Source organism: Papaver somniferum, chromosome 1 (genome assembly GCF_003573695.1).
Source record: "Papaver somniferum cultivar HN1 chromosome 1, ASM357369v1, whole genome shotgun sequence".
NCBI classification, from domain to species: domain Eukaryota; kingdom Viridiplantae; phylum Streptophyta; class Magnoliopsida; order Ranunculales; family Papaveraceae; genus Papaver; species Papaver somniferum.
Genome location: NC_039358.1, coordinates 128,011,179 through 128,083,267, shown reverse-complemented (window position 1 = coordinate 128,083,267; position 72,089 = coordinate 128,011,179). Strand labels below are relative to the sequence as shown.

Below are 72,089 nucleotides of genomic sequence, written 5' to 3'. Positions count from 1 at the left end.
GCTTGAGTAAATCAAAACAAGAGAGAGATATTAACTCCTTGAGATACTTTTACCTAGATTGAGTCTGACTGTCTAGTTGATTCTCTAGAAAGTGTTTCGGAGTTAGTCCATACAGATTGCTAAGATAAATATTGGGTGGTGTTGTTAGACCCCCGACTATTCAGTTTTGATCACTAACATTGACAAACACGCTTGAGATAGCAACGCATGCGAGTTCGACCGAGCAATGCTCTAACAATCTCCCCTTTGTCAATTTTAGAGGCAAAACTATTAATACATATGGAATACAAAAATAAATAAATTAACTCTTGTAACTCCTATTCCACATGCCTAATCTTCAACATTACTCAAAATCTTCGTCACTTCCAAGTACTCCAATGATCCCAAAGGTTGTAAGTTTAGCATCATCGTTGTTGAGAATCTGTAACTATAACAACAAGAAAACAATAGTTCTCAATCATTGTTATACAGTGGCATAGTATCATTACACAACGTCAAAGTCCAATTGTATCACAACTTCAACAACAATACTATGGTGATATGTATCACTCCCCCTTAGTTAATACTCCATCTCACATGGAAACCACTCCCCCTTACATAATGATCTGAAAACCATATGTATTTGTAGTGTGAATTACATATTAATTCTCCCACTTTTTTTCAATAAAATTGGCGAAGGTACAAGAACGTGATCCAAATGAAATTTCCGAAAGAGACATTTCTTGACCAAAAGAAAGCAAAAATATCAACTTGTTCTTTAGATGCAGTCATAAAGCCGAAGCTAAATGCATTCATCAAGGAGTTTATAAAGATACAAGATAACCCCTATAATATTCCACGGCCGCACTCCCCACAAAGATATGGCAATTAAGCGCAAGTTCAAAAGAACTCTCCCCCATTAAATGTCATTCCCAAAAGAACAACAAGAGCGACCTTAATTTCGAAAGAAAAAATGGATTTATTTGGACATAATAAATCACATACAAGTATGAATTTGAATCCAAAAAGTTCAATTAAATTAACCACAAGAGAACCCATGATTAATTTAATCGACAAATGCTCAAACATAAGTGAACTTATGGAGACTTAAAAAATACAATTAGATTAATCACAAGAGAACCCATAATTAATTTAATTGAAATACACAACCAAAGAAATCACAAAAGTAATCAATTTAATTGGTCATGCTCGACATAACAAAACTTACGGAGCAAAAACTAAATAACCAAACAAGATGATTAACTTAGTTGAAAATGCTCGACACAAAGTACCTCACGGAACAACAACACAGCTAATCAAAAATAATCAACTTGGTTGTTTAATGCTCAACATAAGACACTTTACGGGGCCTCACAATAATACATAAAATATGGATCAGGGAAGATCAGTTACTGCAGAATACTCAAGGATTCATTCTATTTTCCATCACTATTTTCACAATGACATACAATAGACATAATCCTTGCAAACAAAATATTTTAACCTATCTTCCTGTTGATAGTAGATTTTCATTTTAAGGCTTAAATTATGAAAGCCCAAATTACGCGCTAACATCCTGCAAAGGATAAAGCCACTGATAAAATGGTGAATACTTCCTCACTGTACACTTATAGCATTATCAATTAATGCATGACCAGCCTTGTATTTCTTGTACTGCTCCACTCTCATTATTGGTGCGGCATGACGACTGAGTGTTGCTCTCAGCAGAGCAACACGAATCTCCAAGCGTTAATAATGAACCACATACGAAATACCCGTACAGGCTGCAATTCTCGGAGTGTTATACTAACCCGATCGAGCATCTGGACTGTCTACGACAGTCTTGGAAATAATCACGACCACGCAAGTCGGCCACAAAGGTGCAATGTCACGCCTGACAAAATAATCACCAAACGCCAGCCTAGAATGGATATCCAGACTGGTGTGGAGCATCTTGGAAAAGCTTGTGCGTACAAGACCGCCTACGGCAGTCTCAAACTCATCACGACCGTCCAACTTCACCAGCATGGTTGGACGGCGTAGATTATCCCATAACCGGTTAGGCAAAGCTTGTCCTGTACACCGGCGGACCTTCTTCCTACCTGCATGACCGACTCTTCCCTAACCTGACCAGATTGCAATATACGATTGTTCGAAGCTGGGTCAGCGTGGAGAATTCAAGGTCGCAGAAAATTCCACTAAAAACCTAAAATTGATCACGACCATCCAACTTCACCAGCATGGTTGGATGGCTTAGATTAACCCTGAGGTGGTCGGATACATACCAACGCACTCAACACCGGCCTAATTAATGCCCCACACAATCGGCATCTCCATATGAGGTATATAACACGTATTTTCGGTTAGCCAAACTAGCTAACACGCGGCCGGCCAAAAACCCTAATTAGGGTTTGTGTCGCAAATCGATCACGAGCGTCCATTTTCTCCTGCTCGAATGAAGGGCCCAGGAATAGACTAAGCAAGTCCGGTGAGTATCAACACGATCACTGTGGGACCACCTATCTCCACACCCGATGGGCCAAGGAATACCATGACTTGTTTCCTCGATTCGCACGCCCAAACTAGGCGTGGTCACACTTCCCAATTGCAAACCAATCTCGACCACTCAACTTCGCCGGAAAAATTGAGTGGCTTATATCACGTTTCTATGGGACAATAAGGTACAGACGTGTACACCGGCCCGCCATCTGCATGCCTGACTGATCGTCCAAGACCGACCAGGCTTGGTCGTCTCAAAACACGCGCCCGAAGTAGGCATGACGCGCAGCCTTTGCGGCATGAGATTTCCGTCGCAAATCAATCTCAGACATTCCTCTTTGCCTGAAAAATTCAGTGGTCTAGATTGCACCTTCATGAGACAGTGAGGTATAGGCGCCTACGCTTCCATGCGGTCTACACACATGCCCGATCGGCCCTGCCAAATATGTCTCTCACGCTTGGATTCGACCAAGCTAAAGGTTGGTGTTTGAGCACCTCCTAAACCCTAATCCAACGTTCGCAGATGTGGGTCGCAATCCATCTTGTCCGTCCAACTTCACCAGCTTGGACGGACAACCCAAGACAGGAGTTAGGAGACCAGTGAGGCATCACCACAATCACCGTCCACCACTCTTCCACACAAAGTGATCGGCCAAGTCAGGACTTACCTGTACAACCTCCAAACGATCACTCGAAGATGGATAGACATGCATCTATTTTAAGACGCTTAATCGTGACTTACTCCGTTAAGCCTTAAAACAGTGATACTTCACATATGTTGATTACATTCGATGCATTACCTGCATAGAATACACACGATACTTCACAAGTATCGACTTCCTAAATAACTTAGTTATTTAATCTAGCATAACATGCTACTTTTTGTGGGTCCCACGATCCACACATTCGAGACATCAAACATGTCACAAACTGGGGGATACTTACTGGGGTATTGGTATGGCAGTTTACAGCGTGCAGCGCACAACGCGCCATCACAAGAACGTGTCAGGAAGACATGAAAGGTTAGTGATGATGGGAGAAGTGGGCAAGACTGATCGTGTGACTCTAACACACGCAACTCCGCTACTCCATCACTCCACTTTCTCCACTTCCCATGAGAGAAGTGGGTTAGGCTCAATGACTTGTATAAATAGGTTCTCCTCCTTATTTCCAAGACAAAACAAGACAACATAAACCAAGTGTTGATACAACCGCATCCAAACACCAGAACTGATAACTTACATTATGCAAGCCAGTTCATCTTTCTGATACAAGTCATACACAACCAACACCTCCACATTCTCAACACCTTCTTCGCTTCCCTCCCTAAGATCAACCCCATATCCTTCACTTTGTGACTGAAGCAAGTATGGAACGGCCATTTCTTGGTTTAGGCCAGATTTGTACAAATTGATTTCTCGAATCAAAAGAACTCTCGTGCAGTGCATTTGTTTAGGGTTTAGATTTATTTCTCATCCGCACACCCCAAATTACCAAAACCGGCAGAAATAGTTTTCACTCATAAACAATTGGCGACCACAGTGGGAGGTTAATCTCTCGGTTGTAAAGTCAATTCCTTCAAAATATAATTCAGTCTTGTCAATTTCGAAGGGGTAGATCTTAGATTCAATTCAATCATCAATCTGTCTCAAGATGGTAGAACTTAGGTCAGGATCAGCAATCAATTCTGATGGAGCTAGTGCAGATAACACTCTCGGTGTTGACGTACCTGTCAGTGGAGCTACTGTGGTCAATACGTCTCATGGAGTCGTCTCTCCTACCACCAACGCCAGCGGAGCAGGAGATATTCCAGTAAGTGCAACACCTCTTATCACCAGAGCCAGAGCATCCGCGAATCCTGGCATCGCCTCAAGTGTAACGCCTCCGGAGATCACCATAGCAACAACTTCCACTCCTTCATCAAGACGAGGATCCGGAGGAGCAAGAGGAGGACCATATCCTATTACCATCGCAGACTTGATGGAGAGGAAGGAAGCTCTTGCTAAGACTCAAACGGATATGGCTGCAACTCAGAAAGAGGTACTCACTTTTCTTAAAACCTTAACTGAACGATTGTCACAAGACTCACGGCAACCCCTGGAGCCATCAAGGGATGCCTTCAATATATCCAGAGCAGGCGTTTCCGCTCATACCCACATGAATGAAGAAGCTCGTGTTACTCCTGAACACCCAAGGGAGATGGACCGGCCATCCAACTTCATCACGCGTGAAGACCTGGAACGACTTCTCCAAAACCGAGGCAAAGGAAACATGATGGAGGCACACCAACATCAGCCGCCGTACCCTCAAGATGTGAAACAAATTCCTCTTCCAAGAGGATACACCTCTCCTCAGTTCTGACTCTACGATGGTACTAGTAACGCTCATGAACACATCTCTCGATTCTTGGAATCCTTGGGAGAGCATGAATACAATCATGTTCTCCGTCTGAAATAATTCTCGAAATCCTTACGGGGAGGGCGTATACCTGGTACAACAACATCACGCCTAACATCATATCCAATTGGGACGAGATGGTCAGCGCTTTCTATAAAAAATACTTCTTCGTGTCCGAACAAATCACCTTTTCAGATCTGTGGAGAGTCTCTCAGCGGAACAACGAACATCCGAACGACTTCGTCAAGAGGTTCAGAACTCAAGCACTAGATTGTCATGATTCGAACATCACTGAACGTTAGTTGGTAGATTTGTGCATCAACGGGATGATACCCATATACCGCGCATTACTGGAGAATCCGGGCTTCCAGACGTTCTCCGAACTCCATGAAGTTTCCAAGCGTTCAGCCACAACTGCCCCGACATTGCTAGAGAGAACCAGGGTTGTTCGAAACGAAGATCCATGTGAGAGTCTAGGAAGCAGACGTCTCACAAACAAGAATACAACACTGGTCCTTCTGTGAGCATGGTAGGCGAAAGAGGAAAAAGGAAAGCTCCAGCAACAGAACGACAACCCAAGCGTGCGGCTACGGCACACACGACCTCGTCTCAAAAAAGAGCGGGCAAGACTCCTGCACAAGATACTGAAGATGCAGGCTTCCCATTCCCCATGAGTGAAGTAATGGAACTCTTGGAAGCATGGATTCAAGACGATGCCATCAAGCTGCCTCCTATCAGACGCCCACCAACTGAGAAATACATGGTGGACCCCAAGTACTTCTGCTACCATAGGTATGTCCATCATCCGACCAAAGAGTGCAACAGGCTGAAACAAATCTTCAGAGAAAAGATAGAGGCAGGAGAACTCCATCTTAGAAACGAAGGTGTTAATAGAGATCCTCTCCCTATCAGGAACTGCATGATTTCCGGGGATTCTGTTTGCAAGACTGTAAAATGTATGATGGAACATTTGTGCGAGATTTTATATTTCTCTAAGGCGTAGCGCCAGGACATATTTGCAGCCCTCAGCCTCTTTGTATCAGGCAGGCGTTTGTATCCAGAAAAGGAAGCAGTCCCGAAACCTCAATCCTTCCTGGAAGATGCAAGAAGGGGAAACTGAGGACTCTTAATCGTCACTTATTTGAAGGATGTCGAGTTCGATAGCACATTAATTGATACGGCCTCCGAATTCAACATCATCACTCTCAAGACCTTGAAAGCAGCAAGGATTTCAAAGCAGGAAGCTACTCGCATCCCAACTGTGATTAAGACTCCAGAAGGAGAGCTTGGAGATGCATATGGATACATCGATCTTGAAGTTAAATTGGGTGATTCCTCGACACAAGCAAAGTTATACATAGTCAAAGAACATCCCAGTTATGACATGATCCTAGGACGCTCTTGGGTACATGACAACAAGACAACACTAGGAGTTTATCCTCTACCAGCCTCGTTACCCGAAAGGATCTCCAACAAGCCGTCTGGACTTGAAGAATTTCTGTTGCCGCACCATCTGCAGATCGCCAATGTGACACAACTTCCCGGAGAGAGCCTGTCAGCATACATTAAAAGGTTCCAAGCCCAAGTAAGTCTTATCACGCAACCCTTTTTTGCAACCAATCACTCCTCACCCTGACAAGCACTGGGGACTGGTTCCAACTAACAAACCAACCCCGTCTAAGAGATGTGAATGGGAGTCCGGCCCCTTCAAGCGTTTTATCAAAAGTTTAGAGGTTTTCTCGGTCAAAGATGATAAGGCCAAGATCCAGGCATCTGCAAGCCCAAACCCATTTGGAATTGGAGATCTGGTGACGAAGACGTCTACATTCAAGGTTGGGAGCATGACGGTGAGAGTAACCAATCCACCTGACTCACCCACTGAAAGAGAGGATGAACCATACCTGGTAGCATACGTTATCCTAGGATGCTACTGCAAGCTCATCAACGCTGACAAACTGGAAGGCGTAACAATTCACTCGCAATGGCTCAAACCCTACCATACTTAAGACGTTGTGCTACCACTTTCCAGCGTCCTCCACACTTTAAAACGCTGTGCTATTTTCTCCAGCGTGTCTTTTTACAATTACCTTTTCATGTCATATTTGTAATTCCTCCAGAAAATGATTGCAATACTTGCATTCATAATTAGGGTTTCAATTTTCAATTTCAAATTAATTGAAGTATTATTTCCATCCAAGAACTTCTTTACCCCTAAAGGAAGACATAAAGTCCTGAGTCAGCCTAAAACCCATTAGAGCAAGCCAGAGAAGGAAACCCTAAGTAAACATTTCGTAAGAAGTCAAGGAAATAGAATATGTGCGGAAAAGGAAGATGCTTTGAGCCATTCACCCAGCAAGACCAGGGAGATCTCACGTCAGGAGCACATACAGGTCCGTGGTATTCCATTATGACATTATTTCTTTTATCATAAAGAATCACATACATATGAAGGCACACCATTGCGCATGAAAAGGTTCATATGTAGTCTTAACAAAGGATTATACCATAAAAACCTTTATTCAAGCAAGCAAACAAAAGATCCTGGACTCAGCCGCCACTGAGTACAAGGAAGATGTTTATGAATTACAGGAATGTATTTAAAGAGAAAGAGAAGCAAAAATCCTAGCCGTCAACAAGGTCGACCGCGTCATCACCACTACTAGGTCCTGCTTCAACGCCATCACCATCGTGGGCCGTTACTGCTTTTTCCTTCGAATATTCCGCTTCAGATGATTCCGCAGCAACGCTCTCCATCCCAATATCATCGGCAGGAGCAGCTTCCATGTCTTCCTCAAAGGCCACATCAATATCAGAGATTGTGTTGGATGCTTTCAGACGCCCGGGTTCATCTATGTCAGAATCAAGGATTATCACACCGTCGTGGATTGGATAATCACACTTATCTTCACCAGGAGGGCGTCTATGTTCAACCCTCCGCCTCTTTAACCGTGCTGCAAACCTCTCTTCCCTTGCGCTCACTAGTGCACGCAACACTTCATCGCGCCTCCATCCCTTCTCCATGTCAATTGCAGCTGAAAGTGCACAGATGCAGAACAGACACGTCCCCTGCATCTGTAATACGCAACACTTCATCGCGCCTCCATCCCTTCTCCATGTAATACGCAGATGCAGAACAGACACGTCCCCTGGTAATACGCAGATGCAGAACAGACATCCCATGTATAGCACGACCGACTTCGCGAAGTGGGAGATCGATTTTAGCCATTACTTCTTCGTGCGCATTAGCTTCGGTCTTGTCAACTTCGAAACTTTTTTCTGAAGAAGTTACAGAATGATCATCGCTCACCGCTTCCATGACAAGCTACAAAGAAGAAGAAGTTGTGAGCACACACAAAAAAACACGTGTATATCATCATCAAATCAGATAAGTGCGGAGCAGTACCTGGGATATACGTCTACGAGACGAGAGGAACCCTTGAAATTTATATCTCACAAGTCAGCAGAATCCCAGGAGAAAAGGGGTCTTTACTTGCCACCTATAAAGGCTACTGATTTAGGATAGTGATCAACGATGCTTATCGGATATATTTTGGAAAAGCTACCGTGCAACGGAGGGGAGTACACCCAACTCAATAAGCGTGCCAAGATCCGTCAGGACTTCCCAGGGAGCACGATGTCCATCTACGCGGTAAATATGTACTCACTCGGTCATTTCCATATACAAATTTATCACCATCTCATGCCTACTCCACAATAGTGTAACCATTATGTGCTAGGCAGGGGACATAATGTTGATGGTGGATTTTCATTTTAAGGCTAAAACTATGAAAGCCAAAATTATGCTCTAACATCCTGCAAAGGATAAAGCCACTGATAAAATGGTGAATACTTCCTCACTGTAAACTTATAGCATTATCAATTAATGCATGACCAGCCTTGTATTTCCTGTACTGCTCCACTCTCATTATTGGTGCGGCATGACGACTGAGTGTTGCTCTCAGAAGAGAAACACGAATCTCCAAGCGTTAATAATGAAGCACATACAAAATACCCGTACAGGATGCAGTTCTCGGAGTGTTATACTAACCCGATTGAGCATCTGAACTGTCTACGACAGTCTTGGAAATAATCACGACCACGCAAGTCGGCCACAAAGGTGCAAAGTCACGCCTGACAAAATAATCACCAAACGCCAGCCCAGAATGGATATCCAGACTGGTGTGGATCAGCTTGGAAAATCTTGTGCGCACAAGACCGCCTATGGCAGTCTCAAATTCATCACGACCGTCCAACTTCACCAGCATGGTTGGACGGCGTAGATTATCCCATAACAGGTTAGGCAAAGCTTGTCCAGTACACCGGCGGACCTTCTTCCTACCTGCATGACCGACTCTTCCCTAACCCGACCATATTATAATATACGATTGTCCGAAGTTGGGTCAGCGTGGAGAATTGAGGGTCGCAGAAAAGTCCACTAAAAATCTAAAATTGATCACGACCATGCAACTTCACCGGCATGGTTGGATGGCTTAGATTAACCCTGAGATGGTCGGACACATACCACCGCACTCATCACCGGCCTAATAAATGCCCCACACAATCGTCCTCTCCAGATGAGGTATATAACACATATTTTCGGTTAGCCAAACTAGCTAACACGCGGTCGGCCAAAAACCCTAATTAGGGTTTGTGTCGCAAATCAATCACGAGCGTCAATTTTCTCTTGCTCGAATGAAGGGTCCAGGAATAGACTAAGCAGGTCCGGTGAGTATAAACACGATCACTGTGGGCCCACATATCTCCACACCCGATCGGCCAAGGCATACCATGACTGGTTGCCTCGATTCGCACGCCCAAACTAGGCGTGGTCACTCTTCCCAATTGCAAACCAATCTCGACCACTCAACTTCGCCTGACAAATTGAGTGGGTTATATCACGTTTCTATGGGACAATAAGGTACATACACGCCTGACTGATCGACCAAGACCGACCAGGCTTGGTCGTCTCGAAACACGCGCACGAAGTAGGCATGACACGCATCCTTTTCGGCATGAGATTTCTGTCGCAAATCAATCTCAACCATTCCTCTTTGCCTGACAATTTCAGTGGTCTAGATTGCACTTTCATGAGACAGTGAGGTATAGGCGCCTACGCCAGCATGCGGTCTACACACATGCCCGATCGTCCCTGCTAAATATGTTTCTCACGCTTGGATTCGACCAAGCTAAAGGTTGGTGTTTGAGCACCTTCTAAACCCTAATCCAACGGTCGCAGATGTGGGTCGGAATCCATCTTGTCCGTACAACTTCACCAGCTTGGACGGACAACCTAAGACAGGAGTTAGGCGACCAGTGAGGCATCACCACAATCACTGTCCACCACTCTTCTACACAAAGTGATCGCCAAGTCAGGACTTACCTGTACATCCTCCGAACGATCACTCGAAGATGGCTAGACATGCATCTATTTTCAGACGCTTAATCGTGACTTATTCCGTTAATCCTTAAAACAGCGATGCTTCGCACATGCTGATTACATTCGATGCATTACCTGCATAGAATACACACGATACTTTACAAGTATCGGCTTCCTAAATAACTTAGTTATTTATTCTAGCAACACATGCTACTTTTTGTGGGTCCCACGATCCACACATTCGAGACATCAAACATGTCACAAACTGGGGGATACTTACTGGGGTATTGGTCTGGCGGTTTACAGCGTGCAGCGCACAACGCGCCATCACAAGAACGTGTCAGGAAGACACGGACGGTTAGTGATGATGAGAGAAGTGGGCAAGACTGATCGTGTGGCACTAACACACGCAACTCCACCACTCCGTCACTCCACTTTCTCCACTTCCCATGAGAGACGTGGGTTAGGCTCAATGACTTGTATAAATAGGTTCTCCTCCCTTTTTCCAAGACAGAACAAGACAACAAAAACCAAGTGCTGATACAACCGTATCCAAACACCAGAACTGATAGATTACATTATGCAAGCCAGTTCAGCTTTCTGATACAAGTCATACACAGCCAACATCTCCACATTCTCAACACCTTCTTCGCTTCCCTCCCTAAGATCAACCCCATCTCCTTCACTTTGTGACCGAAGCAAGTCTGGAACGACCATTTTTTGGTTTAGGACAGAGTTGTACAGATTGATTTCTCGAACCAAAAGCACTCCCGTGCAGTGCATTTGTTTAGGGTTTAGATTCATTTCTCATCCGCACACCCCAAATTACCAAAACCGGCAGAAATAGTTTTCACCCACAAACACTTCCATCAATGATTGACAATATAGGCTTAACTTTTGTATTTGTCAAAAGTCCATTCATTCTTTTATCAATACATGCATATCGACTTACGAAAGACTTTACTTTTGACAAGGTATGGGACGTTCAAGTTCACGGACGTAAACACACACACCGCATAACAATATTGCAATCTATGAAACCATAAAGATTAATACTGCAAAAATCATCTTCCAACCAAATTTAGAATTTAAACCAATAAATCTAAAAACATGAAGATGAAAACGTTGGACATAGCTATGTGTAATCACAATAATGGGTATTCCAAACTCTAGTTATTCTTCTAATAAAAACAAGAACATAGAATTCTCATCCGAAGACTTACTAGTCATTGTAGATCTTTCTCAGAGCCTCTACTGAGAATTCCTTCTCATTATTGAAAAACCCATTGACTATGGGATCGTTCAATTCCTCCAAATCTTCAGAAATATCAGTCAACTCACTAAGTTCTCTTTTTAGCTCACGCAAGGTGTTCTTGGTTAGAGACAACATTTGTTCATAGTGAGTTATCCCTTCTAAAGATAAAACAATTTGAGATTTTAAATTGTTTCTTTTGTTGATGAAATATTTCACCAAAACCCTGAAGTTATCATCATGATGATAAAAAGACAAAAGGTAGTTAGAGGAAGAACCTTCTCCATAATTTGTAGTCTTCACTTTCTTTACCCTTGAGGAAGAGATTCCTTTACACAGATACACGTTGAATGCTTCGATTGCATCTCTGCTTGTGATGCTTCTAGTTACAGGAGCCATGAAACTGTATCTTTTTAGGAAAAAAGAAAGGAGTCTACAAATGAAATAAATAGACTTATGAACGTATAAACCCTAGAAGAATAAGTCTTCCATTGTTTAAAGATTCAATATCTATATTGTTAGGAGAATATATATTTATTTTTAACAAAAATAAATACAAAACTTGAGCCACAAAGATGCAAAGCCTCATTTTCTCAAGTTAAAAATGAGGATGCGAACGTCTCTGGGACTTGACAGAGATGTTGTGAGATAAACGCTCCCCTTGTTTATCACATAGTGATTTACCAAGGTTTGTTGTATAAACAGGTTTCTTACCTCTTCTGATTATGGAAGCATTGGTTTTATGAGACCTACGTTGATTATCCAGATTCATCTTTTGCAGGCTGGACATTCTTTTGTTGTTCCTTTTGAACCTCCAACATGAGCTTTGAACATGATTCACATTTCCACAAAACGAACAAATCGAGGATCATTTGTCTTGTTGAAGTGCCTTCTGTTTATCACAACTGTCAACCTTTAATTTCCCATGACATTTCGAAACAGGGTTGACAATGATTGCAGTCTTGCTTTTAAATCCTAAACCATTTGTGTTTCCAAAGGATTTCTGACCAAATAACATTACTGAGATTTTGTCAGAACTTCCAAACGATCGTTGTAGATCATCTTTGAGAGTATCAATCTCTTTTTCCTTTAGAACAATGGTTCTGGTGAGTTTATCATTGAGACATTCTATCTCAAGATCTTTTATCTGGATTAATGATTCTAATTTCTTCAATGAATCTTTTCTTGAAGAACCTCTTTATTCAAGAATTCAAAAATCTCCGTGTCAGACTCAATTTCTGAATCAGACTTTGAGTATGTGGATGTTTCTGCTGCGAGAGCCGTGGGTTCATCACGTCCATCGGATGTATTCAAAATGTTGACACTTAAAGATTTTTCTTTCTCAGAATCATTAGCAGCAAAGGCTGACAGAGGATGTTTATCACATCTCATGCTTCTCTTTACAAAATCCTTAATCCTTTCTGTTATCAATGGTTTGTCGAACCAATCACTATTTGAATAGCATTCATCATCCCAAGACAAGTTAGAGGTTTCACTTGCATCAGAAACAACATTGAATGCAAGAGTTTGAACAAAATTTGGATCAAGTATTTTTACCTTTCCAAGAGAGGTATTTTTGGAGAGGGTGTTGAGGTTCTTTCCTCTATCAATGACTGGTGGTACGTATATTGAGATAGCACCTCTGTCCATAGAGTCAGATCGCTACAAACACAGACTTGTGAGGTCTTGAACGTGTTTGCCTGCTCTAATACCAATTGAAAAACTGGGGGTACAACAACCACACCCAACAATTTGATTAGCAATTTGTGTGGACAAACTCCAATATACTTTCTAGAGAATCAACTAGACATTCAGACTCAATCTAGATAAAAGTACATCAAAGAGTTTATATCTCAATCTCTCGATTTGATTTTTACTCAAGCAAATAGAAATCTGCGAGTCTTTATCAAAGAGAGATAACTTGGATAGTACCAAAGACCAATATCCAAGTGCCAATAAATTTAAATCAACAACCAAAAGGTCGGATATTCTAATTGATTGAACAACGCACAACCTGTGATATTTCAATTATATAACAAAATATAATGCGAAAAAGAAATAACACAGACACCAGAATTTTGTTAACGAGGAAACCGCAAATGCAGAAAAACCCCGGGACCTAGTCGAGATTGAACACACACTGTATTAAGCCGCTACAGACACTAGCATACTCCAAATTAACTTCGGTCTGGACTGTAGTTGAACCCCAATCAATCTCACACTGATCCAAGGTACAGTTATGCTCATACGCCTCTGATCCCAGTAGGATGCTACGTACTTGATTCCCTGAACTGATCTCACCCACAATTAAGAGTTGCTACGACCCAAAGTCGAAGATTTTAGTAAACAAATCTATATCACACAGAAAAATCTACGGTAATAGATAAATCCGTCTCCCACGAATATACCTATGAGTTTTGTTCCGTCTTTTGATAAATCAAGGTGAACAAGAACCAATCAATAAACCGGTCTTATATTCCCGAAGAACAACCTAGTATTATTGATCACCTCACAATAATCTTAATCGACGCAGCGAAAAAAGATATTGTGGAATCACAAACGATGAGACGAAGGGTTTGTGATTACTTTTCTATCTTGTTTATCGGAGATATAAAATCTCGAGCCAATTATTACAATCTACTCGTAACGATAGAAGATGCAAGATCAGATCACACAACTACAAGAAAAGTAATATCGGTCTGGCTTCACAATCCTAATGAAGTCTTTAAGTCATTATCCTGGTTTAGAAGAAGAAACCAAAGGTTAAAAGAGAATCGACCCTAGCTATGCAACTAGTATCACACGTAAGGTGTGGGGATTAGGTTTCCCAGTTGCTAGAGTTCTCCCTTATATAGTTTTCAAATCAGGGTTTGCAATCAATATTAGCTTGGTAACAAAGCATTCAATATTCACCGTTAGATGAAAACCTGATTAGATTCAAGCTAATATTTCTCAACCGTTGGATCGAAAACTTAGCTTGTTACACACAAATGAAATGTCCAATTTTGGGTTTACGAACTGTTCCCAAACATTAACATTTGTTGGTTCAACAATAGTTAACCAAATGGTTAGCCATATGATTACTTTCATATCAACCATATTCTTCCTCACCATAACTAGTCAAATGACTCAAATGAACTAGTTAGAGAGTTGTTCAATTTCTTAGATCTTATGTAACTACACAAGACACAATTGAAGCAAAAACGGTTTGATTCACTCGAATCGGTTCATGAAATTTATAGCCAAGGTTTGCAAAAGCATTCCTTAGTTTAAATAAACATGAGTTCAAGAACAACCGGTTTTAGATATAACTTGCTCAAGTTCGCGGACTGGGTTCGCGGACTTAAGCTCATGGTAGGAGTTCACAAACTCCAGCAGAAATTCTCGGGTCGAGAAATTCCGCCAGTTCGCGGACTTGGCTCACGCGACTTCCATTTCTCTTGATCAACAAAGTTCGCAAACTTTGGTTCAAGGAATAAGGACTTATACATATATGTGTTTCCACACCAATGCTTATATCCTACCAATGGTTATGTAATCTAAACTCTCATTTCAATCATTGAAACATTCTCAGAGGACGAATATAGCCGTTATTCACAGACTATTTTTCGTCATAGCAATTTTCAAAGTGATTGAAACATAACATGACTTTCGTCACTAGGTAAAGATGAATTCGGCTAAAGCGAAAGCTTACCAACACATATTTTGAGAAATAGATAGGCGAGATAAACTCGGCTCAAAATAACAAATGTGCATGATGAAAGTCTATATATCAAAACGACTTTTGTCTCAAGAGTAGGAGATAGAATAGATAAACTTTTGAGTGACATATAAGTTCAAGTATCCACATACCTTTTAGTCGATGAATATCCACAATTTCCTTGAGTAGTCCTTCATCTTGTATGATGATTTCCGTGGAGTTCTTGAGCTCAACTACACTTTCTATCCTAGTCCGAGACCTTTAGATATGTAGGCTGGAAATCAAGACTTATAGTTTTGATCACTAACATTGACAAACATGCTTGAGATAACAACGCATGCAAGTTCGATCGAGCAATGCTCTAACAAGAGATATCCTTTTGTGTGGAGAGATTTGAAGTTCTAACAAACTTTTTCTCTTTGTCATAACTTGTATTATCGCATCCTTCATATCCCAACCCATGTGTATCACGATGACCTCTTCGTGTTTCCAACAAAGAGGATAAACTGTTTGTGCTATCATTAAGTTTTTTTAACTTAGAAATTTCTTTTTCTAATGATTTGTTTTTATCAAGAGCTGAGGTGAGATTATCCTCTAAATGCTTTGCATGTGATAGAAAAGTATTTTCTTTCTCCTTGAAGCATTCTTGTTGATAATTGGATCTTGCATTAGTATCAACAAGTTCTTCCTCTAAGAGATAAATCTTTTTGAGACTTTCATCTCGTTCTTTCTCAGCAATTTTTGCTCGATAAAGTTCAGCACTTACTCTTTCTTCGAGACATTGCACTTGTTGTGAGAAATTTTCTGTAAAGCCAACATGGAGGAGTGCAAGAATCTAGTACAAGTTTTCAGCGACTTTAGTAACTACTTAGACCAAATGATTAACTTTTCTAAATCAAATATCTTATTCAGCAAAAATATTGCCTTAAACATTGTTGGAAGCATAAGCAACTCCATGCAAGTTCAGAAGATTGATATTAAGGACAAACACCTAGGCTCACCTCTCTTCATCAAAAAAAGAAAAATTCAAGCCTTGAATCTATCTATCGACAAGCTTAAGTTCAGACATGCTGGTTGAAAAAATAAAACTTTTTCCACAATAGGTAAGCTACAATGATAATTTTTTTTACCTCAACATCCAACGCATATCAGATGAACTTCTTCAAGCTCCCAAAATCCACTTGCAAGGATATGAATAAAATTCAGAGATATTTCTTTTGGAGTGTGGATCCTTAGAAACCTAATTCATTGCTTGGGACTTTGTATGCAAGCCAAAGGAGTCGGGTGGTCTGGGTTTTAGAAATTTGGATTTCTTCAATAATGTTATGATCACTAAAATAGCATGGAGGCTTATCTCTAAACCAAATTCTTTATGGTCTTCCACCATGTAGTCGCTCTCACTTTGAGGGTCAAGAGGTCATCAGAATGAGCACTAAACAAAAATCAACTGATTCATGGATTTGAAAAGTTATTTTGGATGGAGTGGCCAATATCTGAAGATACTGCAGATGAAGGGTGGGAAATGGCACAAAAATTCACATTTGGGAAGATAAATGGATAAACACCTAAGATATCATTCTAGTTAAACCTCATCAATGTCCAAATGATCTCATTACATAGCTTATAAATACCAGAGGTGAACGGGGTACTACCTCTCTTGCCATTTGATTCTCTCCTGAAGATCAAGCAGGTATTCAAGACACTAATTTCAACGTTCAAGATGAAGACACCATTATCTGGGCTTTCATGACAAAGGGGAATTTACAGTGAAATCTCTATATGACAAGCAAATCTATGAAAAGTACGAAGGGGACACTGTTAACAATGCTTGTAATTATATTTGGAAAATGGATACATCACCAGCCATACAACTTTTCATATGAAAATCTGCTCATGGAATCCTTCATACCAATGTCGAGCCTGATAGTATTCTCAGTTACATTGATCCTATATGAAACCTATGCAAAAGTGAAAAGGAGGACCTTTCCATACCCTGATGTCTTGCCCTTTTGATGTTTGGACTCAGCTATTTGGATCCCACCTTTAGGCCACTTCTTTTCTGGATTTCCTTAACAAGTGGTTTGACCCCCTATTACCCTAAGCATCTGGATATCCACTTATGTCACTATTGTTGGTTCATATGGAAATCTAGATGTGACTTCATATTCAAAAAGCTTACCTCAGTGGTTGATTCTATAGCTAACAATGTCAGACAACACCTACGTTCCTCTGACAGAGTTATGCACAATCAGGGCCACATCCTGAACAATCTATGATATCAAAGGGCTACTCAGGATACCGGGGTAAGAACTACTAGACACCGCATATAACATAAACACACCGGATGTTCATTCCATTAGTACTAATAGGAACTACTACTAATATACCAACTTTGCTCTTGTTGTTATGTTTTTCTCAGAGAATTGTGCAGGAGCAAGAAACTCCTAAAACTCTATCCCTGGGGACTGCAATGCAAGGAGAGGATCAGAACTAGCGCTGAGCTGGTGCATGGAGTTGCAAAGGGAAAACATAGACTATCAAGCTCAGGACGATGCAACTTTAGAAGAAATAGAGGAACCTTACAATCGAGAAGTTCAGCGGCAGATTCAACCTAGGATTTCACCAAATACAAGGTGAAAAATTTGAAGCGACTGATTTTGTGCTAGGTAATCTGATCAAGGTGGGACAAGATAAGAACCAAATGACAATCAACTTAGCTAAGTTAGTAGCTAACTTTACAGTTTTACGAAATTTAAATTAGAAATGTCCAAACTTGTTATAGTCACTTCAAACTTTGCACTCGGCAAAAACTATTGGCATTGGAAATATCTTCTATGCTGATGCAGGGATTCTATATGGTGCTAACTTTAGCCTTGCAATGCAAACTTTTGTAATTAAGTAATTATTCCCCTGGAACAGTCTCCTCTGTTTTAATATAAGAAAAAAGAAAGAAAACGTATCAAAGTGGTAGAGATATGTATTTTTTATGGGTGAGTAGTACTTGCTCTTATAAAACCTAAAAAGTTTTGGAATATTAACCCTTGAGTTAATTTTCCAAGTCTGTTTCTCCTCGTATTTGTTCTCGTATAAATATTTTCAAAAAAAAATGTATTAATTTATTTGTTCTCATATAAATATTTTCAAAAAAAAATACGTATCAAAGTGGATAGAGATATGATTTTTTTTATAGGTGAGTAGTACTTGCTCTTATAAAACCTAAAAAGTTGTGCACCGTTAACTCTTAAATTAATTTTTCAGATTGGTGAATTAATTTTTCAGATGGGTTTTTCCTTATATCTCGTATGAACATTTTCAATCTAAATTTGAACTTTGTATCTTTTCAGCAGCCTAAAGCTCCATCCTCTTTAATCCCTGTCTTTTCCTTATGCAACTGTATATCTTCCCTGTACGCTTTATTAAACTATAAGAGAAGAACGTATCAATCGGATTCTCCAAATAGGAGTAATCTGACAGAAAAAAAAGATACTTGAGATTCAACCAAAAAGGTTTTGGAAGACTCCAAACAGTGTGCGGAGGGTCACAGTCAATGCTCAATAGATGGACAACATTTTCGTTTGTGGGTCTTCTTGAAAGACCAGTTTTGAATTTTCTAGTCGGCCATTAATATTTAATGCATATATACTGGACCCAGACAATACTCAACTAACCAGCAAAGGACATTACCTTACTTTATCACTCTCTCTGTGATCATCCATTTCCCCCTGGCTTTGTTCTTTCGTTTTCTTTATCTTTTTCCTGCTGGTAAACCATTTGAACACCTAATTTCGTACCAATCTAAACCCGTCTATGTTCCTTAAGACCCGTTCAATGACCTACCGTACTGTGCATGAGTTCTGTTGCAATTACGTCATTGATACTCATGTATATGATATACAGTTTGCAGATGAGTCAATAAATTAACAAATGTAAAGAAGCCTAACTTGCACAGACGACTTCGTTAAAGTTGACAAGTAATTTGATCGACTTCGACCGTCCACGGCCGTAAATGTTAAAAGGCCAAAATTATACTATTACATACACAGGATCTAGTTGAACAAGCAGTCACTAGAGAATGAACAGGCTCCATATATCAATTTGAACTCTTTATAACATGCTTTTCAGATTGAGTATGAGGCTCGATTTGAGATTGACCCTGCATCCCGGTTCATCACAGATGTCAATAAGTTCACTGTTAAATCGCATCCCGACACCTGATGTGTATGCACTGGCCGGTATGGGATTGGTAATGTTTTTTACCATTATAGATGATGATGTGCACCTGAAGGAAATCAAGAAATTACGGGAAGCACTCACAATCTTACACATCACTTCCTTTGATGGGGTCACTTGATTTCGCTTCATCATAAATAGGATGGAGGGCCGGAGAGGGACTATGGATTAGTAAATGTTTAAAGAAGAATTTTAGAATCTATTTTCAGTGATCATTAACATGTCCCTATTAGAAACCGCCATATGTAAAATATACACAATAGGACCCCCAATGTACAAGAAAAACAATAATGTATATCATCTAGTCATCTTTGTATATATCTGTCCAGTGACCTCATCTACCATTCTTCTATAGTTCTAGACTGTCCTTCTCGATCATCTAAAATTCTATCTCAAATATATTCATCACCTGCTAATTAACTGCTCTATATATCTCATCCATACTTGTATGTCAGGCTCTCTCTCTCTTGGCAAGAACCCTTCTTTTCAACGACGTTAGGGTTTCTCATGTAACTTTGTTGTTCTTGGAGTTGTTGGCTTGTCTCAAGTAGGAGTGCAGCAGTACTTTTCTACCACATATCTTTGCTGCTACTAGTTTTAGTCATCAGAGCAGCAAATTTAAGTTATTATGGGCATCTTCAAAAGACATTTAATTCGAGTACTGATCATATGCTTCTTCACCTCCGTCTTCATCTCGTTTGTTGATTCATGTCATGCTTTAAGAAGTAGTAGTAGTAGTATCTCTCGTCATGCAGTCCTCGAAGTTCCGAACTCTGAAAAGCCAGGCTATTTTTATGGGTTCTTGCCAAAAGCAGTGCCATTCCCATTTTCAGGTCCTTCAAAGCAACACAACGAGATGGGTTTACAAAGCCAGCAGAAATCACCTTGATCTTTGAAGCTATGCTTATTGATCTACCTAGCAAGAAAACATAATCGAACCATCAATCAGTAAACAAGTTTAAAGTGATGATGAAGATGATATACTGGTTTATTTCTTCAACTTTTTTCACTTGTTAACATTATGAAAATTGGTATATGGGTATAAATTTTGATGTACATGGAGTTTCATGAAGTTTGATTCCTTTTTCTTTTCCTTTTCTGATATATGAAGGGGGTCTTCATTTTAAACTAATCCATAGTTAGTTTAAGATGTTGCTCCTATTTAGTATGGAGTGGTTAATCGCAGCTGTCATGGAAGCTGCAAGCAAGCATCGACCAAGATGATCTGCCGCTGATTTAATTAACTGCCAACGACGAGTACACAGAAAAAACATAAGTCTGATGGTGCCTTCGATGTATACCTTTTTTAGATGAATCTCAGCCTAGATTGTTCGAACTGGAGGAAATGGAACGGAGAATTAATATTACCTTTTTGAAGGTCAAGAAATAGGTTGACAAAAAGAACGTTCTAAGCATTTGGTTTAGGGCTGAATTAAGTATAGTTTTGTTGGATTAACTTCAACATAGAAGTCACTAACAAGCTGGTTAGGACAAGATTAGGAAATTGATGTAATCCTAAGGGAATTAGAAGTCATCTAGTTCTAAGAAAAGGAAAGACATGTAATAAGGTAATAGGACTAGGAAAAGGAATTCATAGTTGTATATATATATGCTCACCAAAGTTGTGGTTGATCATATGAGCAAGATTAGAGCTTGTGTTTAGTTTTGAGAGATTTTCTAAACATCAATAAAGAGAGTTGTCTTTATATAAGCTAAGTTTCATCTTGCAGTTGCCATTAATTGGTATCAGAGCTTGTTTCTGAGCCATGGAAAACGAAACCACCATTGTGGGTGCAAAACAGTTCACGCCACCATCAATACAAGTTCTGATCCTCAACGCCATAAACTACACAGTATGGGCCATGAGAATGAAGGTACCGATGAAAATCTACAAAGTTTGAGAAACAATTGATCCTGGTACATTGGACCCAGACAAAAACAATGTTGCCATTGGATTACTCTTTCAAGCAATACCAGAATGTCTTGTTCTACAAGTTGGTGAACATGAAACTTCAAAGAAAATTTGGGATGCAATAAAGGCACGTAATCTCGGAGCTGATCGAGTTAAATAAGCCCGTCTGCAAACCTTAATGGCTGAATTTGAAAGAGTGAAGATGAAAGACACTGATACTATTGATAGCTTAGCAGGAAAGCTATCAGAGATAGCCTCAAAAGCTGCGTCACTTGGACAATACATTGATGAAGATAAACTGGTAAAGAAGTTTCTCAATAGTTTACCAAGATCCAAGTATATTCATATCATAGCTTCTCTCGAACAAGTCTTAGATTTAAAGAAGACTAGCTATGAAGATGTAATTGGAAGATTGAAAGCATATGAAGAAAGAATCCTTGATGAAGAAAACAATGGAGAAACTCAAGGAAAACTCTTGTACACAAACTCTTACCAACAAAATTCTGCGACAAGAGGAAGAGGTCGTGGAAGATGTGGTACAAGAAACAGAGGCCGAGGAAGGGGAGGAAGGTTTAACTCACAAGATAGAACAACAAGTCAGAATGATCAAAACCAAGGGAAAGAAAAGAAGGATAAATCAAACATTATTTGTTACAGATGTGATAAAACAGGACACTTCTCCTATGTATGCCCTGAAAGAATACAAAAGATGGAAGAAACAAACAAGAATGAAACAAGGAAGCAGATACAACTCTTTTCATGCACGAAGTTGTATTCTTAAACAAAGGGAAACTAATACCAAAGAAGTACGAATCAAAGGATGGAGAAGAAGGAATCTGGTATTTAGATAATGGAGCCAGCAATCACATGACTGGTAAGAGACACTACTTTTCTGAACTCAATGAGAAAATCAAAGGACAAGTGAAGTTTGGGGATGGATCTTCTGTAGAAATTGAAGGGAAAGGATCAATTCTATTTCAGAGCAAGATCGGTGAACAGAAGCTTGTCACAAACATCTACTTCATCCCAAACTTACAAAGCAACATTCTAAGTTTAGGACAAGCTACAGAAGTTGGATGTGATGTTAGAATGCGACAAGATTATCTAACAGTTCATGACCCAAGTGGAAGACTTTTAGTTAGAGTCTCACGCTCACAGAATAGACTCTAAAAGATAAGTCTCATGATTGGAAGGCCATTGTGTCTGAATATGAGACTGGAAGATCAGACATGGAAGTGGCACGCAAGGTTAGGACACATAAGTTTCAGAACCTTAAAAACTATGTCTCATAACAAGATGGTTCGAGGGCTACCACAACAAAACGGAGTGGTGGAGAGGAGAAACAGGACTCTAATGGATATGACAAGAAGTTCTTTAAAGGCTATGCAGGTACCTAATTATCTATGGGGAGAAGATGTACGACACTCCACATACCTGATAAACAGGATACCTACGAAAGCTCTGAAAGACATGACTCCATATGAAAGTTTGCGAAAGAGAAAACCAAACATAGATCATTTAAGAGTGTTTGGTTGCAAAGCATACGCAAAAGTTGATTCTGCAACTCTTAAAAAACTGGATGATCGATCTCAGACTCTTGTGCATCTAGGAATTGAGCCTGGATCCAAAGCTTACAGATTATTCAATCCAACAACGAAAAGAGTAATAGTGAGTCGAGATGTGGTATTCGATGAAAAAGCAAACTAGAACTGGAAAGAAACTAATGATGGACCAAGTAGGGATCCAGGAATGTTTCACATGAGATGGGGTCAAGTAATTGATGAAGGCGAAGGACCCATAATCATCAATACCGATGGAAACAATGATGTTAATCAAGAAGAAGAAGAGAATAATGAAACCACTGAGAATAACGAAGAAGAAGAAGAAGAAGAAGAAGAGATCGATGAAATAACTCAACCCATTCCACTGCGAAAATCAACAAGACAGATACAAAAGCCACAGTATCTGGAGGATTATGTTCTTCAAGCTGCAGAAGAATGTGAGATTATGCTACTTTCTGTTAATGATGAACCAAGAAATTTTCAGGAAGCAAAGGTCTCGACTAAATGGACACAAGCATGTAGAGAATAAATTATTTCAATCAACAGAAACAAGACTTGGTTTCTAGTTGATAAGCCAAGTGGGGTAAAAGTGATTGGTCTTAAGTGGATCTTCAAAATAAAACGGAATGCTGATGGTACTGTCAAAAAATATAAGGCAAGACTTGTAGCTAAGGGATACGTTCAAGAATCAGGCATAGACTTTGATGAAGTTTTCGCACCAGTTGCTAGACTAGAGACAATTCGTCTCTTAATAACAGAAGCAGCATCAAACTCATGGGAAATTCACCACTTAGACGTTAAGACAACATTCTTACATGGTGAATTGCGAGAAGATGTGTATGTTGAACAACCAGAAGGTTTTGAAGTAAAAGGACAAGAGCATAAGGTTTATAAGTTATCAAAAGCTCTATATGGTCTAAGACAAGCTCCTCGAGCCTGGAATACAAAGTTAGATCAAATCTTAAGAGAAATCAGATTTGTTAAGTGCTCTAAAGAAACATCAGTATACAGAAGAGAAGAAAAGGGAACGCTTCTTGTGATTGCAGTCTATGTAGATGATCTATTTTTGACTGGAAACTCCCTTAAGGTGATCAATGAGTTCAAGAGAGAAATGTCATCAAAGTTTGAGATGTCAGACCTCGGAAAACTCACTTATCACCTTGGCATAGAAGTCCATCAAGGAGTAGATGGGATTCAGATTAAACAAGAAGCTTATGCAAGGAGAATTTTGAAAGAAGCAGGACTTGAAACTTGTAATCCAACTAAGATACCAATGGAGTTTGGACTTAAAGTTTCAAAGGCACAAGAAGAAGCAGATATTGATCCAACGAGTTATAGAAGAAATGTTGGATGCCTTAGATACTTGTTACACACAAGACCAGACTTGGATTTCCCTGTGGGAGTAGCAATTTATATGCAGAGTCCACGCAAGTCTCATGGTGATGTAATAAAGAAGATATTGAGATATCTAAGAGGAACAATCAGCTGTGGATTGAAGTATGTTCGAGGAGGATCAAAAGGAATTGTTGGGTATAGTGACAGCAGTCATAATATTGACCAAGATGATGGAAAAAGTACAACGGGTCATATATTTTATCTAGGTGAAGCACCTATTACATGGTGCTCACAGAAGCAAGACACAGTAGCTCTGTCATCATGCGAAGCTGAGTTTATGGCCGCAACAGAAGCAGCTAAACAATCAATATGGCTTCAAGAACTGTTGGGTGAAATCAAAGGAAGAGAACCTGAAAAAGTTCTCATCAAGATTGATAATAAGTCTGCAATTGCACTCACTAAAAATCCAATGTTTCATGGGAAGACGAAACACATTCACAAAAGGTATGATTTCATACGAGAATGTATCGAGAAGGAGATCATCAACGTTGAACACATACCAGGAACTGAGCAGAAAGCAGATATATTGACAAAGGCATTAGCTCGGATCAAGTTTGAAGAAATGAGACAATTGATTGGAGTACAAGATATGTCACGGGTAAGGTTGAAGCTTAACGGGGAGAATGTTGGATTAACTTCAACATAGAAGTCACTAACAAGCTGGTTAGGACAAGATTAGGAAATTGATGTAATCCTAAGGGAATTAGAAGTCATCTAGTTCTAAGAAAAGGAAAGACATGTAATAAGGTAATAGGATTAGGAAAAGGAATTCATAGTTCTATATATATATGCTCACCAAAGTTGTGGTTGATCATATGAGCAAGATTAGTGCTTGTGTTTATTTTTAAGAGATTTTCTAAACATCAATAAAGAGAGTTGTCTTTATATAAACTAAGTTTCATCTTGCAGTTGCCATCAAATTTGATTAAGTTTCTTTTCCTTATTGTATCAAGAAATGAAAATGCATAAAAATATTCTACTAATTGTTTTATACAAATATAGTATCTCTTTGTTTTTGTCATCTTCTCATTTCTTGTTATTCAGATTCAACTAATTATCAGTATCATTTAGCCTAATCAGGTTAGTTGGTTCTATAATTAAAGTTGATAAAACCATCAACCATTTTTACAATTAAAGGTAAAAAGTTAAATTTAGTGTTAATCTCTTTATTTTTGAATGATTAGAAGTCTTTTCTTTTGGAATATATGATATTCATTATATTTGATGAGGCCCTTTTGTTGGTAAGTCGATAATGGTATTGTGAGCAACTCAATTTCTTCTCACATGGATTTCTAGCTACTTTTTTGTGCCTAATTTTGTGAACATCAGTTGTAGTGTTGTACCCTCAGATTAGGATTGAAAAGTTTAAGAGATGAGAAGAAATATGATCACAGAACTGATCCTTTTGCTGTTCTCATACACTTTAATGATGACGATGGGTCCAAGTCCAGGAATTAAACTTCTTCCTGTGCACAAGTTTGGGCCATAAAAATAATTTGCAGCATTTTTTTTAAAGAAGCATACCATATTTTTTTATATTTTAAAAATGTAATACACATGAACCAGGTTTGAAAAATGATCCTTTTTTCCAAGAAAACGATCTATGTAGCATGTCCGCGAGGGTCACTATATAACACTGAATACAAAATAATAGTGTTATTTAGACCCATTATATCTGTTTTCACATATTTTATAACCGTTTTTCTAAATTTGAATTCTACATTTTTATTTTCTAAATAACATTTTAACGTAAATTTTAGCCGTTTTTCTCATTTTCACGCCCGTTATAACCGTTTTTAGAAAAAAAATATAAAAAATTTAACCATTAAAACGGTAATACATAAGAGAAATACGTTTTTCTTTATAACGTGTTTTTGCCAGAACGTGTTCACATCCGTCAAAACGTACTATGACAATCACGGCAACTGGCCATGACGTGGGCTTGGACCATTTTTTTTTTTTTTTGAACCCTGCACTTGAGTAGATAACATAGTAAAATATACTACTTGGTTAAAAAAAAAGTGGTCATATATCTTCCAGAGTTGTCATATATCTTGAGAATAGAGACTATATATTCTCAAACTGTTGTTTGAAAAGATCCAAGTTGACTTCTGAAAAGGTAGGGCACGAGAACCTACAAGACTCTTTTGGTTTAACTTACATCATACACTCATTTGACTGATCCTATGGACAAAGAAAAGTCCCCATATATAATAGACAAGGAGGATTAACACATTCTTGCTTGTATATTTTAATTATAAATCTTTAAACTTATATTACGGAAAGAAAAGTAAAGTAAAGATACATGAGGTTTTGTTAACGACAAAACTATAAATTTGTAGAAAACTCCCAAGATTTAGTCCGCATACTAAACGAATTAAACCGCTACACTCTTGCTTATTATCAGATTTCCGGTCTAGTGTAGTTGAAATGGACCAACCAATTAGTTAACATGTTTCAGCAATATTTTTATGCCTGCGAATCTTCTGGCAGTACGCTTGTTCTCTGTAGAAGATGCTCTTATAAATCTCCTAGCATAAATTTTTTTTCTCGTTAGGAGGTACTCCTTGATCCATCAAGAAGATTATCGTTATTGTACCTTAATATAACGATAAAGATTCCCTTTTAAATCGATACAATCCAAAGGATAACTTGTATGATCGTTGAAACTCAGTGTGGATCACAACAAAAGAGAGACTTTTAAGATAACGTTATTTTGTTAACCTTATAAATCCCCTTACTACAAGCACATGCAACGAACCAACCAAATGTCTTGTAGTAACTCAACAATGGTTTCACATATCGAAATTTGCTAATACGACAACGTGATTCTATCCTCATATTCTAACGACTGTTTACAAAATCTGATAACTAATGGCCAGTTTTTGAGTGGCCTTATATCAGAAGAGAAGAACCTCATAATAAACAAGAACTAGACGTCAAGAAGGTTACAAAACTATTACAAAGTAAAAGAAACTAAAAACGATGAATCTAGTTTCTCATTTACCGAGTAAGAGATACTTACAGGCTTCTTGACCACAAAAAATACTTTAAACTAACATCCTGACCCGAAGGTTCGAAGGGTAATTGTTAAAGCACTGTTCGGTCGAACTCGCAAGCGTTGCTATCTCAATATTGTTTGTCAAGTTTAGTTGATCAAAACTATATACTTGATTTCTAGTCTACTTATAGATATGTCTCGGATTAGGATAGAAGTATGTAGTTGAGCATTAGAGTCACGGCGTTCACCAATTGAAGAAGAAGATCTACTGAAGAGCTTGGAGGAACTTCATCAACAAAAGGTATGTGGAGACAAAAACTTATCTATCACTCAGAAGTCTATTATGTTCTATCTTCTAATGAGACTAAGTCGTATAGCTATATATACTTTGCATTATACACATTTGAAATTTCGAGCCGAGTTTATCTCGTTTATATATTTCTCGAAATACGTGATGAAAGCTTTTAAGCTTTAACTAAACTTAATTATCTACTTGACGAGTTTTGTTGAGACAATTTATTTGTTGGAAACTAAATATTAAGTCAAGATGATCATGTGAAAATTACCTTGAACATCTTACATGATTTGTGTGAGACAATAATTTGATGTTAACTTGGAAAGTTTCGTATTGATCAATTAATCACTTAAAAATTACTTGAAGCTAGTGGTATGTGTAAGATTACCATTGTTGTCTTCTAATGATGTTTCAATAAATTGAATGAGAGTTTTTAGAACTAATACCAATGTCTAGATATAACACAGTATGCGTACCCTGTATGCGAACTGTGAGGTACTAGTTCAGGTCTGGAACTCTTGTTTGCGAACTGTGTATGCGAACGGGTTTACCTGTGATAAGTCCGGAACTGTGGTTTGCGAACTGTGTTTGCGAACTGTGTTTGCGAACAACAAGACTAGGCTAGGCCCGGAACTGTGGTTCACGTACTCAGTTTGCGAACATAGTGGTTAGGTTCTAAAATCGGTAAGTATGACAATTCATACTCATGAACTCAGGTTCACTTGCGAACTCGGTTTGCGAACTAAAGTCCCTGGAACTTTAATGAAATAAGGTATGCGAACTTTTTTTGCAAACTGTGGCATTATGTTCATGAATTGGTTCTTATATAAATACTTTGTACAACTACAAACCAAACCGAATATGTTTCAAATTGTTCATGGATATTTCTATGAGATAGTGAACATTTGAACAACTCTCTTAAAACACATTTAGATTCATTTAATTATCTATCATGATTGATCGATCATCATATTTGGTCTACAAGTGTTAAATGAATATGGATAAACTAAAAGTGTTCATATGGATAACTTCGGTTAACTGTTATTGAGCCAACTGGTTATACCCGTTTAGGTACGGTTCATCCATATCTAAATATAGTCATATTTTATTTGTGTGTATCAAGCTAATACCATCTAACGGTGAATATTGATTGCTTATTTTCTAAGTAGACTTAGCTTGAATCTTAAATCAGGAGTTCATCTAACGGTGAATATCAATTGCTTTGTTACTAAGCTATCTTAGATTTGATTATAAGTAACCCTGATTTGAAAGATTATATAAGGGAAAACTCTAGCATCTGGGAAAACTAATCCCAACACTCTCGTGTGTCCTAGTTGCAAACTAGAGTCGATTATCCATTAACCCGGGTTTACAGTTCTTCTGAAAACCATTATTGGGGTTAGAAACTTAAAGACTTCATTTGGGATTCGTGAAGCCATATCTAACTATTTTCTCTGTAGTTACGTATTCTGATCTTACTTTTTCTATCATATTGAGTTTAATCTTCTCTAAGATTTTCTCGAGATTTATCTCCGATAGGTAAGATATAAAAAGTAATCACAACAGTTCTTCGCCTCAGACTCTTGTGATTCCCAATAACTTATTTTGTTAATCAGTTAGGTTATTGTGAGGTGACCAATATTTCTAGGCTGCTCTTCGGGAGTATAAGACCGGATTATTAGTTGAGTTTCCTGTACACCTTGATCTTTATCTTAAGACGGGAACAATAACCAGAATAGACTTATATGTGGGAGACAGATTTGTTTATAAGTCTTTGACTTTGGGTCGTAGAAACTCTTAGTTGTGGGTGAGATAAGCTAAGGGAATCAAGTGTGCATAGTCCTGTTGGGATGCAAGAGGCGTAAGGAACGCGACTGTACCTTACTTGGTTAGGGCTCAAGTACATTGCAGTCTGAAGTTAACTTGTAGTAGGATATAGCATGTAACGGCTTAATACAATGTGGTGTTCAAGTATGGACTAGGTCCCGAGGTTTTTCTGCATTTGTGGTTTCCTCGTTAACAAAATTTTTGGTGTGTGTGTTATTTATTTTCCGCATTGTATTTTGTTTACATAATTGAAACATCACAGGTTGTGAGTAGTTCAATCATAGTTGATAAATCCGACCTTGTTGTTGGATATGACTTGATTGACACTCGAACATTAGCCTTTGGTACCGTCCGAGTTATTCTCATAACGATCAGGTTCACGGATTTCTATCTGTTTTATTTACTGATTGTGCTGAGAAAGAGATAAAGTTCTTTAATATATATATCCTAATTGAGACTCAGTAACTTGGTGCTCTTAGAATTATATTGGAGTTTAGTCCATACAGAGTGCCCAACGAATTAGTTGGGTGTGGTTGTTATGCCCCCGCGTTTCAATTGGTATCAGAGCAGGCAAACACGCTAAGATCTCATAAGTCTGTGTTTGTAGCAATCTGACTTTACGGACAAAATTGCTATCTTTATAAACGTACCGCTAGTCTTCGATGGCTCAAATTACTTATGGTGGAAAATTTCTATGCATGTCTTTCTACAAGCGCGTGATTTTCAATCATGGGTTCGTATTGTAAATGGCTATGGTCTTCCAACAATTACAATAGACGGTGTAACTGTTGCAAAGGATATTGGTAGATATAATGAAGTCGAGATTAATGTTGGGATGCAAAATTCTGACGGATTAAATGCTATCATTCACGGCGCCATTACCCCAGATCTTCAGCACCATGTAACTACGTGCACTAAGTCTAAAAATGCTTGAGATATCTTAGCAACCGAATTTAAAGGGAATACCTTTGAAAAAGAAGCTAGGCTTCAAAACCTAAATTCTGGTTGGGAAAACCTTTGTATGATTGATGAAGATTCATTTGATGAGTTTAATCACAAAGCGTCTGAAATTGTCAATGAATCATTTTCATTGGGTAAGACTGAAAAAGTGGGGGTACAACAACCACACCCAGTATTTCGCTTAGCAATCTGTATGGACAAACTCCAATATACTTTCTAGAGAATCAACTAGACAGTCAGACTCAATCTAGATGAAAATTATATCAAAGAGTTTATATCTCAATCTCTCGATTTGATATATACTCAAGCAAATAGAAATCTGCGAGTCTTTATCAAATACTAGAGAGATAACTTGGATGGTACCAAAGACCAATATCCAAGTGTCAATCAATTTAAATCAACAACCAAAAGGTCGGATATTCTAATTGATTGAACAACGCACAACCTGTGATATTTCAATTATATAACAAAATATAATGCGGAAAAGAAATAACACAGACACCAGAATTTTGTTAACGAGGAAACCGCAAATGCAGAAAAACCCCGGGGCCTAGTCCAGATTGAACACACACTGTATTAAGCCGCTACAGACACTAGCCTACTCCAAACTAACTTCGGTCTGGACTGTAGTTGAATCCCAATCAATCTCATACTGATCCAAGGTACTGTTATGCTCCTACGTCTCTGATCCCAGCAGGATGCTACGTACTTGATTCCCTTAGCTGATCTCACCCACAACTAAGAGTTGCTACGACCCAAAGTCAAAGACTTTAATAAACAAATCTGTATCACACAGAAAAGTCTATGGTAATAGATAAATCCGTCTCCCACGAATATACCTACGAGTTTTGTTCCGTCTTTTGATAAATCAAGGTGAACAAGAACCAATTGATAAACCAGACTTATATTCCCGAAGAACATCCTAGTATTATCAATCACCTCACAATAATCCTAATCGACGCAGCGAAAAAAGATATTGTGGAATCACAAACGATGAGACGAAGTGTGTGTGATTACTTTTCTATCTTGCCTATCGGAGATATAAATCTCGAGCCAATTATTACAATTGTACTCGTAACGATAGAAGAAGCAAGATCATATCAAACAACTACAAGAAAATTAGTATCGGTCTAGCTTCACAATCCCAATGAAGTCTTTAAGTCGTTAAACTGGTTTTAGAAGAAGAAACCAAAGGTTAAAGGAGAATCGACTCTAGCTATGCAACTAGTATCACACGTAAGGTGTGGGGATTAGGTTTCCCAGTTGCTAGAGTTCTCCTTTATATAATCTTTCAAATCAGGGTTTGCAATCAATGTTAGCTTGGTAGCAAAGCACTCAATATTCACCGTTAGATGAAAACCTGATTACATTCAAGCTAATATTCACTACACCATTTTTCAGGATTAGCAACGGCTGCTTGCTGTAGCAAAAGGGACTTGCAAAAGTAGCCAACCGTTGCGAAACCTGGCGTTGCATTTGTTTGCAACAGCCCCGGAGCCGTTGCGATATTTTTCCGCAACGGTTTCCTGTTCAGCCAACTGTTTTATCTTTGACTTTGCAACGGTTGCGGCCGTTGCGAACAGGTGTAGCAACAGCTGGGTGTTGTTGCTATATTCTTGTCGCAACAGCTTGCGAAATGGAAGATTCGCAACTGCTCTGTAGTAGTTACAAAATTTAGAACCAAAAACACTTAGAACGGCTAATCTTAGCCGGACCCGGTTTTAGTATTCTGGTTCTAAATTTAGCAACAGTTTTAGGCCGTTGCTAAATTTTTGCAACTAAAAGAAAAGTCAAGTCAATCATCAGATGACCTAGTCAAAAGTTCCCTGGAAAATTTTCAGGCCAAAAATTCAGGCCAAGAATTCACTGAAAGAGACATCAATTAAGCATTGAACAAAGAAAGAGACATTAAGTGTGCATTGAACAAAGATGTTCTCCATTACTAATAATGTCATCCTGAGTTCAGTTTCTACCTATAAACATTTCTGTATAATCAAAGCAATGCAACCGCTTCTCTTACAGATCTCCAATGTCCATTGGAGCTGGAGGAGGCACTTCTACTTCTTCTTGTACGGACGCCTCTTCCCTTATCTCTAACAACTCGATAAACTCTTGCATAGTTTTCTGATCCAAAATGTGGAAATCCTCTTCAAGACTAACAACATCAACAGTGCAGATTGAGCTTGTTAGCTTCTCTCCTTGTAAAGTTTCCTTGATTGCAAAGAGTGCATATTTGATCAGATCATCACGGGTAGAGTTGGCGAAGGACTCAAATTCGCGTTCCAAACAAGTTTTAGCAGATTGTGAACGAGCCCCAATAGCAAAGGCCTGGTATTCGAAGTAGTTCCCATTTGGGAAATTGTAGTAGAGGTGTGCTCCTGATTCATCCAACCCTGCAACAAGCATACCAACACCATATGGACGTTTCCATGACCTCTGGGTGCAAACCTGCAACAAAAAGAATTAATAATACTCAGTTCATTGTCCATAGAGAACCCTGTTATGCAAGACTTTACAAGCATAGTTTGTACTCAGTTCATTGTCCATTGTGTAGTTTATCAAAACTAAGAGGAATCAAGCTAATCATATATAACGATCAGACTAATATGACTACTATTTCCATATGACAACACAAAGATTAAAGAAAATGCAGCTCAACAAAGAAATCTAAAGGTACGAAATAATAGCTGGTCATAAGATGGAGGTTCACTAACCTGCCAAGGGAATGAGGGAAGTATGTCATATTAGCAAACAAACATGTTCAAGTACCCATATTCAAGTACCCTTAGCAAGGTTAGAATTAAAATTTCACATCTGGAAAGGAAGATTAAGCATTTAAAAGGCAACATCACTGATACCGATTCCATGAGAAAGGTTTAATGAGCAACAGTACAACTCTCGCGATGTAACAAAGCTAATTAAGTAATTATTCATAAGAGTAATTGGTTATTCCTTACAACAAAAACTTCGTGATATCAATATCTGTGAATGTAATATGTATTCCTTCAGGCCATGTGAGTTTACTACTAACTGTAATCTTTGGGTATGTACGCGACATTAATAGATGCTGAGATGTACTGCTTTATAAGGTCACTAAACTTAATGTTCATCAGCAAGATTATAAAATGAGAAAAATTATTAGACCTAAGCTAGCATATAAAAAATTTCTAAAGAATGATAACCAAATGAAACAAATTTCAGTGAACACGCAAAAGAAAGTGTGTTTCATCTATGCAAGGAATACGTGTATTTATATGTATGAGTTCCTAATCAGTTTTTCATACTTCTCTACGATTGGAACGTATACTACATGAGGGACATAGCAGTAAGCATATCATGTACACGTACCGAATGTAGTTGTATCTTCCTAGTCAGTTGAGTCTCTCATGCACTGTTTTCTTTAAGAGGGTAGTGAGGTCTCCATGAAGAGGAAGGAACTATTCTGCAAATTCTATATGGCTCTGCTTTTGAACGTATGTTGTCTATATATTTAAATGTATCGTTAAACTCCTGCAAATAGAGTTTTAAATGATCAGAAACCCAAGCTTGTACAACATAGCATTCTCCGATGACATGAAACAGTAAATAAAGAAAAAATAATGGATATAATTTCTGTAAAATGGATAGAAAACAGGTGCATCCTCAAGGAAATACCTTTGTGCATCTTCTGGACGCCACTTTGATGTGACCTGTTTAAAGACACCATTAACATCATAATTTAACAGCATAAACCTCTCATCATAATTAAGACATAAATGAGCAAAGGAAAGAATGACTCAAACACCATCACTTAACCTTTTCGCAATTAGTACACTTAAAACACCCACAAAGAACACCTCTAGGAAGGCACGGCCTCGGAGGAAGATGTTGACAATAAATAACAAAAATATTCAGACCACAAATATGTGATTATAGTGAATTTCATAATGTGAAGTCCAGTTAGATTTTTCGAACTTTCAGTACAAGGATGAACCTGATGAGGTTGTCGATCTGTAGATTCCTCATCCGAGCTATCACCTAATTTACTGTAGTGTACCCATGGTATGTACCTAAGAGATCTCTTAAGCCTCAGACACTCATTTGCACCCGCAGAGACCATATTACCATCAAAACTTCACCTTTATCCATCTTCTTTAGAGTGACATATATAAGTAAGACAAAACCTGGTAGAGACGACAGATCAACTTTCTCTTCTTTGATAGAAACTCATTTTCATTCAACCCCCATCGATGCTGCACATTACAAGAATGGTAAAATGTAAACTCTATATGTACATTGAGACCACAGAAGCAAAATGTATACTGGCAAACCAAACTACAAACACTCACTATAGGGTAATGCAAAAATAACGAGTATGTGAATGCATCCATCAAACTTCGTTGTATCATAGATCTTGTCACAGTTTCTCTGGATAAGAAACAAAAGCACTGAGGTTTAAAAAGATTTTCCCTGCATATCTTGCTGCTGAGCTGCAAATTTGAAGCCAACGTGTATGTATCGAAAGAAGTCAATACCAATTTTTCAGGTCATTCATTAACTAACAAATTAGTGTTTTCTCAGTTTTTAAAATGTTATGAGCTTAAAGTAAATGATTAATCTAACTTCTTGTTATAAAGTTCCCTCTCAAACCTCAACACTTCTACATAAAACTTCTCTTTCTTTATACCATGTTCTATAATCCCCTTCCTACATGTAATCAGTTCTTGCGCATTAGACTTCTCTTTCTTTCTACCATGTTCTATAATCCCCTTCCTACATGTAATCAGTTCTTGCGCATTAGATAATGGCTGGTGATTTTCCGCTGTTGAGGTTAGAAATGATCACATGGCAAACCATGCAACACTATATCATTGAGTCTAGATATTTCAGTACACTTTGAACAATTCCAAAACAATGAACGAGCATAACAACTACATATACAAATCAAAGTAAAGCAAAACTAACTAGCTGCATAACACAAGAATAACTAGTTCTAGTCCACCTTCATATAACACTAGCTAATCTTTAATCAACCAGAAACTGAAATTTCAATCTACAAATATTTGATTCATTCTCATAAATAGACTTAAAGGGTCATAAGCAGACATTCTCATAAATAGACTTAAAGGGTCATAAGCAGATAAATATTCAAATCTGAATACGAAACTAGCTGCATAACGTGAACCCAAGATCTGAATCTATAACAAGGATCATAAGCAGATGAGCTAAGTTAAAAAATCTAAACTTTCCTCTAAGAACCCACAAACCCTAGAAACCAGTGAAACAAAAGATTAAAAAAATCTATCAAAATCCCTAGCTCCGTAGTCATAAATAAATTTAAAATCGTGAATCAAATTAAACAACCTCATTCGATCTATAATCGTGAATCAAATCAAACAACTTCATTCGATCTATGCAAAAACAAGTTTTACCAGTTTATAATTATTGACCATCAATCACGAAAACAAAAAAAAAATCAGATAAATCTGACGAAAAAAAATCAGAGAAATCAAATGAAAAAAATCAAAGTTACCTTTGTTGGAAGATGTAGAACTAGAGAAAGGAGGAATTCAAGTCGATCGACTGACCAGCGATGATGATAAAGAAAGTATAAAATCACAAGAGTATGAACAGGGGAGGAGGAGAAGAAGGAGCCGTTTCTGGAATAGGAAAAGAAAGAGAAAGAGAATGGGATAGAAGGATAGAAACTAGGGTAATAACGCGTTACCTTGCACACGGTTGGTTCGCACGCCTGCAATTCAGGTGTTACCTTGCACACGGTTGTTTCGCACGCCTGTTTTCGTCAGCCGTTGCGAATTGCAACTGAGCCAAAACTTTCGCAACGGCTTTCTGCGGTTACAAATTTCGCAACTGTTATAAACAGTTGCGAATTTTGGAGCAGTTGCAAAATCAGTTGCGAATTCGCAACTGCGCAAGAGCTGTTGCAAATTTTAGTTGCTTTTCTGGAAAAATGGTGTAGTGATTTCTCAACCGTTGGATCGAAAACTTATCTTGTTACACACAAATGAAATGTCCAATTTTGGGTTTATGTAGCCGTTCCCAAACATTAACATTTGTTGGTTCAACAATAGTTAACCAAATGGTTAGCCATATGATTACTTTCATATCCACCATATTCTTCTTCACCATAACTAATTCAAATGACTCAAATGAACTAGTTAGAGAGTTGTTCAATTGCTTAGATCTTATGTAACTACACAAGACACAAGCGAAGCAAAAACGGTTTGATTCACTCGAATCGGTTCATGAACTTTATAGCCACGGTTTGCAAAAGCATTCCTTAGTTTATATAAACATGAGTTCAAGAACAACCGATTTTAGATATAACCTGCTCAAGTTCGCGGACTGGGTTCGCGAACTTAAGCTCACGGAAGGAGTTCACAAACTCCAGCAGAAATTCTCGGGTCGAGAACTTCCGCCAGTTCGCGGACTGAGTTTGCGGACTTGGCTCACGTCACATTCCATTTCTCTTGATCAACAAAGTTCGCAAACTTTGGTTCAAGGAATAAGGACTTATACATATATGTGTTTACACAACAATGCTTATATCCTACCAATGGTTATGTAATCTAAACTCTCATTTCAATCATTGAAAAATTCTCAGTGGACGTTATATAGCCGTTATTCACATACCATTTTTCGTCAGAGCAATTTCCAAAGTGATTGAAACATAACATGACATTCGTCACTAGGTAAAGATGAATTTGGCTAAAGCGACAGCTTGCCAACACATATTTCGAGAAATAAATAGGCGAGTTACACTCGGCTCGAAATAGTAAATGTGTATAATGAAAGTCTATATATCAAAACAACTTTTGTCTCAAGAATAAGAGATAGAGTAGATAGACTTTTGAGTGACAGATAAGTTCAAGTCTCCACATACCTTTTAGTCGATGAAGATCCACCAGTTCCTTGAGTATTCCTTCGTCTTATATGATGATTGCCATGGATTCTTGAGCTCAACTACACTTTCTATCTTAGTCCGAGACCTTTAGCTATATAGGCTAGAAATCAAGACTTATAGTTTTGATCACTAACATTGACAAACATGCTTGAGATAGCAACGCATGCGAGTTCGACCGAGCAATGCTCTAACAATCTCCCCCTTTGTCAATTTTAGTGACAAAACTATTAATACATATGGAATACAATAAATAAATGAATTAACTTTTGTAGCTCCTATTCCATATGCCTAATCTTCAACATTACTCGAAATCTTCATCACTTCCAAGTACTCCAATGATCCCAAAGGTTGTAAGTTTAGTATCATCGTTGTTGAAAATAGGTAGCTTTAACAACAAGAAAACAATAGTTCTCAATCATTGTTATATAGTGTCATAGTATCATTACACAACGTCAAAGTCAAATTGTATCACAACTTCAACAACAATACTATGGTGATATGTATCACTCCCCCTTAGTCAATACTCCATCTCACATGGAAACCACTCCCCCTTAGATAATGATCCGAAAACCATATGTGTTTGTAGTGTGAACTACATATTAACTCTCCCCGTTTCTGTCAATAAAATTGGCAAAGGTTCAAGAACGGGATCCTAATGAAATTTCTGAAAGAGACATTTCTTGACCAAAAGAAAGCAAAAGTATATCATCTTATTTAGATGCAATCATAAAGCCGAAGCTAAATGCATTCATCAAGGAGTTTGTAAAGATACAAGATAACCCCTATAATATTCCACAACCGCACTCCCCACAAATATTTGGCAATTAAGCACAAGTTCAAAAGAACTCTCCCCCATAAAATGTCATTCCCGAGAGAACAACAAGAGCGACCTTAATTTCGAAGGAAAAAAGGATTTGTTTGGACATAACGAATCACATACAAGTATGAATTTGAATCCAAAATATTCAATTAAACTAACCACAAGAGAACCCATGATTAAGTTAATCGACAAATGCTCAACATAAGTAAACTTATGGAGACTCAAAAATATACAATTAGATTAATCACAAGAGAACCCATAATTAATCTAATCGAAATACACAATCAAAATAATCACAAAAGTAATCAATTTAATTGGTCGTGCTCGACATAAGAAAACTTACGGAGCAACAACTAAATAACCAAACAAGATGATTAATTTAGTTGAATATGCTCGACATAAAGTACCTTACGGAACAAAAACATAGCTAATCATGAAAATAATCAACTTGGTCGTTCAATTCTCAACATAAGACACTTTACGGAGCCTCACAGTAATACATAAAATATGGATCAGGGAAGATCAATTACTTCGGAATATACACGGATTCATTCTATTTTCCATCACTATTCACATAATCCTTGCAAACAAAAGATTTTAACCTATCTTCCATCAATAATTGACATAATAGGCTTAAATTTTGTATTTGTCAAAAGTTTATTCATTCTTTTATCAATACATGTATATCGACATATGAAAGACTTTACTTTTGACAAGGTACGGGATAGTCATAGTTCACGGACGCAAACACGCATATCCCATAACAATATTGCAATATATAAAACCATAATGATTAATACTGCAAAAATCATCTTCCAAACCAATTTAGAATTTAAACCAATAAATATAAAAACATGAAGATGAAAACGTTGGACATAGCTATGTGTAATCACAATAATGGCTATTCCAAACTCTAGTTATTATTCTAATAAAAACAAGAAAATAGAAGATTTACTAGGCAATAAGACCTTTGAAGAATTCTTTATCATCCCCGAACTCCTTGTCGTCAACATACATTGGGATATAAGGTTCATTAAGGTAGGAGTTTATATCAATAAACCTTCTCGGCTGATGTTGTCGAACCAAGACCTTCTGAATCTCATGGTCTTAAACACAAAATCCTTTATTTGTTGAATCTCCTTTCGCATCTCCTTCAACTCTTCAATAACACCAGAAAACTTCTGAGAGTTTGAAGGAACGACTCTTGGCTTCCTCACATTCCTTCTTTTTCTTTTCAAGGTAGGAGATAACGGAGATTTTTCTTTTTCATTCATGATTGATGGCTTAACAATCATATTAACATCTTTTCCATCGGAAGACATCATGCTTGGAGTATCCATAACATATGGGTTTGTGAGAGGAAATCACAAATTGAACTCAACAAGTAGTCTTTAGATAAAAAGAGGTTTTGAGGAAGGAAAAAGGAATGTAGGGTTTCGAAACCTTTAAACAGGTTCGCACGTGTCCAACTCACAACCCTATAAATAGTGGAATTGTCGATAATAACCCTCCTTTGTTGATAGACAGGAAGAAAAAAAACTAAGAAAAGAAGAAAGAAAACTTTTCCTATATCTTGAGAGGTACAAAATCATTGTCTCTTTTGATCAGGCACATGAGACAAGATTTCTAAATCAACACAATAAAGTTGCGTTGTGGTGAATAACAATTTGTCCACCATTTTCCTCTTGAGAGGAATCCACAGACCTCTGTCTATCAAAACGATTCGACCATACTCTCTTCTCTAATGGTCTTGGTTTATCCTTGGAAACTAACTTCTTAGACGAAGATAACATCCTACATACCTCAGCGGTCTTCTGAGAAAGTTTAAGCTTCCTTGCTAATGATTTTCTCTTTGTTTAAGTTTGTTGACGTGCTTAAATTGGTGTTTGTACTTGTAACACCTTGAAAGTTCATGACCCTTCAGAGAACAATACGAGCACGTCAAACTAGGATAAAAGTAAGGCTTCTGAGATGTGCACGCAGCTAGACACATGGTGGAACCTGAAACATTACAAACAGAGTTTCCAAGAAATGGGTCAATTTTTTCTTCCAGATTAGTTGGATTATCTTCTGAAAGAATATTGAGATTGATGTATATATTGCTACAATTATCAAAATCAATATTTTCACCAATAAGTGCAACAATTGATTTCTCGTCTTCATTTGAATCATAGTTGTCAGACATTTCATCAAGAGTTGTAGCAAGACCTTTTTTCTCGGTGTATTTTCTACGATTTGGGCACTCGTTTGCAAAATGACCAAATCCCTTACACTTAAAGCACTGAGGCATATCCTCATCATCAGTTTCATCTGTTTCCCTGTTTTTAGTAGGGATACGATTATGAGGTTTAACTGATGCTTTTTGCTTATCTCTGGAGAACCGTTTACTTATATTCAACAGAAGATCCCTAAACTGTCTTGTGATCATCGAGACTGACTTGTCAAGATCTCCATCTGATGAATCTGTCTCGGATTGATCATCTTCAGGGATACACACTTTTTTACTCTTATCAAGTAATTTAGTGTCCTTGTGTGCTTTGAACGAAACATCCTTAGTTTTGGATGAATGTTCGTGATCAAAGATCTTAAGCTTCCCAACCAGCGTATTTCTGGAGAGATTATCAAGGTTATTTCCCTCAAAGATGACATGCTTCTTAGAATCGTATCTGGATGGCAGCGATCTGAGAATTTTCATCACAATGTCCTTTTCAGGAATAGTCTTACCCAATGCAAAGGATGCGTTAACAATTTCAGACACTTTGTGATTAAACTCATCAAATGTTTCTTCATCTGCCATACGAAGTTTTTCCCAATCGAAATTAAGGTTTTTAAGCCTAGCTTCCTTTTCACTGGCATTACCTTCAAAAACGGTTTCTAAGATATCCCAAGATTCTTGTGACTTAGTGCAGTTTGACACATGGTGTTGAAGATTTGGAGTAATGGCATGTATAATGGCATGTATAATGGCATTCAAACCGTCGGAATTTTGCTTTGCAGCATTTATCTCGGCAGGGGTGTATTCACCAATAGGCTTGGGAACGTTTACATCTCCAACTGCCACGACAGGAGCATTATAGCCATTAACACCATATACCCATGATTGAAAATCACGTACTTGAAGAAAAGCTCGCATAGCAATTTTCGACCATAAGTAATTAGAGTCATCGAAGACTGGTGGTACGTTAATTGAGATAACACCTCTGTCCATAGAGTCAGATCGCTACAAACACATACTTATAAGGTCTTAAACGTGTTTGCCTGCTCTGGTACCAATTGAAAAAATGGGGGTACAACAACCATACCCAATATTTCGCTTAACAATATGTATGAAAAAACTCCAATATACTTTCTAGAGAATCAACTAGACAGTCAGATTCAATCTATATGAAAGGTATATCAAAGAGTTTATATCTCAATCTCTCGATTTGATATATATTCAAGCAAATAGAAATCTGCTAGTCTTTATCAAATACTAGAGAGATAACTTGGATGGTACCAAAGACCAATATCCAAGTGTCAATCAATTTAAATCAACAACCAAAAGGTCGGATATTCTAATTGATTGAACAACTCACAACCTGTGATATTTCAATTATATAACAAAATATAATGCGGAAAAGAAATAACACAGACACCAGAATTTTGTTAACGAGAAAACCGCAAATGCAGAAAAACCCCGGGACCTAGTCCAGATTGAACACACACTGTATTAAGCCGCTACAGACACTAGCCTACTCCAAACTAAATTCGGTCTGGACTGTAGTTGAACCCCAATCAATCTCATACTGATCCAAGGTACAGTTATGCTCCTACGTCTCTGATCCCAGCAGGATGCTACGTACTTGATTCCCTTAGCTGATCTCACCCACACCTAAGAGTTGCTACGACCCAAAGTCGAAGAATTTAATAAACAAATCTGTATCACACAGAAAAGCCTATGGTAATAGATAAATCCGTCTCCCACGAATATACCTACGAGTTTTGTTCTGTCTTTTGATAAATCAAGGTGAACAGGAACCAATTGATAAACCAGACTTATATTCCCGAAGAACAACCTAGTATTATCAATCACCTCACAATAATCCTAATCGACGCAGCGAAAAAAGATATTGTGGAATCACAAACGATGAGACAAAGTGTTTGTGATTACTTTTCAATCTTGCCTATCGGAGATATAAATATCGAGCCAATTATTAAAATTTTACTCGTAGCGATATAAGATGCAAGATCAGATCACCCGGCTACAAGACAAGTAGTATCGGTTTGGCTTCACAATCCCAATGAAGTCTTTAAGTCGTTAACCTGGTTTTAGAAGAAGAAACCAAAGGTTAAAGGAGAATCGACTCTATCTATGCAACTAGTATCACACGTAGGGTGTGGGGATTAGGTTTCCCAGTTGCTAGAGTTCTCCTTTATATAGTCTTTCAAATCAGGGTTTGCAATCAATGTTAGCTTGGTAACTAAGCATTCAATATTCACCGTTAGATGAAAACCTGATTAGATTCAAGCTAATATTTCTCAACCGTTGGATCGAAAACTTAGCTTGTTACATACAAATGAAATGTCCAATTTCGGGTTTATGTAGATGTTCCCAAACATTAACATTTGTTGGTTCAACAATAGTTAACCAAATGGTTAGCCATATGATTACTTTCATATCAACCATATTCTTCTTCACCATAACTTGTTCAAGTGACTCAAATGAACTAGTTAGAGAGTTGTTCAATTGCTTAGATCTTAAGTAACTACACAAGACACAATCGGAAAAAAAAACGGTTTGATTCACTCGAACCGGTTTATGAACTTTATAGCCACGGTTTGCAAAAGCATTCCTTAGTTTATATAAACATGAGTTCAAGAACAACCAATTTTAGATATAACCTTCTCAAGTTCGCGGACTGGGTTCGCGGACTTTATCTCATGGAAGGAGTTCACAAACTCCAGCAGAAATTCTTGGGTCGAGAACTTCCGCCAGTTCGCGGACTGAGTTCGCGGACTTGGCTCACGCCACATTCCGTTTCTCTTGATCAACAAAGTTCGCAAACTTAGGTTCAAGGAATAAGGACTTATACATATATGTGTTTCTACAACAAAGCTTATATCTTACCAATGGTTACGTAATCTAAAATCTCATTTAAATCAATGAAACATCTCAGAGGACGTTATATAGCCGTTATTCACAGACCATTTTTCGTCAGAGCAATTTCCAAAGTGACTGAAACATAACATGACATTCGTCACTAGTGTATATGGTGTATTTTCGACAAGGGCTAAAATCGTAAACTCATAATTACACGAAACTCTGATCCAGCCATCAGACGTGAGTATTGAGACACGGGTCTCTCATCGAATTCTCAACGGAGAGTACTTTCTCTCAGAGTACATGTAGATATGTAGTCTCACGAATGGACAACGACATATCTCATGAATACTGAATACTTTCAGTGATTATTTCTATATAACATCACGAGATGGACGGCTCCTAGACAGCTTGCTCTGCTAGTATAGAGCGACAACATCTTCAGGAACAAACAACAAGTTTACCCTGACTATATAAAGGATATGACTTACCGGCAAGCTCGTATCAGGATAATTAATGTTCATAGACAGCTTGCTCTGCTAGTATAGAGCCACAAAGTTAATTATTCCTAATCACAATCGCTCCTATTCCATGGACGAATCAACGACTGGTCCCATGGAATGACAATAACAATTGTTCTGATTCTATGATCGAATCCAAAGCTTGATCTCATAGAATAACAATAACTATATTATCTCATTACTTCGATTTCATGATCGAATCCAGAACTGGTCTCATAAATGGTAATAGATAAACCTTAATTACTCTGATTCTATGGTCGAATATACGATCCCATGGAACGGTAATGCTCACTTTATTATTCTGAATTCGTAGTCGAATCCTCAGCTGATCCTATGAATTAATAATAAACATCTTATTACTCAGTTTTGTGAATTATTCTCCACTGAATTCCACAATTAGTAATAAATAATAAACAACCGGGCGTCTGAGCTACCTCTAAGTAAGCCCCGATTCAAATGGTGAAGGTGTATTCAACGATGATACACTAACAGTCACCGCACGAACGAGTATTTCAAAAATACAACGAAACGATGAACCTATGCAAAATAGAGAAGAAAATAATAAATAATTAAAAATATTGACCAGGGTGCTGGGATCACGGACACACGACCGACCGACCGTGTCGTGGTCAATCCCACGCCAGTTTTATATTTTTAATGCATTTTATTATTTTCCATGATTTGATGAAAATTCTCTCATTTTATCAAATCTCCTTCGTCTTGAGGAAACTCCTCGGTTTCATGGTACTTCCATAAATCCATAAAAATAATATAAAATTAAGGAAAGGAGTGTGGGGCGTGACCATTGGCCAACCGGCCATGCCTTGGTCCCAACCGGCCCCACACGCACGGTTCCTTATTATTTTATTATTATTATTATTTCTCTAATTTCATGAAAAACTCCTTGATTTCATGGTATTTTTGCACAAATCATCAAATAATAATAAAATAAATTATGAAAACTTGTGGGACCGGGCCTTGGCCGGCAGGCCATTCCTTAGCCGGTCCCACACGCCCCTCTTTTTTATTATTTTATTATTAGTTTTCCTTGAATTCATCAAATTCCTTGATTTCATGGTATTTCTCTCAAATTAGGAAAAATTCCCTCAAATCATCAAAATACCTAAAAAATATTAAAAAATTAGGAAAACTCGTGGGACCGGGCCCTAGCCGGCCGACCATGCCTTCCACGATCCCACACGCCCTTGTTTTTTATTATTTTAATATTTTTTGCTTCCTTGAACTCATGAAAAGTCCTTCAATTCATGAAAACTCCCTAAATTCATCAAATTTCTCAAAATTCATGAATTTTTCATAAAATTATTATAAAATTAGGGAAACTCGTGGGACCGGGCCCTAGCCGGCCGTCCATGCCTTCCACGGTCCCACACGCCCTTGTTTTATTATTTTAATATCTTTTGCTTCTTTGAACTCATGAAAACTCCTTCAATTCATGGAAACTCTCAAAATTCATCAAATTTCTCAAAATTCATGAATTTTTCATAAGATCATCAAAATATTATAAAATTAAGGAAAAGGCACCACGGACCGTGGTCACGACCGGCCGACCATGCCTTGACCACGGCGGTCCCATGCCTTCTCATTCCTTATTTTATAATTATTTTTCATTATCTCATGGTGTTTTCCTCAGTTTCGTCGAAACCTTAATTTTGGCATATTTTCTCGAATGGATGCTCAATTGCACGCCAGAAAATATCAAAATTCTCAGCACTGAGACGCGGACACCTTGGGGTCAGGAGCACGCTATCTTGACCGACCAAGATTGACTATTTGGCTCACGGAAGCCGGTCCCATCAATTTTCACAGTTTTGACCTAATTTGCACAATTGCTCGTATTAGGTCCAAAACTCTCCCAAACACTTAGGATTTTCATGAAGTGATCGTCAGGAGGTCACGGGACAATGCAGGGCCGGTTTCATGACTCCATGGTCGGTCCCTCGCCTAGTCATAATTAATTAGGTTTTCTCACCTAAGGCTCAGACGAGCATTTTCGAATAAATGATTAAACCAGCATTTAATCATTCTTTCACCAAAAAATCGTCAACTATTCAGGAGTTCTTCGTATTTGCTCACGTGAGCATATGGAAACTACATGGTTGATCCACGGTCCCATGTAATCGCTCCCTCCTTCGTCCCATGGTTGAAATTCTGACGAACCATGAATTGATCATCAATTGATCAAATTATGGTTTCTGAATCCAAGGATCATCATTCCAGATTCTAACCTTAATAATTTTATGACGACCTCGCGGTCATTAATTTTATTAATTATGCTCGGTTCAACAACCAGTATTCTAATTAATATTTTTGGTATGCTGCCAATAATCCATCAGACAAGCAATACATGCTCAGACGATCAAATATTCAACAATTCATCACATGAGAAACACTTGCTCAGATGATAAATATTTGTTCAAACCAAGGAGTATTGGTTCAACAATCAATATTCAACGATCCACCGAATAAGCAATACTTGCTCTCTTCATCGTAAGAACTATACCTATGTCTCATGACATGTTCAATTCACGAGTTTCAGAACATCATGTTCAACTCAACGACTACATGGACTCATCGTCCCATCAAACCACGAAGTCATCAATTGACTAACAAACCACGAGACGTCAATCGTGTCACTTGGGGGGATATCACTTAGGATTTTGGTCTGGCAGTCTACGACACGTGTGTTCAAACATACGATGGAATGTGAGCAAGTCGTGCAATCAGTTGAAGGAATGCACGAGGTAGTGGGTGGAAAATCGACCAAGTCTCCACACGTTGAGCAACTGGTTTCAAACACGATCTCCACTTCCCCACTCCTTGATTCTATCAACTGTCACACTTCATGGAATCATGGTGTCTACAATTCCAGCAATATAAATAAGTCTCTGAATCATGATTGAATCAGCATCAACAGTATCATCAATCTCACGTCTCATCGACAACACGAGATCATCAACTCATCAATTGAGCAACTACTCTCAATTGAGCAATTTCAATCATTCAGAGCTTATCATATTCATAATTCACACACCCACAATCTTTGATTACCATTGATTCCACACATTTCCCAGCTTCCCTCCTACAGATCAACCCATCCTCTCTTTGACCGAATTTACTCTGGAACGGTCATTGCTTGATTTAGGCCGGAGTACTACAGATTGATCTCTCGAATCTAAAGCACCCCCTTTGCAGCGGTGCATCTGTGTGAGGTTTAAATTTCGCTCGGTTCGAGGAGTCTCCTTCGTACGGTCGTCTCCTCAATTCCTTAAAAACCAGCAAATCGTTTTTCCCCATCTACAGATTGGCGACCACAGTGGGAGATCATTCTCTCGGTTGCAATCTCAATTCTCACAAGGATGGACGGTCTTAGGTCTGCCAATCCGGGTTTAAAACCCGATCCTAATATCGCAAGCTCTAGTGGTACCGCTAACACCACTTCTCCGACGCAACCTGCTACTACTACTCCTCCGAGCACTGGTGCTCCAGTGATCACCCTGCAAGCGACGACACTGGCGCCATCAACAATCTACTCTTCGGTTGATCTCCTGAAGAAACCAGAGAAAATCAGCCTACCATTGTTGATCTCATGAAGGTTCAGACTGACGTGGCTGCAGCACAGAAAGAGTTGTGTACGTATCTCAAAACTCTCACAGACAAGCTTGCGTCTGAACGAACTCAGCCTCAGCGCGAGAAAGGAAAAGTTAAAGAAACATCTTCAACTGCTGATCCTGAAATCTCTCCCATCCATGTTGTACATGATGAAGAATTCTGCAACGCTGCAAATGACTCTCCAGCAATGGAACCTGCAAGTTTCATCACTCGTGAAGACCTGGAGCACTCTTTTGAGGATCGAGGAAAAGACAAGACATCATCTGTCCATCTTCGCCAACCTCCATATCCTGCTGCCAATACTCAAAAACATATTTCTCGATTTCTGGAATTATTGGCGAACACGAGCACAACCATGTCGTCCGTCTGAAGGAATTTTCAAAGTCTCTGACAGACAGAGCATACACCTGGTACAACAACATCGCACCAGGAAGTATCACCGATTTAGGAGAGATGATTAATGGTTTCTACAGAAAATACTTCTTCGTGTCAGAGCAAGTCACTCTCTCTGATCTAGGAAGGATGTTTCAGAGGAGCAACGAACATCTTGATGATTATGTGAAAAGGTTCAGAGTTCAAGCCTTGGACTGCCACGACCCAACGTCACATCGCAGCAACTAGTAGACTTGTGCATCAACAGAATGATCCCGGTCTACAGAGCCTTACTGGAAAACCTCTGGTTCCATGCTTTCTCAGAGTTTTATGAAGCAGCCAAACGATCCGCGACTACTGCACCTGCTTTCCTGAAAAGCAAAGTCTGCAAGATCGAAGAACCTCGAATCAGCCGACGCCTAGTCAGCAATCAGTGCAATCTCCAGCCTTCGACAAACATTGTTGCTGAAAGAAGTGAAAGGAAATCCTAGACACGGCATCAGATCGCTTCTCCAACATCCCAGACTCCTCTAAAGGCGCAAAAGATAACCAACCTTGAAATGCACAAACCTCGACCCGACATCAAAGAACGGGGAAATGATCGGGGACTCAAACTGCCATCTTCCAACTGAAGAAGTGATCGAGTTACTGGAATTCTGGGTTTAAGATGATGCAATCTACTGTTCATCATAGAGGGCCAACTGAAGGAAAAATGGAGAATCCCAGGTACGCCGTCTTCATAGACTCATCAATCATCCAACAAGTAACTGCAACATATAAGGTGGATCCACCATGGCTTCAACTGGGGACTGAAGGAGTACACAAGAATCCTCTCTCAATCGGAACCTTTACACTCTCCGAACAACCAGTCGAGAAGAAGTTCAATCGTTGATCGAGCATATCTGTGAATTGCTCTATTCATCAAAGGACAAAGAAAGACATGTTCACAACACCGAATCATATTGTGTCAGACGTTTCCATCCTGGAAAACTCCTTGAAACCTTCATCCACAGACAAGGAGATGCACGACCGGGGACTGCTTACCACAGTCAATCTCAGAAGAAACGAATTTGCAAGAACGTTGATCGATGCTGGCACCGCCATCAACAACATTCCACTGAAAACCATCAGATCCGCAGGCATCACTCGACAAGAAGCCGCTCATGCTCCCGTCTCAGAGACCTTGAAGGAGCGCTCGGAAATACTTCTGGCTACATCACTCTCAAAATGAACATAAATCCAAACTGGGCAGAAACCATGTTTCACATAACCAGGAAATCCAGGACATGACATGTCCTTCAGAAGAACGTGGATCCACGCTGAAAAGATGGGTACCTACAAAGCGCCTCTGGTTACACATCTCTCCAACGAAGAAATTTCTGATCCAGAAGATTTTACGGACATACCATCATCAGAGCACTTGGAGGAATTTCGAACTTTGACGAGATTGAAGCAAGAACCTGCAAAAGATGCATAGACATTCATCAAGAGGTTCCACACTCAGGCAAGTCTCATTCCTCCCGTGTCTACGTCATTTATTTCTTCACATGCTATCCTAGCATGGGGACTCAATTCTGCTAGAAACTCTGCAAGACGTTGTGAATGGTAGCCTCTCCAAATCGAGCACCGAACATTCATTACCGAGATGATGTCCAAGCATGGCAAAAATACTTTGGGCGTTTCTCCATAGCTTTGCAGGAGCGTCCATGTGTGCCACAAAATCAGAAAACTCTGATGGCTGCACAAGTGTTGAATCTTACTACCGCAACGAGAAGAATGCTGCATCAACAGAAGATACTCAGGGCCAGATGATCAAAGCTACGACATTTGATGCTTAAGGGATATGATGCTTCAACAATCAAGCATCTAAGAAGCCTTCAAATTGTACTCCCAATCAAAGAGTACACCTTCGATAATGGCGCCTCTGGCTTCAACACAAATATCTCTACACTGATTCAACACCAGCACGATCAAAGTATTACTAAACTACAATCGATAAGTCTTCATTATCCCATGATAATACTTCTGAAGAGATGCAACATCATTCATACATGGATGGCATTAACTCCTTCAACATACACTGGACAACCTGAGGTGATTCCGTGAAACTTCATCAACGGGGACTTCTCTACATCACAAACCTGCATGACTGAGGAACTTCTTCCCTCACCGATCCAGAATGGAGATTTATGCTGCTATCTTCCACAACAATGTGGATTCACTTACAAAGCCGCTTCACGATACAGTCATGCTTTCAAGAGCACTCAGGTTGAACTCCCAGTATACCGGATTCTCAACTCACTAACTAGTTCGTCAATAAAATGCTCACTGAATGGAGGAGCAACGAATAATCATGGTTCCAGCCTTTTTCGATCTCTGGAGCAGCTCTAACCATAGCATCGACATCAGCAAGGATATCTGGTGGAAATCCTTCCATGGTCTCAGCATCAATAAGAATATATGGAGAAAACTCAATCGTGATCTCAGCATCAACAACGGGAGAAACATCCTCATGACATGGCTTCATCAACTAACCGTTCTCTGAAGTGTTACACATGAAGCGGGCTTCTCCAAGCACTAATGATTCATATCAAGGTATCTAGACGTGAAAACACGTTAGCATGAGCATCTTCCGAAAGCTTGCATGGTGGACGGTCACAAGCCAAAGTCTTCTACAAGATGTTCTACAGATAAAGTACAACATACTTCAGCCCATGGGTTTACAAAAACGTACCAATGAGTGAGGAATAGGACAATACTTCCTCAACAAAAGATGTTCGTCTATGTCTCTTCTACAACATACCAAAAGGCGCATCAATCGGACATACGAGCTAAAAGATATGGCCTTTACTGTCAGGTCTACGAGATCTGAAAAATCTGTACGGGATTACAAATTACAAATGTGCACGCCTCGTTGGCTGACTTCTACAACTCCAAATTGAGTGATTCTTTTCTCATGTGATAACTCAATCTCTTATCTTCAAAAGTTGGGGTCAAGCATCGAATTCCGACGTCGTATGAGGTTTCTACAGCTTCCAGAGCATACAACGCGCAACCAGAGATTCGTGGACGGGATTCATAACTTCCACAGTCGATCGATGTCCACCAGGTCTTTTCGCTAAGTCCTTCATCAAGGTACCTCCAACTTCCACCACCTAGGTCTTTACATCGATTTTTCTACCCGGGTCCTCTATCTAGGTCTTGACAGAAGAAGGGAAAATGAAAGAGGGAGATTCAACAATATACTGGGGACTGTCGGTCCACCGATCATGACGATCAATTTCACATCCCAACACTCGTGGTGCCGGGCTCTCCAGTGCTAATCATTCATCATAAAAGGAATGCTACCACGGGACATGAAACCATGGTCATTGCATCATCCCCTCTTGAGAGCAACCTCAGTTATGGTCCCATGATCAGGGTTTCAGAAGTAATGTTTCTACGACTGACAGAAACAAGGTGGTAATCAAGCACCATGCTCATATGCCAATCAAGGAGTCCTGATATCAATTGAATCAATGGCATAAACCCTTCACCAATTTTTCAAGACACAAGCGAATGGTCTAAAGACGCAACATGAGTGTTTTACAACAAGCCCGTCTGAAATAATTTTATGCTTTCCTGTACAAACCGACGAGCTGGGAGCAATTGGTGAAGAATATAGGTATGGTTAATATACCATTTTCTTTGTATGTATGTCCTATACAACATATCAAAAATTCACAATAATTGGAGAAACGAGCGAAGAGTTGTGGCCAAAACATTGGACCCCATGCCAGCTGTAAATTTTCTGAAGGTTTCCTGGAAGTTTACTGTTTCGTCGATTTCGGATCCTAAACAATCTCTAAACTCAAATATCTTCTTTGTTAAATCTTGTAAATTTCCTGGGCTTGAGGATACATATGCAGATGTCGAAAATACGACCCCAAACGAAGATTATACAGCGCTTTTACTAAATGCTGAAGTCTGAAATTTCCTGGTGACGTATTTCGGCAAAATTACTCGTGTATTCACATGGGTTTTCATTCATTCACTCACAAATCAGCAATTTCATACTTCTATGAAGAGGTCACATGAGATATACTTACTAGGGGAGTATCTAAACCATTTGAGGGTTCGGCAATGTTGGAATCTCCGTTGGCAACTCCATTATCTTCATTCGGTTCGGGATTTTGGGAACTCTCCATATTCTCATATCTCAAAGAAGAGCACGCTTCATAAACATAATGCTTATATACCATGATTTCTTCCTGGGTTCGTCAACAACAATTATTATTATGTCATTCAAGGAGATTCCACGATCACGTGCACAAAAAAGGGTACTTACATCGACTTCTTCATTAGTGCTGGATTCATGAATTTTTTACCCGGGAACAAGTTGAAGACCGTCAATCGATGGAGCAAAAGTCTGAAAATAAGTAACAAGCCTTGATATCATGATCCTAATTACACGGGTAAAGTCATGACACAAGGAGCGGCTGGGGACTGCCCGTCATTTGCTAACACCCTATAGTCCTTACTTCTGGGCTCTCCGCTCCCGTAGATTTTCCTCCATTTCCATGGAGTCTACATTGATCCAGGATCTGACTACACGAACATCCTATGGTAAAGCTAACGGAATAACCAGGAATACAACTCAGTATGAAGGATCTCTCACCACTCAGAGCACATCGTTCATACAAAGCGCAGGATTCGACAGAACAATGAATCATGGATTAAAGGTGCTCACAACAACGTCTACAAAAATGGTAATCCTCCACTCTTACCTATTTATGTTTCACAAACTTAGTGATAATAACGTAAAACCTTCGAAAAACTTGCTCGCCTCTTCAAACTTTCCAAGATGAGCAAAATTCAGTAGTTAAAACCAGCACCTGACTTTTCATGAAACTATGAATAATTCACATAACCTTTCATATGAACTTTCGCTGGTTTTCTACATGTGTGCATACACTATAATATCGCCAAACTCATACATACATTATTTCATCATGTATACAATTGCTTGCTTCCAGCAATTTCTCAAAAATCATAAATTGATTTTCATGAAACCGTGGACAACCCACGTAAAGTTTTTACTGAGTGAACATCCACTGGTTTTTCGAAAATTGGACAGACGTCCATTCTACAGTTGTGAAAACTCACAGACATTATTTCACCATGTATAATTGTCTACTTTCAACAGTTGTTCAAAATCAAAACATGATTTTACAAAATATGTAAATATTTAACGTGAAACCCATGTAAATTTGAAAAATATATCTACATACATTTTCTCCTTCGCGCGAGCATCTGTCTTTGAAGCGAGAGTATATTTTCAAAAATTTGTGAACGCTCACATATCGAAAATAAAATTTTTCATGAAAGCTCATAGACAAAAATTTTATTAAAAACGCACGTCTTTTCAAAAAAAAAAGTTTTCTCTCGTGCGAGCATTCACCTTTGGAAAGAGAGTTTATTCCATTTTGTGAAATCTCACAAAGATAAAATTTTGGTTTTCGTGAAAGCTCATAAACAAAACTTTATATCATTAGACTCAAGTCTATTTTGTTTGTTCTTTAAACTAATGAACAAACGAGCGTCTATTCCTAAAATAAGGATTTCCTTATTGGGCCCGGCTCGCGAATCCTAACCAACCACGGACTCGTCGTCCAAACCAGTGGTTCAACACCAATTTATGCTCATCAAACGATGCTCCAATCATGACATTGAAGCCTTCATCAAGTCGTGGTTTTCTCATGCTCTCTAAATCCGGTAACGTCTCAACTTACGACTAAGTTCAATTACTGGTATTATTATTTATGGCCGGAAAATCACCATTTAATGCTGACTGAGGAACACAACTTTCCTTAGTAAGCAGGGGACTTAATATATATGGTGGATTTTCGACAAGGGCTAAAATTGTAAACTCATAATTACACGAAGCTCTGATCCAGCAATCAGACGTGAGTATTGAGACATGGGTCTCTCATCGAATTCTCAACGGAGAGTACTTTCTCTCAGAGTACATGTAGATATGTAGTCTCACGACTGGACAACGACATATCTCATGAATACTTTCAGTGATTATTTATATATAGCATCACGAGATGGACGGCTCCTAGACAGCTTGTGCTGCTAGTATAGAGCGATAACGTCTTCAGGAACAAACAACAAGTTTACCCTGACTATATAAAGGATATGACTTACCGGCAAGCTCGTATCAGGATAATTAATGCTCCTAGACAGCTTTCTCTGCTAGTATAGAACCACAAAGTTAATTATTCTTAATTACAATTGCTCCTATTCCATGGTCGAATCCACGACTTGTCCCATGGAATGACAATAACAATTGTTCTGATTCTATGATCGAATCCACAGCTTGATCTCATAGAATAACAATAACTATATTATCTCATTACTTTGATTTCATGATCGAATCCACAACTGGTCTCATAAATGGTAATAGATAAACCTTAATTACTCCGATTCTATGGTCGAATCTACGATCCCATGGAATGGTAATGCTCACTTTATTATTATGAATTCGTAGTCGAATCCTCAGTTGATCCTATGAATTAATAATAAACATCTTATTACTCAGTTTGGTGAATTATTCTCCACTGAATTCCACAATTAGTAATAAATAATCAACAACCGGGCGTCTGAGCTACCTCTAAGTAAGCCCCGATTCAAATGGTGAAGGTGTATTCAACGATGATACACTAACAGTCACCGCACGAACGAGTATTTCAAAAATACAACGAAACGATGAACCTATGCAAAATAGAGAAGAAAATAATAAATAATTAAAAATATTAACCAGGGTGCTGGGAGCACGGGCACACGTCCGACCGACTGTGTCATGGTCAATCCCACGCCAGTTTTATATTTTTAATGCATTTTATTATTTTCCATGATTTGATGAAAATTCTCTCATTTTATCAAATTTCCTTCGTCTTGAGGAAACTCCTCGGTTTTATGGTACTTCCATAAATCCATAAAAATGATATAAAATTAAGGAAAGGAGTGTGGGGTGTGACCATTGGCCAACCGGCCATGCCTTGGTCCCAACCGGCCCCACACCCACGGTTCTTTATTATTTTATTATTATTATTATTATTATTTCTCTAATTTCATGAAAAACTCCTTGATTTCATGGTATTTTTGCACAAATCATCAAATAATAATAAAATAAAATAAATTATGAAAACTTGTGGGACCGGGCCTTGGCCGGCAGGCCATGCCTTAGACGGTCCCACACGCCCCTCTGTTTTATTATTTTATTATTAGTTTTCCTTGAATTCATCAAATTCCTTGATTTCATGGTATTTCTCTCAAATTTGGAAAAATTCCCTCAAATCATCAAAATACCTAAAAATATTAAAAAATTAGGAAAACTCGTGGGACCGGGCCCTAGCCGGCCGACCATGCCTTCCACGGTCCCACACGACCTTGTTTTTTATTATTTTAATATTTTTTGCTTCCTTGAACCCATGAAAACTCCTTCAATTCATGAAAACTCCCTAAATTCATCAAATTTCTCAAAATTCATGAATTTTTCATAAAATTATTATAAAATTAGGGAAACTCGTGGGACCGGGCCCTAGCCGGCCGGCCATGCCTTCCACGGTCCCACACACCCTTGTTTTATTATTTTAATATCTTTTTCTTCTTTGAACTCATGAAAACTCCTTCAATTCATGGAAACTCTTAAAATTCATCAAATTTCTCAAAATTCATGAATTTTTCATAAAATCATCAAAATATTATAAAATTAAGGAAACGGAACCACGGACCGTGGTCACGACCGGCCGACCATGCCTTGACCACGGCGGTCCCATGACTTCTCATTCCTTATTTTATAATTATTTTTCATCATCTCATGGTGTTTTCCTCAGTTTCGTCGAAACCCTAATTTTGGCATAATTTCTCGAATGGATGCTCAATTGCACGCCAGAAAATATCAAAATTCTCAGGACTGAGAGGCGGACACCTTGGGGTCACGAGCACGCTATCTTGACCGACCAAGATTGACTATTTGGCTCACGGAAGCCGGTCCCATCAATTTTCACAGTTTTGACCTAATTTGCACAATTGCTCGTATTAGGTCCAAAACTCTCCCAAACACTTTGGATTTTCATGAAGTGATCGTCAGGAGGTCACGGGACAATCCAGGGACGGTTTCATGACTCCATGGTCGGTCCCTCGCCTCGCCTCGTCATAATTAATTAGGTTTTCTCACCTAAGGCTCAGACGAGCATTTTCGAATAAATGATTAAACCAGCATTTAATCATTCTTTCACCAACAAATCGTCAACTATTCAGGAGTTCTTCGTATTTGCTCACGTGAGCATATGGACACTACATGGTTGATCCACGGTCCCATGTAATCGCTCCCTCCTTCGTCCCATGGTTGAAATTCTGACGAACCATGAATTGATCATCAATTGATCAAATTAGGATTTCTGAATCCAAGGATCACCATTCCAGATTCTAACCTTAATAATTTTATGACGACCTCATGGTCATTAATTTGATTAATTATGCTCGGTTCAACAACCAGTATTCTAATTAATATTTTTGGTACGCTTCCAATAATCCATCAGACGAGCAACACATGCTCAGACGATCAAATATTCAAAAATTCATCACATGAGCAACACTTGCTCAGATGATAAATATTTTTTCAAACCAAGGAGTATTGGTTCAACAATCAATATTCAACGATCTACCGAATAAGCAATACTTGCTCACTTCATCGTAAGAACTATACCTCTGTCTCATGACATGTTCAATTCACGAGTTTCAGAACATCATGTTCAACTTAACGTCTACATGGACTCATCATCCCATCAAACCACGAAGTCATCAATTGACTAAAAAACCACGATACGTCAATCGTGTCACTTGGGGGGATATCACTTAGGGTTTTGGTCTGGCGGTCTACGGCACGTGTGTTCAAACACACGATGGAATGTGAGCAAGTCGTGCAATCAGTTGAAGGAATTCACGAGGTAGTGGGTGGAAAATCGACCAAGTCTCCACACGTTGAGCAACTAGTTTCAAACACGATCCCCACTTCCCCACTCCTTGATTCCATCAACTGTCACACTTCATGGAATCATGGTGTCTACAATTCCAACAATATATATAAGTCTCTGAATCATGATTGAATCAGCATGAACAATATCATCAATATCACGTCTCATCGACAACACGAGATCATCAACTCATCAATTTAGCAACTACTCTCAATTGAGAAATTTCAATCATTCTGAGCTTATCATATTCAGAATTCACACACCCACAATCTTTGATTACCATTGATTCCACACATTTCCCAGCTTCCCTCCTACAGATCAACCCATCCTCTCTTGCGACCGAATTTACTCTGGAACAGTCATTTTCTTGATTTAGGCCGGAGTACTACAGATTGATCTCTCGAATCTAAAGCACCCCCTTCGCAGCGGTGCATCTGTGTGAGGTTTAACATTTCACTCGGTTCGAGGAGTCTCCTTCGTACGGTAGTCTCCTCAATTCCTTAAAAACCAGCAAATCGTTTTTCCCCATCTACAACTAGGTAAAGATGAATTTGGCTAAAGCAAAAGCTTACCAACACATATTTCGAGAAATAGATAGGCGAGTTACACTCGGCTCGAAATAGCAAATGTGTATAATGAAAGTCTATATATCAAAACGACTTTTGTCTCAAGAATAGGAGATAGAGTAGATAGACTTTTGAGTGACAGATAAGTTCAAGTCTCCACATACCTTTTAGTCGATGAAGATCCACCAGTTCCTTGAGTAGTCCTTCGTCTTGTATGATGATTGCAATGGAGTCTTGAGCTCAACTACACTTTCTATCCTAGTCCGTGACCTTTAGCTATATAGGCTAGAAATCAAGACTTATAGTTTTGATCACTAACATTGACAAACATGCTTGAGATAGCAACGCATGCGAGTTCGACCGAGCAATGCTCTATCAAAGACTATTCCTGAAAAGGACATTGTGATGAAAATAATCATATCTCTATCATCCAGATACGATTCTAAGAAACATGCCATCGTTGAGGTAAATAACCTTGAAACACTTTCCATGAATACTCTTGTTGGAAATTTAAAGATCTTTGATCACGAACGTCTATCTAAAGTTGGAAAGCATATTGCATTCAAAGCACAAAAGAACATTAATCTACTTGTGTTGATGGTGGTTTTTAGTTTAGGGATAAAATCGTAAAAGTTTGTCTACCTGACCCGGCATCAGAAGTAGTAGACCTTGATATGCTTGTATTCTACAAGGAATTTGAAGAATATATCAAAATCTGATTAATGCCTATGCCTCTCTTCATATTACTTGTTCGCTAATATGAAGCCTAATAAGTATTTAAGCTCCTAGCTGCATTATTCACTAATGCCGGAGCCTGCTGAGTATCTATTTGTTGATGGTAGTTTTTAGTTCAGGGATAAAACCGTAAAACCCTAAATTTATGTACTCTTGTTCTGCAAAGAAGTAAGCGATATTCAAAGTTGACGAGCGCTTACGCCACTCTGCTTACAATATGTATCGAGCAATTCGATATATTTATATACAAAATTTATCTAGAATAATGTCGATTTCAGAATCACAAATATTCTGTAAATTTTGTCGAGCTCCTGTTTGCATTATTCATTGATGCAGGGTTTGCTGAGCGTTTATCTTATGTTTTGTTCCCGACTGAACTCTTAAATAACTGACATTAAACTTGTGTTCGTTCTTAGCTGAACGCATGGGTCTTCTTAATGTTCATATTAAGATATGCATAAGAGGCACTGCAACTCGTGCCACCGAGAAACGTGCTACTTGCAAAAGTAGCCAAAAATTAACAATTTTGTGCCAACGCGCAAAATTCACTAAAATTGATTAATTTTGTGGCAGCTCGCAAAAAAATCAATTTTGACATAATTTTACGTCAGCTTACAAAATTAGGTTTCCGCCCTAAAACGGAGCCTACACAAATTCTCTATCCCTATTGGTCGAGATCAAACCTTGGCAAACTAGGAAATTAAGCTATCATAGCTAGTAGGAGTCGAATTCTACCCAAAAACGGAAACAAAGAAGAAAAAGGAAAACTGTAGCAAAGGACACATGACCGTGCAACTTGGTTTTGATGTCATTCCCGAAAGAACAACAAGAGTGACCTTAATTTCGAAAGAAAAGAAGGATTTTATTGGACACCAAAACCATAAGAATGATTTTTATATCCAAAACTCAATCAAATTAATCATAAGTAAACCCATGATTAATTTAATCGGAATACGCAATCAAATTAAACACAAAAGTGGTCAACTTAATTAATTGTGCTCAACATAAGTAAACTTACGGAGACACAAAAATACTCAACTAGATTAATTACAAGAGAACCCATAATTAATCTAATTGGAATACACAACCAAACTAATTACGAAAGTAATCAATTTAATTTTCAATTTTTTTGCTCGACATAAGAAAACTTACGGAGAAATAACTAAATAACCAAACAAGATGATTAATTTAGTTCAAAATGCTCAACATAAAGTACCTTACGGAACAACCAACAAAGCTAATAAAAAATAATCAACTTGGTTGTATCGTGCTCAACATAAGACACATTACAGAGCCTCACAGTAATACATACGAATATGGATCAGAGATGACCAATACTGCAAGATACATAAGGATTCATTATATCTTCAATCATTATATGCATAACAACAATAATAGACATAATCCTTGAAAACAAAAGATTTTAACCTATCTTCCATCAACATAATTGACAATATAGGCTTACTTTTGTATTTGTCAAAAGTCCATTCATCATTTTACCAGTACGTGAATACCAAACAAAAACGACTTTACTTTTGACAAAGTATGGGACCTTCAAGTTCACGGACACAAACATACATATCCCATAACAAGTTGCAATATAACAAATCATAAAGATTAATACTGCAAAAACATCATCCTCCAAATATTTTTAGAACTTAAAACTAATAAACCTAAAAAATAATACAAGAAGATGAAAAATAATAGCTATGTGTAGTCACAATCATTGCTATTCAAAGCACTAGTTATTCTTCCAACTAAACCAAAAAGAAGACATACTAGGCAACAAATAAAACTCAGTTTTCCTTGATGATTTCATACCTCTGGAATGGTCCATCAAAATAGGAGTCACTGATTTCCTTGATTTTGTTACTGTAGAGACACCATGTTCATGAGTTAGAACGTTAGTTTTTCGATCAAAAATACGAACGAAGTTTCGAGCCTTAGCGCAGTCAAGAATAACTTTCTTCTGATTCCTGATCAAGATATTCTGAGTACCAAGGATTTTTTCCTGTCCATCAAAAAGCTGGTTTATCTGCAGTTGAAGATTAGCAAGTTTGTTCTTTACTTCATTCTGAACGAGAATTAAATCCTTGATCGATTCTCCAATCCAAGAGTTATACTCTTTTCTTTCATGCATCTTCTTCAAAATAAACTCTTGTGCAGGATCACTTCCTTTGAGATCATCCTCTACAGTAGGGTTAACTTCTTCGTTCGGAATAGTTTCCATCGAGTTCCTTTCTGAAGATTAATGAACACATATATGAGATATATATATGTTCAAAAGTACATCCTGGATAGAAACCCTAGAGTTCCTTGAGGAGATAAGGATGTTCGTGGACTAATCCATAAAACAAGATGGACCCAACCGGGAAAACTGCATACTGTGTCGCTTTCAAAATTTCTCCAGCCCTAAAAATAAGGTCACAGTGATGAAAGAAAGAAATACTAAAAACTCACATCAAGAGACATCAAACATACATACTAATGAAAATCAGCCGATTACTTGAGCATCTCTCAAACATCATCCTTGTATCTCTCAAGCTGGATACAAGAACGAAACTTTATGCTACTAGGTAGCAAAGGGAGACATAGTCTCACCATAGGTTTTGAGAGAGCAGTTGTGATTTCCACCAGGATATCTAATCTTAGCATTTCTTGTCTTCCCATGGTAGTTTCCATTTTTAGGGAAATTTCTCACACCTCTTACTGAAAGCTCAAGAGAAGGAGCTTTCTGATTATTGAGTCTAGGACCTCTAGAGATCGGTTCAAGAGGATTTTCCGAGATGGGTTTCCAAACTCTAGACTTAGATTTACCAGAGTTGTTCTTATAAGCACAGGTCATGCTTTCTTCAGCAGCATAAGAATTTAAACCACTAGAATGCACAGAAGTCCTGTAATGATTCCTGGGGAAGAGATCAATTTTATAAGATGTCTGGTTTCTTGTGAGCATGAGGTTCACTGCAGTAGTCGACTGAATATTTACTCCATTGACTATGGAAAGAAGCAAATTACGAAGTTTGGAAATTTGTTTCTTCCTGGCAAAGCAACGGATAGCATAGTGATTCCCTTTTCCACAGAAGGTACAGTTTCGCGCAACAGACGACATCTGTTTTAACTTTACAGCCCTGTGAGAAGATTATAAGTTATATAAACTTTTCTCGACACAATCATTTTTTGGAGGATATTTCTTCATGTACTTTATGTCAAGAGGAATAGTTGGAACAGAAGAACTTTTCCTTAAAACAGAGTTTTCCTTTTCCAGGGTCATACACTGTTCATGGGCTAGTGAAAGTGATGCTTCTAGCTTCTCTTTTTCAACACGAAGTCTGTCAAGATCGGATGAATGCGTCTTGATCAACCGTTTTTCTTTAATTGAGCCTTCTTTGATAATCCTTTCAAGATCACAAATCTTTTCACACTGTAGATTATTCTCTTGAAGAAGTTTCTCAATATCCTTAAAGAATGACTCAATAATGTTGTAGAGTACACGTTCTCGATCAATAGATTTTCCAAATTCATCGATGAGTTGATCATGATTCTGAAGATCAACAAACTCAGTAGAATTTTTTGCGATTCTGGTGAGCTCCATTTCTGCTTTTGCCATTGTGTCCAATGTCTCATTGGAGGAAGAGTGATCAACACAGGATGAGTCAATCTTCTTACCTCGGGATTCAGAAGAATCAACAAAGGATCAATCCTTTGAGGTATTCCCGAGACATCTGACATAGTTGACAGCTTTGGGAGGCATCTTGGTATGCGTAAGAGATTCTGTCCTCGGACTCAGATTGCTACAAACACAGACTTGTAAGGTCTTGAACGTGTTTGCCTGCTCTGATACCAATTGAAAAAGCGGGGGTCTAACAACACCACCCAATATTTCGCTTAGAAATATGTATAGACTAACTCCGAAATACTTTCTAGAGAATCAACTAGACAGTCAGACTCAATCTAGGTAAAAGTATCTCAAGGAGTTAATATCTCTCTCTTGTTTTGATTTACTCAAGCTAATAAAAATCAGCGAGTCTTTAATCAAACACAATGAATAACTTAGACGGTACCAAAGACCAATGTCCAAGGATTAGTCAATGTTAATCAACAACCAAAGGTTGGATTATACTAATTGATGATCTAACGCACAACCTGTATTATTTCAATTATAAAGATAAAACAATATAATGCGAAAATTAAAATAACACAAACACCAGAAATTTTGTTAATGAGGAAACCGCAAATGCAGAAAAACCCCGGGACCTAGTCCAGATTGAACACACACTGTATTAAGCCGCTAAAGACACTAGCCTACTCCAAGCTAACTTCGGACTGGACTGTAGTTGAACCCCAATCAGTCTCCCGCTTATCCAAGGTACAGTTGTACTCCCTACGCCTCTGATTCCAGCGGGATACTGCGCACTTGATTCCCTTAGCTGATCTCACCCACAACTAAGAGTTGCTACGACCCAAAATCGCAGGCTTTGACAATAAATAAATCTGCCTCACACAGAAAAGTCTATCAAAGGATCAATCTGTCTCCCACAGAAAAACCCTAAAGTTTTTGTTCAGTCTTTTGATAATAATCAAGGTGAACATGAACCAATTGATAATCCGGTCTTATATTCCCGAAGAACAACCTAGATTAATCAATCACCTCACAACAATCTTAATCGTATGGTAGCGAAACAAGATGTTGTTGAAAAAGCGGGGGTCTAACAACACCACCCAATATTTCGCTTAGCAATCTGTATAGACTAACTCCGAAATACTTTGCTAGAGAATGAACTAGACAGTCATATTCAATCTAGATAAAAGTATCTCAAGGAGTTAATATCTCTGTCTTGATTTGATTTTTACTCAAGCTCAAAACAATAACGAGTCTTTATCAAATACAAAGAATAACTTGGATGGTACCAAAGACTAATGTCCAAGTGTTAATCAATGAAATCAACAACCACAAGGTCGAATCTCTAATCAATTAAACTTTAACGCACAACATGTATTATTTCAATTATAAAGATAAACAATATAATGCGGAAAATTAAATAACACAAACACCAGAAATTTTGTTAACGAGTAAACCGCAAATGCAGAAAACCCCCGGGACCTAGTCCAGATTGAATACACACTGTATTAAGACGCTACAGACACTAGCCTACTCCAACCTAACTTCGGACTGGACTATTGTTGAACCCCAATCAGTCTCCCACTAATTCAAGTTACAGTTGTACTCCTACGCCTCTCATCCCAACATGATACTGCGCACTAAATTCCCTTAGCTGATCTCACCCACAACTAAGAGTTGCTGCAACCCAAAATCGCAGACTTGATAATAAACAAATCTGTCTCTCACAGAAAAGTCTATCAAAGGATAAATCTGTCTCCCACAGAAAAATCCTAGGTTTTGTTCCGTCTTAAGATATAAAATCAAGGTGAACATGAACCAATTGATAATCCGGTCTTATATTCCCAAAGAACAGCCTAGATTAATCAATCACCTCTCAATAATTCTTCTTGACTACACAAGCGGTTTGTCGAGGAATAACAAACAGTGAGACGAAGATGTTTGTGACTTCTTTATCTTGCCTATCGGAGAACTCTCACGATATCAAGCCAATCAAAGATTGTACTCGTACGATATAAGATGCAAGATCAGATCACACAACTACGATAAAAGAAGTATCGGTCTGGCTTCACAATCCCAATGAAGTCTTTAAGTCGTTAACCTGGTTTTAGAGAAGAAAACCAAAGGTTAAAGGAGAATCGACTCTAGCGAGCGCACTAGTATCACACAGACGTGTGGGGATTAGTTTTGCACAATGCTAGATGTCTCCTATATATAGTCTTCAAATCAGGTTTTTTCCTTAGTTACAAAGCAATCCATATTCACCGTTAGATGAATACCTGATTTAGATTCAAGCTAATATTTCTCAACCGTTATATCGAAAACTTAGCTTGTCACACACACTTGGGTAGAAGTTTACTGGGTTTGTGAAAAACCATGCCCAAACATGTACGTGTATGTTGGTTCAACATAGTAACCCAAAAGGTTAACCATATGAGCATTTCATATTAACCTAGTTCTTCTTCACCGTAACTAGTTCAGTTGACTCAAATGAACTAGTTAGAGAGTTTTTCAATTGCTATGAGATCTTATGTAACTACACAAGACACAATTGAAACAAAGATGATTCAATTCGATGAATCGGCTCATGAAATTTATAGCCACGGTTTGCATAAAGCATTCCTTAGTAATTTATGTTTCATGTTCAGAGCACATCTTTTGATCATAACTACTTAAGCTCACAAACAAGTTCGCGGACTTAAAGAAACTGGCAGAGTTTTCCATACTCAGCAGAAAATATCGGCAAAAAGACTTCCGCTAGTTCGCGGACTAGGTTCGCGGACTAAACACGCAAACGAGTTTTTGGAAAATCCCAGCAGAAATTCTCGGTAAGAGAACTTCCGTCAGTTCACGGACTGGTTCGCGGACTTGGCAAATCCAATTCCTCCGGTTTCTCTCAATCAACAAAGTTCGAAAACTTCGGATTAAGGAATACATGGTTATGTAATCTAAACTCTCATTCCAATCATTGAGACATTCTCAGAGGACGTTATATAGCCGTTATTCACATACCATTTCATGTCAGAGCAATTCTCAAAGTAATTGAAACTTTTCATGACTTTCGTCACTAGGTGAAGATAAACTTGATCAAAGCGAAACGCTTTACCAACACACGATTTCAAGAAAAAGATAAGTAATGAATACTCAGCTCGAAATATCAAATGTGTATGATCCAGTCTATATAGCATACGATATTTTGTCTCATAAGAAGTAGGAGATAGAATAGATAGACTTTTGAGTGATAGATAAGTTCAAGTCTCCACATATATTTTTGTTGATGAAGTTCCACGGTTCCTTGAGTAGATCTTCTTCGTTGTATGATGAATCGCCATGAAGTCCTTGAGCTCAACTACACTTTTCTATCCTAGTCCGAGACTTAGCTATGTAGACTAGAAATCAAGACTCATTGTTTTGATCACTAACATTGACAAACATGCTTGATATAACAATGCATGCGAGGTCGACCGAGCTATGCTCTAACAATCTCCCCCTTTGTCAATTTTAGTGACAAAACTATTAATACATATGGAATACAAAAAAGATAAACTTTAGTGGCTCTTATTCCATAGTCTAATCTTCAACGTTCCTTTAAATCTTTGTCCTTACAAGTACTCAAATGATCCCTAAGGTTTTAAGTTTAGCACCACCGTTGTTGAAGATCCGTAGCTATAACAATGAGAGAAATCGAGATTCTTGATCATTATTATACATTGTCATAGTATCATTATGTAACATCAGAGTCCAATTGCATCACGACTTTAACAACAATACTATGGTGATATGTATCACTCCCCCTTAGTCAATACTCCATCTCGATCATGGAAACCACTCTCCCTTACAAAATGATCCAAAAACCATATGTATTTGTAGTGTGAACTACATTATTTCTCCCCCTTTTTGTCAATAAAATTGGCAAAGGTAAAAGAACGGGATCATAACGAAATTTCCACAAGAGACATTTCATAGACTAAAAGAAAAATACATACCAACTTAATTTAGATGCAATCATAAAGCCGAAGTTAAATGCATTCATCAAGGAGTTTTAAGATACAAGATAACCCCTATAAAATTCCACATCCGCACACCCCGCAAGATATTACCATTAAGCACAAGTTCAAAAGAACTCTCCCCCATTTGATGTCATTCCCGAAAGAACAACAAGAGCGACCTTAATTTCGAAAGAAAAGAAGGATTTTTTATTGGACACAAGTAAACCCATGGAAATGATTTTCTATATCCAAAACTCAACCAAATTAATCACAAGTAAACCCATGATTAATTTAATCGGAATACACAACTAAATCAAACCACAAAAGTGATCAATTTAATTGATTGTTCTCAACATAAGAAAACTCACGGATCTACGACTAAGATAACCACACGGATATGACTACCTTAATCGTTCAAATACTCAACATAAGGAAAACCTTACGGAATATACGACTACATCAACCAATAGAACATGATTAGTATAGTCGTTCATATATTCAACATAAGAACTTGTGGAATATATGAAAAACTCAACTAGATTAATTACAAGAGAACCTATAATTAATCTAATTGTAATACACAACCAAACTAATCACCGAAGCAATCAATTTAATTGTCAAAAGATTTTACTCGACAAAAGAAGACTTTCGGAGCAAATAACTAAAAAACCAATCAAGATGATTAATTTAGTTCAAGAATGCTCAACATATAGCATCTCATGGAACAACCAACAAGGCCAATATTAATCGACATAGTTGTAAGGTGCTCAACATAAGATACACAATGGAGCCTTCACGGTAAAACATAACAAAATAGATCAATGAAGATCAATACCGTGGATAACATACAAGGATCTATTCTATTTTCCATCACTATTTGCATAACAACATAATAGACTTTATTCTTGTCAAACAAAAGATTTCATCCTATTTTCCATCAAATAAATGACTGCATAGGCATAAATTTTGTAATCGTCAAAAGTCCATTCGTCCTTTCATCAATACGAATATCAATTTATGAACGAATTTACTTTTGACACAATATGGGACCTTCAAGTTCACGGACGCAAAAAATACATATCCCATAAAAATATTGCAATACTTCAAAACAGATTAATACTGCAATAATATCATCCTCCAAATATTTTTAGAATTTAAAAACCAATAAATCTAAAAACATGAAAATGAAAACGTTGGACATAGCTATGTGTAATCACAATAATGGTTATTCCAAACTCTAGTAATCCTTCTCAAAAATAAGAATAAATTCTCATAATAAGTTTCCTAGGCAACAAGACAAACTCGTAATGCACATACAAGATGATTTGTCCTTATAGGGTAGAATCAATATTTTTCGCATGGATTAACACCAATAATAGCTACCAAAAGCGTCTAAAGATATTTTCTTAACAAAGAAGAACATACAAAGTCAATAACGACTATGCACCATAGTTCACAAAGGATGATTGTGAACATTCAAGAATTCCATAGCACTGCGTACTACTTTCCATTCTTGAACTTCCTTCTTTGTGATTCACCAACAAAATTATTTTAAAAGCTACAAATTAGCTTATAAGAGTAGTACTCCAAGAATCTAAGTTCCCAAGTTCAAGAGAAGTGGAACAAGTTGAACGAAACGGAGCAAAATACTCAAAAACAAGAGACAGGACAAATGCCAATCTTAACACATCCAAATTCAAGGTTCCTCATCTCCATTTTGAAGAGAATTCAAATAGGAAGAGAGTGCAAAAATAATGAGTTCAATCCGAGTTCGGACGAAGAAGTTATGGCCAAAACAAGTTTACCGAATATCGACGTCAAGTATGCATACGGGTTTGCAAACGAATTTTCGTATCCTGGAGCAGTATGTAGACGGGGTTTGCGAACTTAAACCCCTGTATTTTGGTTTTAAATGATGTTATGCATACTTGGTAAGTGTACCATGAAGTCCAAACATCCCGAACTAATGTTTTCAAACCTAAACATTTAAGAACCTTAAACACAGATCAAGTTAGGTAGAAATGAACGATAACCAAGGTACATGGATCATTATAAGTACTCAAACAAGTAATAAAAAAATAAAACTTGCTCAATTTTATGACATACCTTTTTAGGAAGGTCCAATTGAATTCTACAGCCTTACCGAATATAATCTGTGTGCCCCAGTTGTTGTGCTTCCCTCACCGTATACATAGCAGGGCATTTATTGGTGAGGATGCACTTTCAACAGAAACAAGTTGTGTTGAGGTGAAAAATGTCTTTCTCACCATGACACCAAGAAAGAGTTTCTTTCCAACAACTCTTAAATCTTGCAGTGTTGAGAAACACCCAAGGAACTGTTTTTATAAGTCTATCAAAGAACTTCAAGAGAACCCAAAAACATTTGTGTTTCTGATTTCTTGTTTTCCAACTTATAAAAAACAGTTTCTGAAGATAGTTTTTAGTACTGCGAAGGGAAACTCTTTTGATAAAAAGAGACGTCCTAGATTCTTCATCAAAGAAGACAATATTACTATCTTGATATGAAGTATCAGGAATTGAGTAACGAATCAATTCATGCTTTGAGGTGTTACACTCAGATAACTGAGATTTAAACTCCCCTTGTAATTCGTTTAGTTTATCACAACCAATTGGATTACGCATAGGAGGAGCATTGCTCTCACTGATTAGTAAATCAATATCAACCTCAACATGACTATTATTCATCATAACTTGATTTAGCCTGTCAAGAGATTCTTGCTCTTTCTGGAGGTATAACTCAACATCAAGAGATAAGCTCTCAAGCTTCTTTTCAAGCCCTGAAAACACTTCAAGGGTTTTTAAACCTGGTGGAGGTTTAGATATGATTTCTTCTACAGATTTTATTAAATCAGTCATGGAAGAGAATTCTGAAATCCCTGGATCTGGTGGTGCATTTATTGAGATAGCACTACTGTCCATAGAATCAGATCGCTACAAACACAGACTTGTAAGGTCTTGAACGTGTTTGCCTTCTCTGATACCAATTGAAAAGGCAGGGGTCTAACAACACCACCCAATATTTCGCTTAGCAAACTGTATGGACTAACTCCGAAATACTTTGCTAGAGAATCAACTAGACAGTCAGACTCAATCTAGATAAAATTATCTCAAGGAGTTAATATCTCTCTCTTGATTTGATTTTTACTCAAGCTAAAAACAATAACGATTCTTTATCAAATACAAGGAATAACTTGGACGGTACCAAAGACCGATGTCCAAGTGTTAATCAATAAAATCAACAACCACAAAGTCGGATCTTTAATCGGTTAAACTTTAACGCACAACCTGTATTATTTCAATTATAAAGATAAACTATATAATGCGGAAAATGAAATAACACAGACACCAGAAATTTTGTTAACGAGGAAACCGCAAATGCTGAAAAACCCCGGGACCTAGTCCATATTGAATACACATTGTATTAAGCCGCTACAGACACTAGCCTACTCCAAGATAACTTCAGACTGAACTATAGTTGAACCCCAATCAGTCTCCCACTAATTCAAGGTACAGTTGTACTCCTACGCCTTTGATCCAAGCAGGATACTGCGCACTTGATTCCCTTAGCTGATCTCACCCACAACTAAGAGTTGCTGCAACCCAAAATCGCAGACTTGATAATAAACAAATCTGTCTCACACAAAAAAGTCTATCAAAGGATAAATCTGTCTCCCACAGAAAAACCCTAGGTTTTATTCCGTCTTAAGATATAAAATCAAGGTGAACATGAACCAATTGATAATCCTGTAGTTGTCGGAAATCCTAAACTACACCCCTCATATGATTTCATTGTTGATCAACTCATTTTTAGGTTTACACTCTTAATTTTATTGATAAATCTTTGAATGTTCTTACAAGAAAGATAAAGAAGTCAAGAATGATCTTTGCTCTGAACTTTCTCTCTCCTATTTACTTGTTTCTTACTCAAAAAGATCTCTCCCTTTCTTTTCAACTCGAACGACTATTTATAAAGAAATACATAGTGGATGACAGCTAATCTGTCCTTTATTTTAGGGTATGGTTTGCGACATTCTTGCAACCTTACAAATGTTAATTTCGCAAACTCTCTAATTTTCGCAGAACTATCATATCTTTCTCGTGATCTTTGTTGACGTCATTTATTCCTGAAATTGTTCTGCGACGCTGTTGTGCTGTGTCATTGATGATTTCGCTGAAACGTTGTAGTTGCGAGATTCTGATCCTACATCTTTCCTCTTCTCATATCTTCTCTGCAAAGTAGAGAATGATGTGAGAAATGCCGCAGCTGCTTATCTTTTCATATTCTGCATTTATTACACGTATTATTTCTTCCATTTATTTCTCGACACGTATTTTGTAACCGTTACTTTTTAACCGCTTATATCTTTCCGTATTAATCGTGTTTATTCTCTCGAGGATAAATTCCCTCTATATATATTCCTTTTCACTCTCTTCTTCTTTCTTTTTATCTTCTCTGCAACTTCATCGTTCTTATGCAAATTCCATTACTGCAACTTTTCTTCTTTCTTCTTCGATCTTTTTAATTTCTTCTTCATCTTCATACTATTTCTTCTGCAAATCTTCATAGTTCATAATTTTCTTCGAAACAATCTCCCTGCTATTATCTTCCATGGGTTCATCAAGGTTAGTGTTCTTTTTCTTCTTTATGAGTTTTGCTGAAATTGAACTTGTTTATTTCCTTATTTGATGTTGTTTATGTGATTCCCATACTCTTGTTATTTCAGCAAAAGCGCTTCCAACACTAGATTTACAGTTCAGAACCCTAACATTCCCAAGTCACAGCATAAGGTTGTTGCGCATAAAAGAAAGTCTGCGAATGAAAAGGTAGTAAGAAACACTATCCTTTTATAATAACAATATTGTTGCCTCTGTTTCTTATCTGGATTGTAATTCGCAAGGTGATAAAGATGTTAACAAACCAAACAAGAAATCTCGCCACCTTAAAACTGTTCCAACTTCTGTTCCCTTCCACTTACTCATTTCTTCTAAATCTTCTGCGACATCTTCGCAAGATAAACCTTTGTCTCCAATTCGCGAAAAAGATGCCTCAAACTTCATTTCTTCAGCTGACCTCTCAATGACTGAAACTCCCCTTGTTGATCCTGCTGTAAATGAAACCTCTTCTCTTCCCATTGAGAATGTTTCTCAACCTTCTATCTCTACCAGTTCTTTACCTAAGTCTCTTCCTCTTTCGAAAGAAACAGTGAAAGGGATAGATATTGCCTTCAAAGTTTTATCTGAAGTTCTAGATGATGTCAAGAAGTCTTCTACTGATCCCATCAAGTCTAATGTTTGCGAAATTATGATCAAGCATTTGGGTTCTGATAAAGCTGCTTCGCAAACAACTTTGGAAAAAGAATGTAATGCTCTTCGTCTCGAAAATCAGAAGCTTCAGAATATTTTACTCGATCGTGATATTCTTCGCAATAAGAATGATGCATTGAGAGGTATAATTTTCTTAGCTGTGTCTTTAATTTGCCTTTTGAATAATTGTATCCTTCCCATATTTAATTATCCTTGAAATCCCTCTTTCGCATGTTAAGCTTTAAACCAGAAACGAATAATAGAGAGATATCAATTTGAATCTGCTGTTGAAGAAGCTCGTATTGATAAAGAAAACTTGATGGATCAATATAACCAATTAGATAACCTCTATTCATATTATCTTGATCATATAAATAATCTTACCAATGAAAATACCCAATTAATTCAAAGACAAGATTTATTAAGTAATGAAGTATCTCGTCTATTCTTTAACCAAAGCTAATTTAGGGATGGAAACTTTATCAGATGAGAATAAAACCTTCTCCCAAGAGAAGAGAACTTATTTAAAAAAGATGGCGATATCTTCGCAACAACTTAGTATTCTTCAAAAAGTATGTGATGACCAAGAGCAATCTCATCGCTCTTTGAGAAATGAACTTAAAGAAGTAACAGAGTCATCTATCACTGAAAGAGATACACTCATTCAAGGTAGAATAGCTTTAAGTGTAAAGGCGAATCAGCTTAAAGAACAATATTCCAAATTAGAAGAATCTTATTCTTCTCTTGCGAAGAAAAATGCCTTTCTTATTTCTAAAGAGAAAAATCTTCAGTCTCGACTTAAAGGTTTAGTTGGAGATAAATTTGATGACACAATGGATCGTTGGGAGAATAGTTGTTTGTCCTTGATTCAACACCTTATTTCGCAAAAGGAAGGTAGTGATAATAGTTTGACTTCCTTAATTATCTTTTCTTTGTCATATCTCTCTGAATTCCTTATCTTAATAAAAAAATTTATTCTATTTTTCGCAGAGTCTGAGAAGAATCTTCATTATTCTATTTCTGTTTTGGAGGCTAAATATGCCAAGATTCGCAAAGAAAATGCATTGCTCGTCTCTACCCTTACTGGTTCTCGCGACCGAGCAGAAAGAATACTTGATT

At 38.0% G+C, this 72,089-nt stretch overlaps 1 long non-coding RNA gene across 2 annotated transcripts; it reads right to left on the bottom strand.

Moving 5' to 3' along the window:
* Nucleotides 1-32,220: 32,220 nt before the first annotated feature.
* On the bottom strand, nucleotides 32,221-36,037 carry LOC113332676. Of its 2 annotated transcripts, XR_003351658.1 has the most exons (6): nucleotides 35,899-36,028; nucleotides 34,715-34,793; nucleotides 34,182-34,618; nucleotides 34,041-34,075; nucleotides 33,735-33,896; nucleotides 32,221-32,834 (listed from the first exon to the last, which is right to left on the bottom strand). It is a non-coding gene; the product is annotated as an uncharacterized LOC113332676 (long non-coding RNA). The 2 variants fall into 2 exon arrangements; XR_003351648.1 differs by lacking the exon at nucleotides 34,715-34,793 and having other exon boundaries at nucleotides 35,899-36,037.
* Between the last annotated feature and the right edge of the window lie 36,052 nt (nucleotides 36,038-72,089).